We start from the raw sequence: 71,259 nt of genomic DNA, 5'->3' as shown, positions 1-71,259 counted from the left end.
CAGTTACCAGCACCTGGAACAAGAGGTCATTTGAGAGGATAATCAATGAGAGCTGTGACTTTCGGAAGCAGGAAGTGACTACCACCTTCAATGACCCAGCGCAGCAGGGAGCAGGGGTAATAAATAGGACCTAACATCAGAAATATCATTCCAGGGGACTTCCCTGGCAGTCCAGTGGTTAAGACTTCACCTTACAATGCACAGGGTGAGGGTTCGATCCCTGGTGGGGGAGATAAGATCCCACGTGCCTCACATCTGAAAAACCCCAAAACATAAAACAGAAGTAATAGTGTAACAAATTCAATAAAGACTTTTAAAAAAAAGAAAAAGAAAAGAAATATCATTTGGAGGGACCACTTTAATGCTTCACTTCCAGAATGAATTTCCCGGATGTGAGGCTTGACAACGGCAGGGTAGGGAGAAGAGATGGCCAAGCACAGAGTAGCAGTGGCTCAAGACTCCCCTGTAAACCCACAATAAACCACACTCTTCAAGTGCGGTTGCTTTGCAGACACCCTGGGACTTGGCCAATGAAAAGGGGCTATTTGTATCAGGCCAGCAAATGAACTCTTGTCAGACTGGAGGGAGGTAGTCTCTGGGCCTTGAACGATGACCTTGGGCAAGCCACTTAGTATTTCCAGGCCTCAGTTTCCTCATTTGTATATGGAGGGCGGAATGATTTCTAGGTACCAGGCAAGGCTGTACAGAGGAAGAAGCACAGGCTTTGAAGCCAGGCAGCATGAGTTCAAGTCCCTCTATACTACTAGCTAGATGACCTTGGACACACCATATCTCTGGGCCTCAGCTTCACTACCTGGCAAATGGGGATGACAGCGTCTGCCAAGGCCAACCATGACGTTTAAACAATGTGTGTATAACCTCTAGTATTTTGTGCAAAGATTAGGAGCTCCATGCATGTCTATTCCTGTCCTTTAAGGCAATGTGTCATAAGGGTCAAGAGAGCAGCTTCTGAGATAGACAGCATGGGTTTGAAACTGGCTCTACCACTTTCTGGTCAGGGACCTTGGGCAAGTCATTTAATCTTTCTAAGCCTCTGTATTTGTGTCTTTAAAACAGGGAAGAAAAGATACTGCCTGACCCTATAGGATTGGTGTCAGAATCAAATGAAATAATGTATATTCTGAACTTTGAATATCTTCCCCCATCACCAACCCTCATCCCTTCAGCTATAATATTCTGCAGCTGTACATAACATGACAAAGAGCTTTCCAGAATGTTCTGTGTGAGATTTTCTCAGTACTCTTAGTTCAGAAAAGTTACATGGGGTTGGTTAAATATGGTACCGTCAGCATTTTCGCTACAATTGGATTGAACCTGTAAGCCTGAAAGCCTACCTTGTTTTGCCCTGGGTGATATGCATCCAAGATGGCAGACGGTGTGCCCAGCAAAGATGGCACCAGAAGAAAAGAATTTGCATTTATCTGAGATCCCCAGAAGGCCATCCGCCAAGGGGCGCTACCACCAACCCTCTGCGTTTCAGTTTATTGCCCTAGCTGCTTTCTCAGCCCCCTGGAGTGGTGTGGCATGAAGCAAAAGAAATTGTAGTGAATAGGAAGAGAGCTGCTCATTTAAATGAATAGCTTTGGTAAGATGAGCCCCTCTGAAGAGCTCTGTGGGAGATGATGGCGGCTTCTGTTTGGAGGCTGGAGTCGGGATGGCTGTGTACTGCACTCCAGGGCCAAGCATTGCTATAGCAACAAATGACAGCAGCGGTTTCGCACAGACTGCTTCTTTGAAAGAGTTTACATAATAAGAATGACTTGGGTTCTTTCTGGGAGGGATACCATAAGGACTTTTTTTCTCCCCTCATCTTAAACATAAGGATATTTGAAGGAAAATTCTTTTCCAAATCTGCAGGATAGGTGAGGGGAAAAGACTGGTAGGCTTTGCACGAAAATATTAGCAGTTATAGTCCCTATGTGGAGAGATTACAGGTGAGGTGATTTGCTTGTTTTTCTTTTGGGGCACTTTTCTGAGTCTTCCATGATGGTTTTGGTTTTGTAACTAGGAAAATTTTACATTAAAAATAATATTTCACTATGATAAGACATAAGCCTAGAAATGTTAGAAAGCTCAGGATAAAAATGGGAGGGGGTGCTTGCGGCCCAAAAGAGGGCTAAGCCTGGCCATCAGGGAGGAATGGCCCACAGGGACTTTACAATACTGCTGACCCTGGCCTGGGGCTCCCCAGCACCCCAGGGGTTAGTGAGGGACAGGTTGACATTTTGCTGAGGGGAGAATTTGAATCCTGCTATCCTTGGGATGGAGTAAGGGAGTCCTGCCCACCCCCATCACCACTTGACTCTGAAGCACATATGGCGCAATTCTCCTAAGATAAAAACTGTATTGCGTTGTGAAAAGTGGCCATGAAGTAATGGAGGGAAGTGTCAGTGGTCAATGTGTGATGTGAGAGTTTACCCAGGAATGTCATGACTGGAAGGAAATGAGATTTGGAAGACAGTCCCGTGCTGTGCAGATATTTAGTTTTATATTGTGAATTTGGTAATTTGTGAAGATCTTAAGATCTTTTTCTCTAAGAGGCTTTTTCTGGTGATGGCTGTAATTGTTTGTGGGGTAGGAGCAGGGTATTGAGAGGGGCAGGGAATTTCAGAGGAGAAAAATCTAAGACAGCAAAACTGTCAGCCTGCATTGATTGAGCTCCTTATGTATACTAGTCATTTGTTTTACGAAACTCACAAAGGGTAGCAGAATATGCTACCCCAAAATATGCGTTTTGGGCATAAGGATTATTTTGAGCTGATTATTTTTGAGAAAATGCAGGCACAAGAGAAGCTCTTAGAGTAGAAGTTACTCTTTGTAAGGGACAGTTATATTTATAAAGGACATCTCATTTACAGGCATCTCCTTCCCTGTACCAGGAAGAGGAGGATGACTCTAAATCAGAAGAAACTCTGGTCAATGGAGAAGGCACTGACTTAAATCTGCATAGCAAACCTCATCCTTGTTTACAGTGTCTTTCCTGGGACCCGCCCATAACTGGCCTCCCCACCACTCCTCATCTTTCTTTTGTCTTTAGGGGAAGCTGGTATTTAAGGTGGAGGCTTGGGCCATCTCAGGGAATTGCTCAGTTTCTCTGGTATCTCCCATGTATACACAAGGTACACTGGTTAAAAACAAGACAACAGGCTTAAAAATGGAGCTGCTTATGCTAAGCCCCGCATCCCCAAAACTGAGACTTAACTTAATGAAATTACAGTTTCAGCTCTCCCAGAAAAGGAATCTCAAACCAGTCAATAAGGAATCACCTGATCAGTACCAGAGAGGTCATCTGCCTGATAGACCCCTGCCAGCCCCTAAAGGAAAGTAACCTTGCAATAACTAACCCGCTTTTTTGCCTAGTATAACATCCTTGTTCCTGCTCCCATCAGCCTGTAAAAGTCTTTCATTTCATACAGCTCCTCAGAGTGCCTTTTTGTCTGCTGGCTTGGATGCTGCCTGATTCATGAATTGTTGAATAAAGCCAGTAAGATCTTTAAAATTTACTCAGTTGAATTTTGTTTTTTAAGCAATGTTAATAAACTTCTGTTTGATTTTCTCTTATAATAAAATCTGTCTTTTATTACAGGGAGTTGTAGCCAAGAACTTAGAAGGCTAGAGGGAAAACTATTTTCCCTCTCTTGCAGTGACTAAAAACCACAGGTTTTTTCAGATTTATGTCTTAATCCAGTTCTGTAAATAACCAGCTGTGTGACCTTGAGCTATCCGCTCAGCTAAAAGAAATAAGCCACGTGGCCAGGATTTGAATCCACACATATGTGATCTCAGAGTCCTGGGTTCCTTAAATCAAAAGGTTTCGATTGGAAATACCTGTTGCTTTCTGGTGTGTCCTTAGGCTCCTCTGCTCCATCTGGATATCTGTCTGGCTCCAGCTGCTGTTCTGGCTAGGTAGCATTCTTCCTCCAGCCTCCTATGCCCCAGAATCCAGGCTTTGGGACACTTTGTTTGCTTAGACTCTCCTACTTGTCTCCATTTTTAATTTTGTCAGAGCCATGAATTAAGCAGGAACCAGATACGATTTATTAATTCCATTCCTACCCCGTGATCATGCCCAGAGGCTTGTAGGCACACACTGTAAATCACAAAGAATAATAATAATAATAAAAAAAGAGCTCTCTGTTGAAAGCTGCCTTGGGGGACATCTGCCTGCTTGTCAGGGACCCCCAGAAAGCCAGCTCCCTCTTTCCTTATTCCAGAATAAACCACAGGAAGAGGAGTCTGTAAGTGACAGGAATTTTGAGGTCAAATAGAGAGAAATTCCCAGCCCCTTCCACCTTCTTGGCTTACCATGAAACTTTGACCCTTCTTTTCTATAAAAACAAGGAATTTGTATACTAATGTGCCAAGCCCTTTGCACAGATGTTCAAATGCAATCTTCACAACAGCCCAATTAAATAAACACTTAAATTATCCTCATTTACGTATGAGGCCACGAATAGGCAAAAGAGATAAGTAACTCTAAGATGTGCAGCTTACAAACTGAGGAGCTAAGATTCAAATCCAAAGGCACATGATTCCAAAGCCTGTGCTTTTTTAACCACGCTAGGCTACTAGAAACTTCTAGATCATTCTTGAAAGTCCTTTTAGAGCATCCCAACGAAAATCCCCAAACTGTGGTCCTGATGCAAGAGAGAATTAGGTCAGTGAGAATGTTGTTTAAAACAGATATTGCCCTCCAACTGGCTCCTTTCCACAGGGGACTGGTGAAAGTTTTTTATTCATTCAACAAACTCTCCCTGGCTCCTACTCTGAGCCATGCACTGGACTAATTACTGACAATACAAGACAAATAAGGCCCAGGCCTCAACAAGCTAGCAGGAAAGAAAGACAAGGAAACAAATACAGCAAGCATTTTGGAGTGTTCCCAAGGTAGGGGATACATTGCCATACATGTGGGAAATGAATTCCTGGGAAAGTATCCCCACAGGATGTCACAGACACTACAGGGGAGTAGTCGGCATATGGCCCTGCCACTTCGCAGCTGAATGATCTGAAGCCCAACAGTAAACCTCTCTGAGCCTCAACTTCCTCATGTGTAAAATGGGGACAATGCTATTTTGCAAGACTCTAACAAATCAATGAGGCAGTGCAGGCCATGCTTAATGCCCCCGTCCTTCCATCACCCGTATCACTCGTCACCAGGTTCATGCTGATTCTAACCCCTAAACTCTCTCTGATTTCATTTTCATCTCTCTGCCACCATTTTAAACAAGGTTTTGCCAACTTTCACCTGGACTATTCCACTAGACTCTTAACTGGACTTCCTGAGCCTATTCTTTCAATCTGTTCTCCATCATGAAGCCAGGGTCATCTTTCCAAACCACAAATATGATCCTATCAATCACCACCATTCCCATTCTCTACATGTTTAAGAGCCCTTAGTAGCTTCCCACGGGTGTCAGGAGAGAGTGCATTCCTCCACACAACCTCCATGGTCCGGCCTTTGCCCCCTTCTCCCTTCTCCTCTTGGCCTAGGCATCCCCTTGCTCCCTGCACTCCAGGCTTGCTGGACGTTCTTTAAAGCTTTCTCATGCACTAGGCTGTCTTCTGATGCAGAGTCCATGAACATGCTGTATCCTTTGCCTGGAATATCCTTCTCTCCTTCTCATCTCAGCCGGAAGGTCCCTACCTCAGGGACACTCTCCCTGAAAGCTGCCCCCTCTACGCGACATGGCCTGCATGGCAGTGCTTAATTAAATTGTGCTGTTTATGGATTCCAGTTTGTTTCCTCCTCCAGACCACAAGCTGTCCATGTCCACCTGCAGACCAGAGACCGGTCGGTCTGGGCTCACCCCTATATGCCTGAAACTTGGTGACTGACACAGAAGAGACATTCAGGAAAGATTTGTTGCGTGAATAAATGTATGGTATTTGGTAAGTTTACAAAAATGTGAGTTTCTTTTCCCTTGCCTGGGGCTTCTTACACATGCAATTCAAAAAAAGTTGCTCTTGTTTTATAGCTCGTTTAATGAAATAACTGACTTGTCAAGAGTCCTCAACAGTGCAAACTCCTAGAATGTCCCCCTGTGCAAGAGACGGTCGGCAGAGGGCCCCACAGGAGCAATTATTGAAGTCAGGTCAGTGAAAATAGCAGCTGCCGGGAGACAGCAGACCCTGTCCCCAAATCTGTCTATACGTGAACTGCTCAAACAGAACACCACCCTCAGGCTGCGTAATGCAGTGGGGTTCTGCCCCCTCCCCCAACGCGTGTCCAAAATCCTTTTGATCTAGCCTCAAGAAACATAGGAAGACATAGGGCAAGAGGTCAGAGGCCAATATAAATTATTTTAACACAAATTCACTACTTGCTGCTTCGTTTGTCAGTTTCACGGTGAAGAATTTGTAATCAAGAGTGCGCCCTGTTGGATAGAATCATGCATGAATGTTAGGGGAGATTTGCTTTCTTTGGGGGCCACTTTTCACTTGCCAGTCAGTAGTTCTATTTCCATTTTAATTTTCAGAGCATCTACCCCCCAGCAACAACCTGCGGTTTGGAATTCATGGCTCTGTTGTGTTTTTATGCACTGTGCTTGCTTGTAATTGACAAATTTAAATTCTGGTCATATTTCATTTATTACACAGACCCGGGGAAAAATCCTCAGTGAAAACCTAATTACAGCAAAAGTGCCACAAGGTAATTGCTGTGAAAGAACTCTTGCAGCAGCAGGGCTGAATATTTCATCCACCCATAAAATGATTATGCTGACAAGATTCTGAAAAATAATAAAATCTTTTTAATAAAAAAGAAGCAAAATATCAGTGTTTCTACACACAAAGTATTAAAACATCCTTCATTTTGGACAGATCCTAAGTCATTTGATTTTTATTCAAATGATGATCCACAGCCAAGAGAGTTCTTTTATCAGAGACAGAGTTTCATAATTCTTATTCTTCCCACACCACACGAGGCTGCTTTGAAGCTTGCAGGCCCGTTGTTTTCTAGAACAACCATGAGTGTGCGTTTCATTGCTCTCTTGGATCTTTGGTCTGTGCGCCAGAATGAATCAGAAAGCAGACAAAACTAAGAATATTCAGTGTTTGGATTCTGTGGTTCATCCCTTTCTCCTTGGCCACTATAGGAGCTGTCCCTCCTTCAGAGGGCTTTAGGAGCCACGAAGGTGTGACTTCCGCTGTCAGAGCTTCGCTGAAGATCCAGCAGAGTGATGGGCGCTGATGCACATCCTGGCTTCTCTGACTCTTCAGTATACTACTGTAGCAGGCCAACTCCTTCATTCAGTCACTGGACCAAGATTTATCGAGCGCTTTCTATGTTCCAGGAATTGTGCTAGGCACAGGGTACAATCATAAGCAATGAGTAGACAAGGGTGCACGCGATGATCGTTTCTTGCCCTTGTAAGAGATGTGCAGTAATAATGAAAGAGACTGACCCACACAAAACTAAAAAGTAAAGAGAAACATAAATTAAAAAATTATAAATCAAATCAAGTGTTATATGGAAACAAATAAGGGGCTGGGAGAGAGGATGGGATGACATTAGAGGATGGCCTCTCTGAACCCTGGAGCATAAAAAGAAATCAGTGTGGGAGGGTGAGAAGGAAACAATTTCAAAACAGCTGTCAGTGTATTCTAGGACTGAAAGATGAGTAAGGCAAAAGGATACTGGAGGTCTTATGGCCTTATAGACCAGGGTCAGGGGCTTTGTGTCTCTTCCAACGTGGACTGTAGGAAACCACTGGAGGGTTTTGAGCAAGAGATGACGTGATCTAATTTACCTTTTAAAAAACACATCCGGCTGTAGTGTGTACAGCAAGCAGATCATGGGGGCAGGAGAGGCAGTGGGAAGCCAGTAGGGATGCTATAGCAAGCAGCACAGACGGGGGGTGGTGATTTCCAAGACTAGGGGAGGGGCAGCAGAGCTAGCAGTAGGGAGGGTTTTTTTTAGCGCAAAAAGTTACATATAGAAATGTAAGTATTAAAGAAAATCATGTCAAATCTCAGACCTTAACACTGGAGTTTGCATGATGCTGGCAAGTGAAACTGGAAGCCAACAAACAAAAAGGCTAGGAAACAGAAGAAATAAAGACCGGAATTAGGAAGCACCTGAAGCTGGAACATCCATCTCCTTCCTCCCACCTCCGAGAATAAAGCAGACATTGTGAGCCTCTGTTTCCTGCTATGACAGGGGGGCCTTCTGCCCCCAAACACTTAATTGGAAATTAAGTGGACCCGATCTATGCCTGAAGATTATATACATACGTATATACATATAAGATCTTACGGAAAAACCCAAATGAACTTTTTTTTTAAAAAGCTGAGACAAAGCGAGAGAGTAGCACAGACATATATATACTACCAACTGTAAAATAGATAGTCAGTGGGAAGTTGTTGTATAACAAAGGGAGTCCAACTCGAGGATAGAGGATGCCTTAGAGGACTGGGGCGGGGAGGGTGGGGGGGACTCGAGGGGCGGGGAGTCAAGGAAGGGAGGGAATACGGGGATATATGTATAAAAACAGATGATTGAACTTGGTGTACCCCCAAAAAATAATAAATAAATAAATAAATAATTTCAATAAATAAATAAATAAATTTATTTATTTATTTTCATTTTTGGCTGCATTGGGTCTTCATTGCTATGCACAGGCTTTCTCTAGTTACGTCGAGTGGGGGCTACTCTTCGTTGAGGTGCATGGGCTTCTCAGTGTGGTGGCTTCTCTTGTTGCGGAGCAGGGGCTCTAGGCGTGTGGGCTTCAGTAGTTGTGGCACGTGGACTCAGTAGCTGTGGCTCATGGGCTCTAGAGCACAGGCTCAGTAGTTGTGGTGCACGGGCTTAGTTACTCCGAGGCATGTGGAATCTTCCTGGATCAGGGATCGAACCTATGTCCCCTACATTGGCAGGCGGATTCTTAACCACTGTGTCATCTGGGAAGTTCTGAACAAACTTTTTGGACAGCCCAATATATATATTATTTTATATACATTTATATATAATATATATGTATATATACATACACACACGTAAAATTTTCAAAAATTCTGAATTTTTGAATTTTTGATGAATTCTGGCATCAGTAGCCAAAATAAGTTTCAACTATGGTCACACATTTAGTATATGTATAAGATGCTCAATGAAGCCATAAGTCAATATTCCTAAAAATATAGTCCATTGTCCACCTAGGTTAAAATGGAAAAGATGGGATTTAAAATACAGATTTAGGGAACCCCACCTTAGATTTACTAAATCAGAGTCTTTGGGGTGGGCCTTGGAATCTGCATTTTCACACGCTTCTTAAGCAATTTTTATACACTGTGAAGCCTGAGAAGCTCTGTCTCAAAGTGACTGATGTTTTACCATGCTGAGAAATGCCCTGCAGAGTTTAAAATATTGACAAGATGGGTTGGGACTAAAGTTGCAGCTAGGCTAAATAAACAAATGCAAAAAATGAAATCAGCCATAAATCTCACTACCCAGGGATAATCATTAACATTTTGGTATTTATACTTCCAAACATGTTTTTATGCACATATACATTTTTTTCATTAAAAAAAAAGTGAGTACCCACTTAGATTCTATTGTAATTGACTTCATGCACATAATTTTTTTTTTCATAAAGGCACTCATTTTTCATTGCATGGTTGGCTGAGGAGGGTGAGGTGTGGGCTTTGGGGACAATGCCTAGAGGGAGAAACATCTGATCAGGATCTATGTCTTTAATAAACATGGGAAGTATTGTTGGGAGATGGAGGGCTGACATGATAGAATTAGAAACACATTTTATTTAGAGACAGAGAAGGTTTTCTCCGATTGGTGGATCTCTGAAAATAAACCCAACTTGTGTCATGAATATGCCTTGCTGGATGAAGGCTTTCCTAAGAAGCCAAGTGCAAAGAGTTTTCAGGCAAACAGGCAGAGCAAGGAACTGTCAAAAACAGCACCATGTTGAATATTGTCAGCTTTTGTCCATCTGCTTTCTCAAAGACCTAGCTTCTTTTTTGCGTTACAAGAATGGTGAAGGAAGGAGGGAACCAAATTCTGGCACAGTAAGTGTCTGCATTTTATTATTTTAGACATCAAGTTGGAAAACCTCAATATTTTCTTGGCTTCCATACTTACTGAATCTACAAACCTTCAGACTGTTTGCTTTCCTTTCCACGGTTGAAGTGATTTGGGCAAAGGGTTGCCAGATTTAGCAAATAAAAGTACAGAAATCCCAGTTCAATTTGATTCTTAGATAAACAAATTTTTAGTATAATTATGTTTCTTACAATATTCAGGACATAATTACAATAACAAAATTATCTGTTGTTTAACCTGAAATTCAAATTTAACTGGATGTCCCATATTTCATTGGCAACTCTATTTGGGTGGCTTCCTATTTCAGAGGGAAATGTTGGCACAGAACGTAATTTTCCCCCCAGCTTTATTGAGATATAATTGACATATAATGTAAGATTAAAGTGTACAATGTCATGATTTGATACATGGACATATTGTGAAATAACCACAGTAAGGTTAGTTCACCCATCCTTCAGTTCACATAATTACCATTTTGTCGTTGTTGTTGTTGTGATGGGGAGAACAGTAAAGCTCTACTCTCATAGCAACTTTCAAGTATATGATACAGTATTGTTAACTATAGTCACCATGCTGTACATTATATCCTTGGAACTTACTCATCTTATAACTTAAAATTTGAACCTCTTGACCAAATCTTCCCATTTTCCCCACCAGTCAGTATCTGGTAACCACCATTCTACATTCTCTTTCTGTGAGTTCAGTGTTTTTAGGGTCCACATATAAGTGATAACATACAGTATTCACCTTTCTCTGTCTGAAAGGCGAATTACGCTCATTTCACTTCGCATAATATCCTCAAGGTCCATTCCTGCTGTCACAGATGGCAGGATTTTCACATAAAGCAATTTCTTAATTAGAAATCAAAACATTTTAATGAATGCAGTGATCCATGTGGGTTTTTGTTAATAACCTCTTTGTAAAGCTCAGAAGTGTTTCAGAGAAAAAGAAAATGGTTCTGTCCAATGTAACCTCAGCTGCTTATAGAAGACAGAAGGCAGGGAATCCAACTTCCACATCAGATCAGAGACAGAAGCCACACACTGTCTTCCTTCCTTTATGTGACTGGCTGTGGGGAAAGCATTGGCTGTCCTAATGCCTGAGGATTTCCTTGATCTTTTGGACACCGGTCATGCTCCTCATATAATAATCTAAGCATGTGCTTCTTACCTCCCAAATTCGTGTACACGGGAGCTGTACAAAGCAATATTCAGAAGGGAATTGATGCTCCAACAGAAAGCCAGCCCTAGGCACAGAAACCAGCACTCGTAATTTACGATGAGCAAGGGGAAGATGGCATTGGGAGCTCTGAGAGCAAGGGGAAGGCGTGAGATAATTTACTCAATTTGTTTTCCTGGAAATGAAGACTTTATGTCAAGAATTTGTAATAAAACTAACCGAGGCACTCACACCCAGCTCCGTAAAATGCTTCATCACCTTGTTGTTCTCTGACAGCTCTTCTCTTTATGGGAGAATTTACCAGCTTTTTAATCTCCCTTATTTGATTAACATTAGAATCAACAAAGGCAACCTGTGTTGGGTTTCAGTGAAGTGTTGTATTTGCAAACTTATGAGGGAAGATAAATTGTTTTTAAGGGCCTCATCTATAACAGTCTCAAGCCTTAAGGAGCAGATCATGCTTTTAAAGTTTTATGTTCTTAGGGGAAAAAAAGACAGAATCTATAGTAACTTGAGGAAAAGCACTACAACAAGTAGTCATCATTGTTCCAAGACATCTTTATGGAGGAAAATACATTATTATAATCTATCTTTTTCTGACTTCAGATCTCTTTTTCCCTCTTATAACATGAATTTAAAAGAAACACAAAGTTAATCCTTTTCTTTTTTTTTTTAAAGCTCAATGATGATCTTTTCCCAAGTACAGTAGTTTGAACCTACTCATAAGAAGTGATCAGCACTCTGAATGGGTAGAAAATCTTTAGATTTAATCAAAAGTCCTGTGAACAGAATCTTAGTCCACAAGTATTGGAGCTGAAGCAGGTCCTCGCTGGACACTGTGAATGAAGGGATTTAGTGTGTTTGGGACAATGCGGCCCCAGAGACACCACATCTTACTCAGTGCCAGCCCTCATCGTCACTTGATTTTCAGAATTCTCAGCCTCAACGCTATCTCAACCCACCTACCTTTTTCACCCTACTTCTCTTAAACACCTTCTTTTCTCCTGCTGTTATTTATGAGGAGTTTCCAAACACATATCTGGAATCATGCAGCTCCGAGGTGACGTTTTCACTAGTCTGCGTCAACTGAGAGGAAAAAAGACACATCCAGTAAGATTTCTATCAAGGTAGTCTTATTTCAAAATTATTATGATCTTCCTTCTTTCTCTTTCTTCCTTCCTTTTCGATGTTAAATTATCTCTGCTCGTATAAAACAGTAGTGGCAATTATTTTTGTTTCGTTGACAATGTCCCTAATTCAGAGAATAAGTGTTGCTCACCCTATGTTGGTCACTCCGTATTTATGTGCTTCTTTGTGTATTAGCGTGCATGTGTTCAAATTCAACAATTTGTGAAGTTCAAATCACTTCAGAGCCATGGCGTACTTGTTTTCATCACGCTTCAAGAGATGGTGTCCGGGCCTGGGAGACAATTTGGTGCAATGAAAACAGAGAAGGTTCTGGATTCTCACAGACAGGATCTGTGCTTGGGACTCAGTCTGGTTCTGGTGGCTCCTGAGCAGGCACTAAGCTCTCCAAGCTCAAGCTTTATTTTCTACATAACTGGGGCCATAATAGCTACCTCAGACAATTGTCAGAAGATGAAAGTTTCTAGCGTAACGCATGACATAGTGAGTGCTAAAAGAATGTTTATTCCCTGACCTTCTGTGCCTCGTTTTCCCCTTTACTCAGCACTTGGAGAAATAGATTTGAAAATGCCCAGCACACACATCAGAAATAAGAAAATGCACGACTCTGACACTAGCCAGTGTCTACAGTTAAAATGGTGAGTGAGGGAAGCATTGGCAGAGAGACTAGTTTGAAGCTGCAGAGTTGGATAGGGTTAATTCTGGAAGACTCCTTCCAGGATTGGGGTAAGTTTTGCAGATACCCATCGCACATTGAGGATGAAGAAATCTTTTCTTTTAATTGAAGTATAGTTGATGTACAGTATTATATTAGTTTCAAGTGTACAACTCAGTGATTCAGTATTGTTATAGATTGTACTCCACTTAAAGTGATTACAAAGTAATGGCTATATTTCTCTGAGCTGCATTCTTGTTATTTATTTTATGCATAGTAGTTTGTATCTCTTAATCCCATACCCCAATCTTGCCTCACCCCTCCTCCCCTTTCCCCACTGGTAACCACTAGTTTTTCTCTGTTTCTGTGAGTCTGTTTCTGTTTTGTTATATACATTTGTTTGTGTTCTTTTTTTAGATTCCACAAGAATGGAGAAGTCTTACAGAGGGATGGTGTATTGGACAGCAGCTAATCCTAGGTCCAGCGATGTGTGGGACATAACTCACTAAGGATATGAGTGATGTTTTACATGGTACAGAGGCATTAAACAATCTATAATCACACTGTTAAGAGTTATTCCTCACCCAGCTCTTTCAATTCTTCTGCTTACATCAAGAAGAGCGTCTCAGTTTGTACCAGACTACTTTAACATTTCTCTATACTTAGCGACCCATCTTCACAAAGAATTTCAGACTTCAGGATCACAGCCATTAAGAATCAAGAATATCTGAATGAGTATAAATGTTATTTTATTTTCATTGTCTTTTTTTTCCCCATTCCCTTCTGCTTCAATTTTATTCCATTCACATTGATGATATAAAAATTTTTTAAGCAGACAAATATTAAAGGGAAGTAAATTTAAAATATTAAGGTAATAATATAGGTGGTACACAACTAGGGCAACCAGTCATAACAGTGGCCCAATAAGGGGGGAAATTTGGAAAATACTGATCAGGCCCATCTCTCTCATAAGGAAACATGAGGAAACTGAGATTCAGAGAAAAGAAGTTACTCTTTTCCACGATTGCATAGCTAGCTATCCTTAGGACTGAAGTTCAGTCCTCCTGTGCCCCTCCTCATTTATCTGTCTGTGCATCAGATGACAAATTCTAGTGTTAATATAAAGATAATTGGATATAAAATAAGCACAGACTACATGTTGAAGCTTGTTGGGAAGGGACTGGTTCAAGAGGCTGGTGAGCGTTATTAAGGGAGACCTAGAGAAAGCAGACTTGTGTAGAACCTGAGGCTGGAGTTCATCAAGTCTAAGGCAATTCCCCACACATCAAGAAAATCTCCGAGTCTGCTGCAAAGGGTGTGGTGACAGAGATTCCTCTTGGAATCCAGCAGAGATGGCTTGAATCCCAACTTCTCTACTTGGCAAGAGACCAGTGTACACCTCTCACTTCATCTGTACAGATTCATAGGAATGATAATAGCTAACATTTACGGGGCCCATCATCTGCCAAGCCCAATGTGATGCACTATCTCACTTAACCCTCAAAAGAAGACAGAAAGCAGCTATTATTATCTTCATTTGATAGCTGAGGACATCCACAGCTAAACCAGCACTGGAGTAGAATTCAAGACAGAGCAATTTCAGTCCAGAGTCGGACCTTAACCACACGGCTATTCTGTGAAAACTAAATGCTAGTGCTGTAAAGCACCTAACCCAGTGCCTGGCAAAATGCCTTGCCGCCCACCCTGCCTGGCATCCAGAACCTTCTCTTCAGGGGCCTAGCCTGGGACTACAACTCCCAGGATGCACCAGCCGGAGAAGCTGGCCAATCAGGAAGCCCGATCTCACTTCCGCGGCTGCTCTCCCCACTGAGCAACCAGAACTTCCATGACGGCTGGAGGGGTGGGTGCTGACGGGGTCAGGGTAGTGGGCTGGCCAGGGCTGCTCTGCTTTAGCTAATCCTAATCCAGTTTTGGTGTAGAGGTGGTAGAGGTGAAGACAGTTGATATGCCCGGGCTGCCTCGGCTTCCGTCTTCAGCCGCCCAGCGGGGTGGGTCACCAGGCTTCCCAGCCCGCGGCTCCCAGGAGCCCGGGTTCTCACGGGCACCGTCGTGTGCTGGGTCCAGAAGGAGCAGCTGGCTGGGTGGGTCCAGGCAGGGCCGGTGGTCACGCCGAGCGCGTTCCGCGTTGTCCTGATCCAGTTTGGGAGCCTGCGGACTGCGGAAATTTCGAGGCTGCCTCTGGCTCCATCGTTAGGCCCCAGACTGTGGCCCCCGACGACCTGGGGCTCCTCAGGGGTGTCAGGCCCAGAAGGAGGGCTTGGCCTCTAGAGGGAAATCTTGGAGAATAATCGCTCCTCAGGGGGCGGGCCTGGCCTGCGGGCTCTGGCGCAGAGTTGCTGCCTTAGTTGTCTTTGTGCGTCCGTCTATGGCATCGTGGCCTCCGACCCCACTATTACCTTGGTCCCCGAGACTGGTCTCCACTTCCCACCTCCTTGGGAAGCGCTGTTTGACGGGCCTCTTCCTTCTCTGAGTGATGTCCTGACCGAGCTCCCTGGGGGAGGCTTGGCCAGCTCTGGCCTTGCTCTGTTCTAGAGGGGTCCCCTCGCCACTCTGCCCTTGGACCCCACCTACCTACGGGCACCTGAAGGCCCTGGATAACCAGACCCCAGAGTAGGGAGGGTCAACTTCCTTGGACATTTCTCTATCCATTTAGTTTCTACTTACCTCTTGGTTTTTACTTTTATTTTTACATTCATTTCTTTAAGGTTCTTTCATTGCACCATCCCCACCCCACCTCCTTTATTTTTTATCGTCTTTCCTTTCCCCTCATACCTGGATCTTTGGCTTTGCCATACCCAAGTAAGATAGCTACCATTCAGTTTTCAGTGCCTGGGGTCTTGTAAGTGGAAGCAAAATGTGTTTTACCCATTGTCTGAAGATCAAAAAATTTATTTCCTTTGCAGTGGCTCTGAAGAGAGTGAAACAGGATAAATTCCCCTGACTCAGAAAAAGACAGAGGCAAAGACTTGATTCCAAGGTTAGTTTGTTCTCACTTTTTTGAACAAGCAGCCTGACACATACATAACTGCCCACATTCTGCATTGCTGGAGTTGTGTGCACTAATTGTGATTTATTCAAGTTATTTTGAAATATTTGAATGGCTAAGGTTAGTTTCTAGGGAATCACCTAGAAACATCTCTATATATTTAAATCTGACACAATTGGCCAATTTTATGTACTGTATATATAACATAGTAACATGTTGATTTACACATTTCAGCTAAATTAAAATGTGTGTTGCCCTAAATCCCAAAGCTAAAATAGAAGTGGCCATCTTTGTAGTCAAGGAATTATAATTGAATCTTATTTTAAGCTTTACTATGTACTTCAAGAAATCACATATGGACCCTTTCATTCAAGCGTAAGTTAGGAAAAGATGCTGACTTACATAAACAAAATTAGAGAAGATCTTACATGAGATGCTAAATTGTAAGGTAGTTTGTAAGTGCCGAGGCTTTCTGAAACAGAGACATCTGCATTTCCATTGTAAGGGCCCCATCTTGTGGATATGGTTTGATTAAAGAAGAAACCTCATCCTAAGAATTCCAGTTAGAGGTGTTTTCAGTGGGAAAAATATTAACAAGTTGATGCCTTCCTATATTTTAGTTCTGAGGTAACAGATTTTTCTTTTTAGAAATGCTGAAAATTTAAGTATTTTTAAAGTATTTTTAAATACTTCTGATTTATACATTGTTTTTGTTTCTCTTTTAATATCAGATGTTTAAGAATAATGTTACTGACCATAAGCTAAATGTGGAAGCCATAATTAAAAACATTAACATAATTTCTTTGGAGTTAAAGAAAATGAGAGGTAAGTATGGAATCACTAAATTAAAGTGTTTGCACGTCATTGTTATAAAATAAATAGTAGAGTCAGTTTGTGCTTCTGCTGGGCTGTAATTGAATTTTGCCTACTAATTAGGATTTCTCTGTTTCTTAAGAAGTGTTTACCCTGTAATATGAACTAGATCTCTAAAGCTGCATTATGTTTGAGCATTGACCTGGAAGTTGGCAGACTTGTATTTTTATCCCTGATGCTTTATGAAAAGCTTATGATGTCTAACTAACCTCTTTAAATTTACTCCCCTTCCTTCCCTTCAACAAACTATTACACAATGATGTCACAGTCTGAAAAACTCTATCTTTATTCATTAATCATTACTAAGCCCCTAATGTTCCTTCCAAGTCAAAACTTGTAAGTTTGCTTGATTGTGTGAATTAATGGTTCTGGTAGGATTAGACCTTACAGGTTGTGATGTTTAGTCACTCACCTTAGAGACATATTCTGTGATTTTATCCCAGGGATGTAAAATTTCCGTGATTGAAAGTTCATCTATTCTTGACCAGACATTTCCTGTGTTGGGAAACTATGTCACCAGTCAGTCTATTCCATCTTAGACAGTTCCTCTTCATGGACTAGCTGAAATCTTATTCCCTATTCCTTTCACCATTGGTCCTATTTCTAACCATGGAACCACTGAATATGTAGTCATTATTCTTAAGACAACTCGATATTTGAAGACAGCCTCTGTGTCAGTTATGAGACCTTCGTACAAGTAACAAAATACCAACTTAACATGGCTTATACAATATGGAAGATTATAAGAAGATTCAAGTTTGGGCAGCGCTAAAGTCAGTTCAGAGTTTTAAAGACTTCATCACGTACTAGGTTCTTTCCATATTTCTGCTCTGTTGTATTCACTCTGTTTATCATTTCTCATGGTCATTACCTACAGACATGACCGTATACAGACACTGTCTCTGCCTGTGTCTGTTACATAAGCCATTCTCCAGATCCCTCCAGCGCATTTCCCCTTTCCTTTCATTGGCCAGAGTTGTGCCACATGTGTACCCTACAGCAGCTACCACCAAGGGAAATAGGACTGTCAAGACCAATTTGGACTAGTCAGGACTTACTGCTGAAGCTGGGGCAGGATCACCTCGAGCGCAATCAAGCTGTGCCCCCAAGAAGCGGGGAGTGGCTTTTAGTTAGGCACCAAATAGTGAGTGCCTGTGATGCTTTTCCTGTGTGTTCTCCCAAGCATCTCCCAAACATTTCCCGACTTTAATCTGGGAACACTGCTGTCTCAGGAGATGCTAATAGATGGTGTGCAATAAAAACGGAGTCCATTAACTGATGATCAAATAAGTTTGGGAAGGGCTTTATGCTATATAATTCTCTCCCAAATTCACAGTACATGCTAACAGAGACTCTGGCGAGTCTGATATAAAGAAATCGGGTTAGCTTTGCTTAATTCATCAACTCTCAAAACCAATCTAAACACTACAGCAGGGATTATCTTTCTCAAACCTAAACCTGCTGAAAATGCTCATTGGCTCACCATTGTCCTCAGGATAAAGTCCAAGCCTCCTAGAATGGACCCTAAGGCCTTGAGATCAGGCCCTGCCTACCTCTCCAGCCTGTTGCCTCCTTCTTTATTCCCTGCACATGCTGTGCTCCAGTCACATCGAACTATCTGCGTATCTGCATATTTGCTCTTTTTTGTATCTATGCCTTAACACGTGCATCTCCGCCTGAGATGCCCACTGTTGCACCCTCCATCCCCCAGGTTAACTGCTACTTACTAGTTGCAGTTACTTACAGTGGAAAACTTTTCTTTTTTTAAGCCAGTATGTCATCTCTTCTACCTTTTCATATTACCTATCACACTGTGTTGTAATTGCATGTTTACGTATTTTTCCTACCCTTGCTCATCTGTAAGCTCCTTAAGGGGATTCCTAGCACTTAACACAGTGCCCTTACATAATAAGCTCTTGAAAGACATTTATTAAATGAATAATTGGTTCTGGATGCTTGCACTCATTTAAACAATTAGAGAAGCTTTAGATTCTTCTCAAGCTTGATTATCTGTTCTAGTTTGGGATTATTCTTTCATGAAGTAAAATAGAATAAATATGATCAATGTGTTTCTGAAAAGTTGTGGGATAGGGTAGGCAGTGAAGATGAAAGGGACTTGTAGAGCTAGACTAGGAAGGTAGACTTCTGGTAAACGTGGAAGATTGAATGAACACTATTACCTCCATTTTCTCCCCAAAGTAAGAATATCAGTAGCCAGCACTTATAGCATTTACCATAATCCACATACTCTTCCAAGAGCTCTACACAAATGGACTCAATCATCATAACAACCTTATGAGGTAGGAAATAATACCATTGGCATTTATAGATACAGAAACACACATAGAGAGGCTAACTAACTTTCCCAGAGTTATACAACCAGTTACCCACAGACCTGAGATTTAAATTTCAAGTCTCACAAATTGAAGGAAAGAGTAGTACCAAAAACAAAGGTCTTAAAGTTTACGTATTGAGTTACAAGACCCACAGTTTTTTTCCCCCACTTGGCTACAAAACATTGGCAGCCAGATTTATACCCTCAAGCAGATTTTTCTTTCAGGAATCTGACCAGCCTAAGAGAAAAGACCTAAAGATACTGATAGCAGAGGTTCCCCCACCAAAATACCCAGGCAGATCACCCCACAATATAGCCTACCATGAGCAAAGAACTTCCAATTGTCTTTTTAGTACCACAGTCTTAAATACGGGCAGAAACTGTGGAAAACAGATATTTGAGGAAAGCATCTAATATGGAAAACAGAGAAAAAACCAATAAATAGATTCAATCAATGAGGAAAAAACAGATTATGAAGGGAGATAAAAAAAACTCCAAGAAACTATCATTAATATCCACACAGAAGTAAGAGAAGATGCTATGTTCATGAAAAAGGAACAGGTTACTATAAAAAATATTTAGAGAACAAAATTAAAAGTGTGACAATAGAAATAAACTCTGGAGAAGGGTTTAAAGATAAAATGAAGACAATTCCCTTGAGTGTAGGGCAAAAAAACAGACAAGGAAGTCCAACATCCAATAAATAGGAGTGTTAGAAAGAAAGAACATAGACAATGGATGGGGAGGAAGTCATTAAAGAAATAATCTGAGAAAATTTTCCAGAGCTAAAGGATATGATTTTTCACAGTGAAAGAGCCCAACACAATATATGAAAATAGACCCATACCAAAATAGAATACTGTGAAATTTCAGAACACCAGAAGAAAAAAAGATTCTTAAATCTTCTAAAGAGAAACAATGATTAAGAATTAGAATTGTATGAAATTTCTCCATAGAAACACTGGAAGCTAAAAGAAAATTTACAATACCTTTGGAAATCCGAAGAAACATGATGTCCAACCTAGATTTCTATAACCAATCAATCCATTAAGCATTGGTGTAAAGAGAGAAATTTTCAGACGTATGAATTTCCCCATCTCAGGAAGTTACCTAGGATGCAATCAACAAACAAAGGAGTAGACCAAAAAAAGAGAGACGTGAGATTCTGGAAAAAAGATCTCCCACACAAGGGAGGGGTGAAAGGAGTCCCTAGGATGCTGGTGAAGGGAGTTCCCAATATGTGAGCTGTACAGCAGTCCTAAAGAACTGTCAGTCCAGAGTAGAGCTGATCAGAAGACTCTAGGAGAGGAGAGGCCCTCAACAATAGCATAGTCAAGGCGCTTGACTATACCAAGAGGAGATTTACCCAGCTGCATAAATTTGGGATATATCCATGATAATTAAGCAATGAAAAAAAGAAACAATTATTAACTGTGGTTGGGTGGTAGCTTGCAGGAAGGGAAATGTCATATAAGACTCAGCTATAAAGAATATATACTCAAAAAAATTTAAACATTAAATAGCAAGCTAAGAAAAATTGTACTCAGGTATATTAGGGGAGTGGGGGTGAAAGAAGAGTATATCTTAATCTTCTGTGGTCAGAAGCAGATAGATAATACCTAAAGTTGAAAAACAAATACACATCATTTAGAGATACGGAGGTTAAATACCAGCCCTCCCAAAACAAACAAAAACTCAACACAGAAAAGAACCACAAAAGCAACAAAATGAGCTCCAAAAAAGTTAAAAGTGGTTGCCTCTGGGAGATAGGAACTGCTATTTTTTGTAACATGCTTTATTTGATTCTTTATACTATATGCATGTATAACAGATAAAAGTAGTAATTTTAAAAAATACATAAATTTGCATAAATCGTATTGCAGTTTAGTAAGATAGCTGACAATTTGAGCTAAAGAGCCCTTCTAGTAAGTTTCTATATCATGCTTATTTTGTAGTATATAAATTTGACTCCAAGTCAGAATTGGGCATATCTAAATTATGGTTTGAGCAATAATCACTTAAAAAAAAACTAAATTAAGAATTAGGAAAGAGCTATTTAAGGTAATAATAGTTGCCTGTGACATATGTACTACAATGTAATGTCTTCTATTATTTTGTTTTACACAGAGCTCTCCCAGTTACTACTTTGTGACCTTACCCTACATTTTAGTCATCCTGTGAAGACGGATGACTTAAAGGAAACAGAAAGAAACAACCCCCTCTTTGAAGAGTCTAAAATGTCAGATGTATCCCTTGCTTCTAACAGTTTTTTAATCTGATTTTTTATTTATTTGTTGTGAATTGTGACTTTTTATTGTTGAATTAACACATATCTGGGAGAAGTGAGTTTACTAATATATTTAATATAATAAAAAACAAAATAAAATATATTGAGTTGTAAATAATCATTTCATGCTCTTAAAGGCTGCTTTTCTCTTCTTTTAATGTTTCAAGGAATGGCTAATTTATTTCATTAATGGCAAGAGTATGTCATAGGAGATTGGCCAGGGGGGCACTGCTTACCCTTTACCCTATACTTGAAATTGGCTTAGGTTAAAAGAGAGTTACTAAATTATAAATGTATGATATGAGTTTATATTAATCAGATCTCTCCTGATAGCAAGGGCCAAAAGCAGCTCAAGCTAGCGGAAGCATTTATTGGTTCCTGTGACTTGGAAGTCCGTGGTTGGGATAGATTTCAGAGCCTCTCCTAATTCATCAGCTGCCTCTATCCTGGTTCTGTTTCTGTGCGTTGGCCTCATCCTCTCCTATTAAAAGCTGATTTCCTCCATATGCCGGGTAGAAGGGGGTAGAGGTATGGTAGACAACTCCAGGTGTACAGCATTACCTTTTGGGGACCCCAGAGAAAAAGAGAGATCCTCTGTCTCAGTCTCTGTGTTTAACATTCCAGAGAAAGACCCTGATTGGCCCAACTCTGATTAAGATGGGTCCTGAGCAACTGTGGTGAGGCTGGTGTCATATGCCAGGTCTGGGGCAAGGGAGAAGCCCCACCAAAAGAACAGGGTTGCCATGGCCTGAAGAAGGGGAGAAAGAATGCTAGTCATAGAAACATCAGACATCACTCATTTCAGTCATCACAATGGAATAGGTTTTAGTTTTAGGTTACATTTATGCTAAAACTTCCCAATTTGTGTCCCTTTCCACCAATGAAAACTTAAAAATGTGTTTGTTTACCTTGTAAACGTAATTCAGTACCAAATAGTTGCTTTGAAATCTGCCATGTCCTTCATTTTAGATATTTTTGACGTAAAGTATAGAATACTGTGAAGCATGACACAAGGTCAGCAGAACTTGTAGTGTTTTCTGTCTTTGTTACCCAGCACCTAGCTCAGTGCACAGAATAAGCATAAAATAAACGCTTGTTGAATATCCTATTGAATAAACATGGAAATGAATGCAAGTTTTTCAGCTTTAGAATTCCTGAGTTCTGTACCCTAATTTGAGAACTTCTGGTTTCTAAGGATGAAATTTTAAAAAGCATAAAAATTTTCCTTTTTATCATCATTGATTAAAAGTCTCCACATACTCGTTATCTTAGCAGATTGTTCCAGTGGTCCTTCTATTAGCTCATGAAAATGAAGATGCATGATATACTTTGTGACTCAGAAAACTCATAGATTAAACAGAGAAGTCAAAAATTTTTGTTAATAAAAGTTGTAGAATAACAACCAAAGCCTTAAAGGGGAAAATTTAACTGCGAGGTTTTAGTTTTGTGAAATGCCAACTACCTTTTGTTAAATGATTATATGTAAGTTGAAAGAAAGAACTGAATTGCTTTGAAGAATTTATAATGCCTTTTGGGGAAGAGTGAAGAGAAGGGCTTTATGACAGTTGTCAGGGATATAAAAATAGAAGAAAGTTATCTAATTGGAAAGTCTGATCAAATTTTTCCGTGTATGCATACATTGCTCTTTCATCTTCCTGGGAAGACATTGGTCGAAATCTACATCACTTGACAATGCTTTTAGAGTTGGGTAGGGGTGGAGGTGGTAGGATGTGGGTATCAAATGTGATGAAATTAAATCCGGATGTATTTGTCACCAGAGTCTCATCTCTAAATTTAAAATGTCTTCTTTTGGTTTTTGTAGCTTAAAGTTGCTTTAAAACAAAAAATAATAGTATGAATTAAAGTCAATAAAATTGTTTTAGGAACCAAAAAGTAAAGCAAAAGGCAAATTAATTTTAATTCCAGGAAGTAATCCCAACATGCATATATCTTTTTCATAAAAATGTACAAAAATCCCCCCAGCAAAAAACACCAAATAAGAAAGGATGAAACACTTGAAGACTCTTATATTATTGCTTCCAAGAAACTGAATTTTAGTAATTTTCAAATTATACATGTGAAACCAATGATTGCCTTTGACTGACAAAGGATTGGCTGTTTTAAAAATCAGTTTTATGTTACCAAAAGCTGTTACCATTTCAGTGTTTCTAAACTAACCCTAAACTGTTTCTGTAGGTGTGCAAACTAAACTTGGAAATAGATGTTCAAATACACATCTTTTTAAAATGAATTATTACAGTGCACTACTTAGACTTCAAGTGTGAACATTATTACTCATGCACTTTACAAACATTGAATAAGAATAAATAAATTATGGGATATTTGACAGTCTTCATTTCAAACAAACACTTTCTTAAGTGAAAGGACAAAACCCTTGTGTTCACGTGGAGAGGTTCAATTCAGTCCCAAGTGTCTGACCATTCACCACGTTTGACTGATCTTCCCATGCTGGGACAGGCAGGAGGAAGGTTCATTTGCTTGGCTAACTTGCTAGGGATAACCTGCAGAATACGTTAACGTGCACTGGTATCTGGAACCTCGGTTTTTCCCATCAATGAGCAGAAGTGGCATTTTCCTGAAGTAGTCGATAATATGTGACACAGACAGAAAGTCCTGAAAGATTCAAAATAGGGAGATAAATCAGCATTGGAATGGGTAGCATGAATTTCACTCTCAGTTTTTCACGTCTGCATAATATCCTACCTTGTGCAGTGTGAGGATTATGGGAAGAAAACATATGTAAAATTTGGCAGATGTTTTAATGATTTCTGCCATGGAACTTTGAAAATATAATTCCTCACCAATATCCAGCAAACCATGGATAAAAGACAAGTATGGATTTATGTATATATATTTTTAACTTCATGTAGGGGGTTACATATATAGAGAGAGAGAGATAAAGAGAGGGAGAGAGGGAGAGTCTAATTATGATAGCCTTACCTGAGGATTGTTCTATTTGTGGTCTGGTTTTGGTTTCTATATCCCTACTTTACTCTAAATCACTAATAATGTCAGGAAGTATAAGGAACCAGGAGGTCAGACAGCGTCCCCGGTGTCTGAAGATGATATCTATATCATGGCATAGTAGTTCCTTCACAATCTCTGCTGTGTCCCCACTGCCACCTCCACACTCACAAGAGCTCTGGAGCAAGCCTTTGCATTCATAATCTGGACCACCCTTCCCCTCATGGCCAGACTGGGAGACCCCCATCCATCCATCTAGATACGGGTCAGAAGTCACCTGGGTACCCCAGACAGAGTTACGCAGTTCCTCCAAGACTGCTCTGCTAGGTGCCTTCCTCCAGAACAATTGCAGTGAGTGGTTTGTATTTGTGTGTTTCCACACTAGACCGACAGAAATCCTAGAGGGCAGACATCTCTGCTTCCATAGGACCTAGGCAGCTCTACATGCCCCGAAGCAGTGATTCGAACACATGATGAAAATCATGTGTTTTTTCCACTGGTTTACATTATCATAACTTAAAATTTTGTGGAGTGAAGTGGAAGTTATGGGTAAATTGTTTCTCATTTTGGAGATGTTTGATTCAGCTGATTCTCCTCCTGGACCTTTGAACTTAAAGAACTTGTTTGGGGCATTAAGGTTAGCTATAGTTTCCTTGGCAAAAAGCAGCCTTGAAAGGTATCCTTCACACCAGCTGTGATTACTGCCCCAAAAGCAACTCGCATAAACCTTGGAAAAACAGAGCAAAATGTTTTTGGCAATTTTGCGACCTTATTGTCCTAACCTCCATTTTTAGTGAGAAATGATCCATCATTTTTCCAGATGTCCGTTTAAGACACAGACTTATAAATACACTGTAATCTTACATTAAAATTATGTCACAGTGGTGACTTCATTCACCTTTGTGTCACAGAAGGGACTTGCCTTTGGCACCATCTAACTGGTGCATTTTTTTAATTTAAATGCTAACATATATATATTTTTAAGTCACACATGTGATTTCAGACTATTTGGAATAAAAGATATAAGAAAGACTCCATGGTAGAGGTAGACACTGTTAACCTGTTATTTCCTTCCAGGCAGTATGGACCCTAAAGAATGCCACAGCAAGGTTCCATGTAGGTAGGTATGCAGAGAGGCATAAACAGAGAATGGGGGGAAATTTTACAACTAGAAGTCCTTACCTCTTTCCCTCGGAGTCCAGTTCCCAACACGTAAACTTGGCTTTCCTCCTGATAACGTATCTGGATGTTATAAACTTTATCTTTGTACAACACCATGAGGACATACGGGTTGGTTATTGTTTTTTTAGAGCTGTCTCTAACCAGGAAAGTGCCATCCTACAAAAGACAAATTCCTGTTATTATGGGAGCAGCAAGGCTCAATATTCCTGTCGCCTGTAAGAGCAGTAGACAAGCCTCTAGGGATCTGGAAACCTACCAGTTGACAATTCAGTGAACATTTAGTTTCCCAGACAGCTGCAGTCCCACATGTCATGGATTTCTTGGTTGTCAAGAAAGAGGCAGCAGAGATTATGTTAGAGAAATTTCCAAATTTCAAAGAGACCTCTTTGAAGTCTCTTGATGAAAAAGGAATCCCTTTTTCAGTAATAAAACAAAGAATAGTTGGTTGAGTGGATAAAAGGCCAGAAAAATAAGGGCTTTATTCATTAACTAAAGATATATCTTCCTACTCCTGAGAGCTAACTCCCTAACCCTTTCTTTCCACAGTCAAAGTCAGAAAACACCCAAATTCCTAAGAAATTTACCCGTTTTAAAACCTCATGGTGTCCAGATACAGTGTTTCATCGTCAAACACCTGAACAAAATCCAATGTGGACCATCTGTGTTCTCATCTCCCCTTTTTTTCTGATATTTACCAAAATAGTATTGTGATTTGTCCTGTACTTTGAAATCTCATTCCACAAATTAGCTCGATAATATTAATGCTATAAAGATCTAATATTAAAATAGAATGAATTAGGAAGGACTCATTTAAATTACTCCCTTCTCTGTGTATTGAATCAGGATGGTTTTAAATAACCATCAGTCTGCAATAATGGCTTTCCTTTGTTCCTTTTTATCCCAGGTTAATTGAGTATATTCTAGTGTTAGTCAGAACATCTCTGTTGAACAAATATACCTGTGGACCCAGGACTCGTAGCCCTGGCTTCACTCTAGAATCTCAACCTTTGAAGACTTCCAGAGCCCAGACAGCATCCCTGACTAATTAAATAGGAATCCCTCCTGGTGAGACCAGAATCAGAATTTTTAAGGCTCCCCACGTGATTTAAATGTGCAACCAAGCTTGAGAACTACTGTTGTAGTCTCAAGACGTGAAGGATGTGAAAGATGAAAGATCTTTGCTTTCCCGTCTCTGATATACAGATTTAAGGTTAGTGTTCAGCACCTGAAGACAGGAAATCTGGTTTGAGACCTTTAATGGTAAACGACAGCTAGAAACTTCTGGGGGAAAGGACAAAACTTTGCTGTTGTCTGTCTTAATATGGGTCCCTTCACACTGATGTGGATGGCAACTGTGTATCAAGAGGAAGATGGAACCAATAAGATGCTGGAAATTGGAGGAAAGAGAGTCTCCTTTTGATGCTGTATGATTCCTGTGAAAAGATGGATCATTTTCGTTAACAAAGTCTCCTAAGATTCTGCCAGCCAAATGACTACCTTAATTTAGGTTTTTTCCCCAGGGTCCTAGGAGTCATTGCTATGGACACTGGTAGGTGGAAAGCTGGCACTAATTGGTCCCCTTGGTATAACAGCATGACTGGCACCCAGCAGAATTCCCAGCCCATAACTGGTACTCAGTAAAATTCAGTTCCATGTCTCTTTTTCTATTAATATTTATAACTCCTTAAAAATAAACTTTAGCACAGTACCTGGTTTATCTTTCTAAGAGCCGCTTCTGCCTCTGGTCGGGTAATATAAGAAACGTACCAGTCTTCATTTAGTGAATTCTGAAAATGTAAATTTTTAAAAACAGAATAAATTTTGCAGTTACATATATAAGTGAAAGGAAAAGCCTCTGAGTAATCATTTCCATAAAGCACCACCTCAGTTCCATAAAGTCTGAAACATTGGTTTGCTTAATGTAAATATAGAATCATCCAAGTGAGGCTAAATGGAAGATATTTTGTGTGAACTGCTTTTTATCATGACACTGGTTGCAAAGGTAGCTGTGAATAAGCATTTCATATGTAATGGAGCCTCTAATCAGGAAAGATATAGACATAATAATTTCTTCAGTTTAGTATGATAATATATTTAATGAAAAATACTGGGTTAACGAGCAGTTTATGCCTTATGCAGTGTCATAAACTAAGAAACAAATGAAAAACAGGATTATTTTTCTCATTGTTTAATGCAAAACACACATTTGCCATTGGAAGAGGAACACCAAGGAAAAAGAACATATTATTTTTCATCTGAATCCTCCTCTTAATTTTTTTCACTAAAAAAATTAAGACTAATAGAAGATAAAAGTACAAAAGAGTATTCAACGGGAGTTTCTGATGATTCATTTGCTAAGGTAGAAATAAAATACAAACATATGCTTTATTACCTCTTCTTCCCCAGGGGATGGTGGCCGAGGTTTGTTTGGAACTGGTGAGGAAATGTTTCTGCCTCCAGCTCTGGGAAGTGGTCTGTTACCATGGCCTTCGAAAGTATAGCATTTTGAAAGTTGATTTACTTTATGAAATTTTTCACTTGTCATAATACATTTCCCCCCCAAAATGCCCTGGCAGTTGTTCCCAGCAGTTACCCTTTCAAAAAACCACAGCTTCAAAAATAATTTTTGGGACTTCCCTGGTGGTCCGGTGGTCAAGATGCCGTGCTCCCAATACAGGGCCACGGGTTTGATCCCTGGTCAGGGAACTAAGATGGCACTTACCGCACGGCCAAAAAAATAATAATAATTTTCACTTGTTAGAAACCACAAGGCTGCTCAGGCCCTATTCTGTAGCCAGGCCAGTGAAATTTTGAGACCCTACCACACATTTGAGTGACTGTTTCATTGTGCATATTACATAATACACCACCCATGTGGAGGCAATGTGGCGGTAAAGGTAACTATGTTCTCAGTGTTTTCACAAAAAAGAAATGTAAGTCACCCAAGATGAGGTGAAATGTTAGCTTTTAGAGCCAGGGTTTACTGCCTTCTGTTTTTTACCAAATTTTCTACGTAGGTAGAAGTATTCAGCTCCCATAGCAGGCCCCACCAGCTGTCTGTTCAATCAGGAAGTCTGTGTTGGGTCCTATAAAGTACCCAGCCTGTTTTTCACCTTCTCTATCACTTTTTTTTTCTTGTTGACAGTTCCCTGAAACTTTCCAAGAGAATGTGTTTCCTAACCTCAGGGAAGGTTTGACTGTATTGATTTGGAATTGCCAAGGCTGTCTTCTGTGTGCCAGAACAGCTGTTTAAGCCTGGGAAATACTGTGAGTTGAATGTTCTCTTAATAATTCATGCATCATTCATTTGTTCATTCAATATACATTTATTCAGCACTCTTCTGTCCAGGCCCTGAGTAAGACACCTGTGTACACTACCTTTCATCCTCACAACAGCCACAAGGTGGGTATCATCTTCTTTTTGAATATCAGGAAACAAAGACTCAGAGAGTCTAAACAAAGCATGTGTTCTTAGTGGCAGGGCCAGGACTTGAACTTATGGTTCCCAAACATCACTGTGTATAAATGAGAATTCCAGAGGGACCCTGAATCAGCCAGGCTCAGGAATCTGCATTTAACAAGCATTCCAGAGGGTTCTGCACCAGGGCTGTTACTCCATCTGCAATACACCACCAGGGGCAAACTGCTTGCCCCCGGGGCCACTGAGAGAGAAGAGTTACTTGGAAGAGCCAAAGTCTTCCCAGCCAGGTCACCAGGATTATTTGAGATGATGTTCCCTGCTTCTAAATAAGCAGATCAGGCCAGCCTGAGCCTTTGAGCTTCCTTCTTAAGGCTCCCAGTACCTGAACAGACCTTCCCCATGCCTACCTTTGCAGTCCAACAGGGCAGGCACTTTACAATGTCTGTTGAATGAATGAAATCTAGCTATATGGGAAAGTAGCACAATCAAGGCCAATAGTGCATGGCTGTTTTACAGTTGAGGAATTATTCTCTTTCTGCTTCTGCATCTGCAGGCCAGCACCAGCAAGTCACAATTCATGACAGACAAATACTACTTTTCATTACAGTCACCCACCACTCTTACTATGTAGATCCTCAAGGGAGCTGGGACAGGATTTGGAACAACATCAAGCACATCCTTTATCTTCCTGACCTTGGGGCAGCCAGAGGATCAGACTGAGGACCAGGTGTCCTGACACTCTTAGGAGAAAAGGGATCAATTTTGATTGAGGTAGTAGAGTAAGCCCTCTGCATCCACGGGTTCCACACCTGTGAATTCAGCCAACTCCACATTGGTTCCGCCAGTGGGTGGGTCAAATCTGCGGATTGGAGCCTGCAGGTGTGAAGGGCGACTGTGCTATGTCATTTTATACAAAGCACTTGAATATCCTTGGATTTTGGTATCTGTGGGCGTCCTGGAACCAATCCCCTCTCCCATATTAGAGGAGTGACTATATTCCAAAAACAATCAATTGTTTATATTAATAATCCCCATCACCAACACAGAAAGGCAGGGGTCAGTGGAATTTACTTTGGGAGATACCGCTATAAGTGAAGTGTCTGAAGCTCAGATGCCTGCAGAGGCCAGGCAAGGACCACAAGGTAGGTTCATAAGATAGTGAGTTGCAGATGCTGGAAAACTGAAGGGTGTGGCGGGCACTGTGGGAGCCATATACTGAATATGAACACCATATCCTCAAATGCTGAGGAAACATTGAAAACGTAGTGGGTTTTATTGGTGTCAGCAGGAGGGTCTCACACGACTGTGAGAGTCTTAAGTCAACCTTTAAAAATTAGGTAATTTCACATTAAAAGCCATATTTCCAGTTTTTCTTGGTAAAAAAGATCAGAAAATCTGGTAAATCTAGGTGAGTTTCCTAGCATGAGAAAAAAATCTGTTTATTAGAGTTGGGGGGCTTTCCATAGTCATTTGACGGTCAGTCATTCAACAAACATTTTTAAAGTGCCTACCATGTGCCAGTCACTTGCAAGACTTTAGGATAAAAAATAAGCACAGTCTAGTCCTACCTTGTAGGCCTTTGCTTCTACTCAAAGGGGTCCATGGACCAGCAATACCAGCATCACTTGGGAACTTGCTAGAAATGCAGAACCTTGGGTCCCATCCAAGACCCACTGAATTCGAATCTGCATTTTAACACAACTCCCAGGTGATTCATATGCATTTTAAAGTTTGAGGACACTCTCAGCAAACACTCATCATGGACACCAGAGGAGGTATTATTGGAAATGCAAGTCCTCACCCAGACTTACTGTATCAGAATCTTGAGGCTGGGGTCTCTTAATCTGTATTTTAAATGTTCCTCAACTAGCAACTCAAGGTGAGATTCATTAGAGAAAGCAAACCTACAGAGAAAGGCAGCGCTATCCTAAGCACCATATAAAAACAGCAGGGAGGGAAAGCTCTGTGTGGAAGATGAAGGCCAAGGCTGCCTTCCTGAGAAAGAGTGTGTGTGTGTGTGTGTGTGTGGTCTGTGTAGTAGCCTATCACTCCAACAGCCTTTGGCACACTGCAGAGACTGAGTTAAGTGCTGAATGAAGATGTCAGATGCTTTTAGGAAACAACAAACCTTTGCCAAAAGGCTTTGGGACAGGTTGGCCATCCAGCCAGGATGGCATTTTGGATGGAGTAGGTCACTAGAGCCCAGAGTACAAACCTTGAGAGAAGCTTGGCGGCAGGGAGGAAGTCTGTGGAAAACTACTGCTACTGTGGAGACAGAAAAAGAACAGATTTTAAGTTGCGTTGGGGTTAAGGGACCAGATGGGGAGCGTGGATTGGGGAAATCCTGCTTCTTTTGCTGTGACCTCCCACCCACTCCCTGAAACCATGGGAGCAAGGCAAAGAGAAGGAACTTGTTGAACCTATTTCACTATTGTCCTAAGATGAACTATCCCAAAGCCTAACAAGCTTCTCAAGCCAGAAAACAAAAGCAACAAAAGAGCTGTGTAAAGGGCTTTAAAGCCTCCTTTAAAAAGTCTGCTGCGGTTTGAGAACTTTGAATTTGAAGCATGATGAGAGTCCTCTGGGGAGAGGACTTCTCTTTCTGTTAGGAAAATATATTAAATGGGCATGTGGTTTGGGAATGGTGAATCCCCAGGGTCTAAGGGTCTGCAAGGAGAGGGTAGGGGGTCGAGCAACAAAGAGAGGGCTTGGTGGTGCCGCAGTGGACAGAAACAGCATCTGCGGGGACTGGGGTGGTTGGGGGAAGGCCTGGGGAAAGCGCTGAAATGCTGTCTGCTCTGCCCTGAGCAGCAATTTCCCCACTCTTCAGCCCAAACCTTCTGTCAAAGTCTGCTCTGCTCAGAAATCTCTCGTGAATGGTATTTTGTAAGAATGAAGGATGGGGCTGGGGCCAGGGTGAAATGAGGTGACATGAGAAACTGGCAGACACGGCAGAAGAAGAAAAACAGCTAAAAGAATGAAAGGAAACAGCAGAAAATCAGAGCAAGAGGCAACCAGGGAAAACGAAAAAAAAATTGAGATCCTTCCAGATATGTGGCAGGGGTGGGGGCATCTTGCTGGTGGGTGAGTTTTCCCCTATATTTAGGCTGGGGACTGGGCCTCGCCCTTTGGATAGTGGAGGAGAAGATGAGCCCAAAGGGCTAGCGGAGGAACCCTCAGGGGCACCGGGAGGCAGCCTGAGGGTTTATTTATGAGAAATGACCTGAGTCTTCCTCCTCTCTGTGCCTCTGCCACTGGACAGCCTGCCGAATCATGGGCCATGAGAAACACCCTCGCTACTGAGAAAACAGACCTGCTGGGCACAGAGTCTCTGCAGTGAATTCTCCGCATCTGCTAAGTGCGAGGTGCGTTTTCTCAGTCTTCCCATCCAAGATGCAAGGTGAACGCCAAGCAATTCAATTAATTGGGTTTCTTGAGCATTGTTTCTTTGTTTTCACTCACAGAGTGAAAACATTCTCCATTTCCTGCCAGAGAGTCTGTTCTGTCTGGGGCCGTGACAGGGCAGTCAATTCTGTACCTCTCTGACCCCCAAGCACAGAGACTCAGAGGACAGTAATGTGTTAACATAGGCGATTCTTTATGTTCAGCTTGGTTTCGTTTCTGCCCCTACGACCAGTGGCTCATTTCTTTCTTTCTCAACCCACCTGACGTTAGCTCAGTATCAGTGGCCCCAGTCGTTATGCTAGGTTAGAACTGAATGACGTCAGCACAAACCTTTCTGAGAAGTCTCCGGGCTGGTGACCCAGTGGGAGGGACTGCTTGGACAACGGCTTGGTAGATCTTGAAGGGAAGGTGTTGGAACTCATGGGGAGCAGATGTCTCTGATGTGCTTCGAGGGAAAAGAAGAAAGAAAGCAGATTGTTAGATCCGAGTGTCACAGTAACATCCCAGAGCTGCTCCCCAGTTAGAAACAGCTAGTCTAAAGGGAGATACAAAAATCCAAGAGAGCAAATGTCATTAGGAAGTGGTAGGATGGGAGCCCACCGCCCACCCCAAGGTTTTTCTAGGCCACCTTAGAATGCAGTTTCAAATGCTGCCGTTCTGTATCATTCTCCATAACGCACTTTTTTTTTTCATTTCTGTAATGTTAACTTGGCAGAAAATTGTCCGTTGGAAGCCATGTGAATTTCAGCAATGATTCATGAGTTTTGTTTCATGAAAGCCAAACTTTATGCTATGTCATTCATCTGCAGTTAGTGTTCCTTGACTCACATGTGCTAGACAGCATAAACACTAGAGTGCTTTCAAACTGTACATGCAGTTTTCAGTTTCGCTGTACTAGTAAGTAATTTGCACTGTTATGCATGAACTTAACAGTCATCTTTGGTAACCCAGCCAAATAACTCTATGCCGTATACCAACTGACATACACCTACTTAATACTAATTTTGCAATTATAATGGATTCTATGGAGTTTCTGTACTAAATAATTCCATCTGAATGCCTGAGCAGAAAAATAAAGAAATGGGTTATAAGTTGTAAGAAAGCCTTTCTGAACATACCATCATATTCATCCTGGTAAGGGGAAGAAAAAAAAAGATATTAACATATCATCAAAACACAGTTTCTCAAAGAACTGTATTTCTATATTTCTCAATCACTGAAATGTCTCTGTTTTCTTTCTTAAGCAGTTATGTGTCTTCATAATAAAGACACTGTGGAGAACAGTAGAATTCGCTAAATAATTTATGATTTCTTAATACAAACGATCATTTAAAGACATTCCAATCTGAGACACTCTTTATATACTGAACATAAAATAGGTTCTGAGGTGTCTAAAAGGGCCTGAAGATACACTAATGATGATGATATCTACTATGTGACCCAAAGACTCATACACAATATTTCATCCAGTTCTTCAAGCAACTCTTCAAGAATTTAACATTCTCATTTTACAAATAGAAATATGCTGCCCAAGAGGTTTTCCTAACTTGCAGAAATTGATTCAAACCTAATCTGTATGAACCAAAGCTTAGCCTTCTTTTGCAATGGCCACTCTTCTTAAAAGCAATGCAACCTTACTGATTTTTAAGTAGTTTCCAAGGTATGTTCACTTGGTTCAGCACGTTTACCTTTAGGACAAGCTTCTGGAATAGATAAGGGAGGGGCTCTTCTCTACTCCTCAGATAGGAAATGATGTTCAGAGAGGAAAAACGATTTGCCATTGACTAGTAGACCAAAATTGCCAACTTGGACTTGTTTTGTTAGGTCCAGTGGTGATAAAAGAGCACCTTCCTCAAGTGTTGTTGTGAGGATTAAATTAGTTACTACTTGTGCCTGGTATATATGTTGAGTGTTCAATAAAAGTCTGCTGTCCTTAGTCCTACTATTGAGATGAGGCAAGAAGGATCATAGCCAGAATCGCTTATTCTCAATTGGCCAGCTGGGAAGGATTCCCAGCAAAGGGCTGCCTAGATAAATACACATGGACTCAGGGAATCTCCAAAATGAAATGCAGCCATGTCTCCTCTGGTCCAAAATGTAAGACTTCTGGATTCTCATGACAACAAGTGTCGATCCTTCCAGAGATAGGGAGCCTCAGGAATGTGACACTTTCATTTTCAACCTTATCTCCTCTTTATCCCCATGACTCTGCAGCCAAACTGCTGTCCTCACTGTCCCCACAGGCTCCATGGGCATTGCCATTCATCGCACGTTGCTCAGGACATTCCTGAGGCTGGAATGCACTGAGCTTTCTCTTGGGGTGCCTATCTTGTGTCCTCCCCGTCATTCAATGACTGCATGTCTAAGAAGTCACCCTTGGCTCCTTGACCCCCATGTATCACTCTCTTCCCTTTGTCTCTGCAGCCCATTCTGTGATCACGTGCTTCTCAGCATGTTCTATGTGGGTTTGCGTCACATCTTAGCACAGCATCTGACACAGAGCTATGAAACACCAGGCATCTGTGGGCTGAGCCCTTGAACCTGGCAGGGGTGTGGTGGCCTTCAGACAGCTTATAGTACAGAGGAAATCAGACAGACCTGGACTTCGATCCTGGCTATTTACTCGCTATGCAACTTGCAGTGAGTATTTCACTCCTCTAAGCTTCGATCTCCTCTTAGCGAGAGAGAAACAATGACTTCTGATAGGGACATTAAATGCAAAGCATATGCAAAGTTGGGATGGCCAACTGTCCTGGTCCTTGTTTGCCTGAAACTGATGGGGTTCCTGGGATGTGAGACTTTCCTTGCTAAAACTGGGCACGTCCCAGGCAAACAGCTGGTCAAAAGTAGCTAGGTTGGCAACATGTACATAGTAGGCATCTAATGAATGCTGTTTCCCCTCTTTCTTAGGCCAGGAGGTATTAAAGGGGAAAACAGAGGGCCGGGAAACTTTGCTATGAGGCCCAGACTCCGGGGCGTCCCTCGCTCTATTCTCCTTTATACCCACTGCCCCTTCATCTTGCTAATTACCACCTGGTAATGGGGCTGGGATTAACCCAGCCTCCCTAGGAACCTTCAGAGGGACAGGAGTTAAGCGATGCTGGGCAGGAGGGAAAGATGGAGGCCCCACCAGGCACTGGCTCTCAGCCAGCGTGTGCAGGCCTGGCTCTCAGTGCAGGACTTCAATGAAGGCAGAGACAGAGGTACCCTCTACTGCCACAGAGCCTACACTGGTTTCCCTGTGCCAAGCATTCACCAAATGACATTTTGTACTTACATTCTCTCTTCTGTCTGATCCCCATCCTTGCCTGAAATGAATCAGGGCAAAGAAAAAGAACTGAGCATGAAGAGTTTCAAAGAATATAGGTAGTTTCACTTAACCTAGTAACAGGAAATCAAACCCATGAGCCGTGATAAAATGGGAAGCAAAAAAACCCAACAGAAAAGCAGGGGAGAGGGAGTTTTGGTGACTCAGTGCTCTGTCACCATTGTGAGCTGAGCTAGGCAAACCTTTATTCTGTTTAGCTACTGCAGCAAATAATTACATTAAAGAAAAAAATGTTTAGTCAGCAAACTAACTCTTTAGTAGCTATTCAATTTCACTGAGTAGATGTTTCTCCAAGCAAAAAAAAAGGTTTTAGGAAACATTCTCCTTTGCTGATGTTTTAAAACAGCCATCTTGGGGCTGACCCTTCATGTGAAGGGAAGACAGCTGGGAAATGCTGCTGCTTTGGGAATTTTCCCAGATGCACAAGCTGGTCAGACAGACTTGGTGACAGCGGCCTTAGAGCTGTGGTGGGCAGCTGTCTGCCTGGGGCCTCATCGTGTTCTCCTTAGAGAGGGGGACTCGAGGAGGACAATTTGCTGAATGCCTCCTGTCGGATACCTCACATCGTCGCATCCTGTGTTTATTTAATACTTGGATATTTTGTTCATTATGATATTTTTGGCATTCATTTTGATTTTTTAGAATATTCCATTAAAATATTAACTCAATTACTGAGGTTTCATTGATGCACGCTAGCCCTGGTCCTGATTTAGTCCTCACACGAGCCAAGCAAGGGCCATAGTTATGAATCCTGATTGCACAGGCGAGGTCAACGGAAGCTTTGGTTTTGTCTTTAGTAAGGAGCAGAGTTGGGCCTGACCCCAAATATGTTTGTGCCATTTGCTAAATAGGCCCCAGAAGACTGTATAGTAAAGTTAGAAATATTGGAGCTGACTATGGTATTCTGTCATCACAAAATGTGACTGAGAGGTGAGAAAGACACTAACAGTGACCTAAAACTTCCTACAATGATTTCCTCTCCACTGCCTATATGGAAATATAAAATAGCAGGTATAATTCCTACACCTTGTGATGGAAGGAAAATGCAACCAAAGATCTGACTGGTTGAGGAGAAGGTCTCCACGAATGGCAGTCACTCCTGTGCTCCTAAGGAAGCGTCTCTCTACGCCTCTCTGTGCTAGATTACCATGTCCTTCCAAGTGACCCAGGCACTCTACATCCAACCTGAGAAGCCTGAACATTCCTCAAGCCCCAGCAGCAAAATGAGCCCACTCCCACCCGGGAGCGCCGCAGCCACGGGTCCCCATGCAGAGCTAATTAATACAAGGCAGGAATTCACAACACCCCCTCTGCATGACAAACTCAAGCGACAGAAGACAGTTACTTTGGCACAGAAGACACTGGCTTCTTCCCTGGCAGGGGGCTGCCTCTGTCGTGCCTTTCAAAGGCTGGTGGTAACGGGGGCTTTTGTATCTTGGATAAATGCTCCCCAAGAGGCCTGCAGAGTTGAGAGAGAGGATGTGTGAGAAACAAACCAGAGTCTTACAGCACGTGCCACGTACCCTCACGTAGGTGCCCAGAGCCACTCACCTTCCCGCTGAGGCTGAGGGCTGCAAGGCAGGAGGAAAGATGTGTGAATGTCTTCAGCCTTTTCCACAGAATAAAGACAAGATACAAAACAGAGCAAAAACAAAAACAAACAAAACAGGGAGAAAGCTTACCTTGTCAGAAATCACTGGTTTCTTTCCTGTAAATGACAAACAGCAGGTAAGCCTTGAGCTTAAAAGCTAAGCATCCATACATTGTTTGATGAAACTGAATGGGAGCCCCTTGGAGGGCTGATTGGGTTTCAGCATTGAGGAATCATAGACTTTAGACCTGGAAGGGTCCCTTACAGAGCATCTAATTTGATAGGCTCAGACAAATTAAGTGACTTTGCCCAAGGGTCACATAGTGTTGTGTACATACAAACAGTACTGTGGGTTCTGTGCTTCTTTCCAATTTTTTTTAATATAACTGATAATGAAAAGGATTAATGCCCTCTTGAGATTTTATGCCTCTTTCATTGGCCAAGAGCTTCTTTGTACAGCCTAAGTTTATTTTCATATCTGCAATAAACTCGTTTGCCACAGAGGGGTTAATTTTCCTTCAATCTTGTGGTACACTTGCCCTTATGTAAGGTATTACACTTAGTTTCTGGACAATTTTTTAACTAGCAGTACAGGGTTTCAGGAGATTCTCCTGGTGGGCTGCAAATCATTTTGTTTTGGCTTTTGTTTTTCTTTTCTCTTTCCTTCTCTTTTCTTCTCTTTCTTTCTTTTCCTTCCTTTCCTTTCCTTTCCTTTCCTTTCCTTTCCTTTCCTTTCCTTTCCTTTCCTTTCCTTTCCTTTCCTTTCCATTCCTTTCCTTCTTTCTCTCGCTCTCCCCACGCCCGCCTCTCTTCCTCTCTCTCTTTCTTTCTCTCTCCCCCTCCCTCCCTTCCTCCCTTCCTTTTTTTCCTTTTACTTTTATCTTGGAACAGATGACATGCAGGCTCCCTGAAGAAATGCTAGGTGTACCTGAGAACTCTGTATTGCAAAGTTATTCAAAACAATGTATTTTTTATTCTGTCTGAAGTCCCCTAGAGTAGATATGCCCAATGTCGTCAATGTAGTAAAAGCATTAGTTAACTGGATTCAATCAGGTTTAGAAGCAAATCCTGTAGGATTTTGAGCAAGTTACTTAAGGTGTTTGAGTCTCAACTTCCCCACCTGTAAAATGGGAATGATAGGTTAAAACCACATAGGTTTGCTATAAGGATCAGGCGACAATTTGCATGCAGGCCCAGGCAATGACCCATGGATGCTAACAATTGTTAGATAGCTCCTCTTGCTTCCCCTCCCTCCACCCCTCAGCTCAGTTAACACCCTAAGGTGAATGCTGATACATCTGCCTGGAGTTGCATTTTCACAACAGGATTTATTCCTTAAAGACTGAATACATGCCCAGCCCATGACAGGTCCTAAGAATCTTGTCCCACTGTGAAGAGCTCACTGCCTGGTGGGAGAGAGTTGGGTGTTATAAAAAATGTTTGGTTCGAGGTGGAAACCCTACTTTAGAGAGTTACCCAGAAAACTTAAATTTATATCATTAGGCCTGAATAGAGTTTCTTTTAAAAACATCTGCTGATTTATGCATATCCCCTGGGCATGTAGGATTCTCCTGATAAGAGTCTGAGCATTGTAAGAGGTTAATTCTCCCAACATGTCATGAATAAGGGAATAATTCAAGGGTGGAGCTGGTCCTGTCAAGAAAAGGTATCTTTAAAAAGAAAAACAAATAAAAATAAAAATATTTTAAAAGGCTAACTTTTGTTCAGAAAGTGATCCTGAAGGATCTGACATCAGTATTCCATTTTTCTGATTCTTTGACTCATGGTAGTAAGCAGGGCTGGAGTCTGAAGTCGAATCTCTCAGTCTTCATTTTCACATAATTTGTCCAGCCCTCTGCAGCAGGCCATTTTAAACTCACACAGCCAACATAGCTCTGCAGGGACAGCAGAGCTGTGATGCAGTTCAGGGAAACAGCAGCAAACGGCAGCATCAAATCTAAGAACTGAAAGTCCTTTTGCCGGCAGAAGAGGAAACTGAGGCCACAAAGGCTAAATGTCTTGCTCAACGTGAAGCTAAGGAAGGGCTGGGGTGGGTGGGGCTGGAGTTCCAGGTTCCTTAGCCCTCAAGGCTTGGGGCGCCTTCCCCAAAGCTCCCTACTCCACAGCAAGGAAAATCCAGCGTCTCCAACTACAGCGTGACGTGGTGGAGAAGGGCACCCACTCAGAAAGACTTGGGTTCAAATCCTACACCTGGTTGTGCAAATTTGAGAAACTGTATTCAACCTCTTTAAACCCCAGCTTTATCATCAACAAAGTGAGGATGATAATACACTCCCTTCGTCGGGCTGGGGTGAGGACTAAAGAAAATGCAGAGCTCGCTCTCCACATCCGTGGGCTCCACACCCATGAATCAACCACCCTCAGATCAAAAATATTTGGAAAAATAATTCCAGAAAGTTCTACAAAGCAAAACTTGAATTTGCCATACCCTGGCAACTATGTACATGCATTTATGTTGTATTTACAACTATTTACATAGTATTTATATTGTATTAGGTATTATAAGTAATCTAGAGATGATTTAAAGTTCAAGGGAGGATATACATGTTATATGCAAATACTACACCATTATATAAGGGACTTGAGTATCCCTGGATTTTGGTATCCACAGGGATCATTGGATTAATCCCCCTGCGGATACCGAGACAACTGTAACTTATTTGTGGTAGGTAAAGCACTTGCCCCATAGTAGGTGCTCAATAAATTTTAGCTAAGTTTTAGAACTGAGTTAGAAATAGCTTTATGTAAAGGTAACTGCAATCCAAGAATGCTCTGGGCCAATTCTTCAGAAAAGGACTATAGTATACCCACAGTTTGATCAACTGCACACCCAACAAAAGACAACTCTGACATCTGAATAATGCCTTAGAGTTTTGTAAAGTATTTTCTCGTTAAAGAGCACCCACCTTACAAATAAGGAGACAGCTCTGAAAAAGCAACATCCCTGTGGTCAGTGAGCTGCTAAGTTAGCAGCCAAGGCAGCCAACAACAGCTCTCCCAAGCCTCTTGCCACTTAGCCCACATGCCTCCCCATCATCCCTCAGGAGGACGTGGGGTGGATGTGTGTTCACAGATGGCACCCACGGAGAAGCAGCCCCAGCACAGGACTAAGCACAGGAGCTCTGCATCAGGCTACTCTGAGTTTGGGTTTCTACCCCCATCACTTGGTAGCTGAGTAAACTTGGTAAGTTACCTCTTCATGCCTTAGTTTCCTCATCTGTACAATGAGGATGATTCTAATAGTCCCCACCTCACAGGATTGTGGCGACAGTTAAATGAGATGGTACCTGTGAAAAGCATGCAGTAAACACTCTATAACTGTTGGCCACTATTACTATGCATCAAATACAAAAGATACAAACCTAGTGTGAAGGGCTCTCTGTCAAACGGAGCGAAGGAACGATCTAGGGGTGGTTTCACGCTTCTGTCTATGGAAGGAGCAGGGACTGAAAGGGAAAGACTGAGGTCAATGCAAAGAAGAGAGAAGTTGGCTGGGGGAGGGGTGTGGGTGGGCTGGTGGGCGAGAGAAGGCAGCCCTTGTACTTACTCTTTGCTGTTTTTTGGTTTCTACTTCTGCTAGGCTCTTCATTGGGCTGGGGTGGGGGTGGCGGCTGCTTTGAAAGAAATCCACATATTAGGAAGCAATTCCAACCCATCAGCAAGCCCTGAGGGCTGTATTCCCCTAAATAGGTCTGAATCTGTTCACTTTTCTCCATCCCCATGTTCCACTCACACATATATCTGTCCATTTCTCACCTGAACTAAGCTCCCTGTTCCACACTTTGTGAGAGTGTTTTCTGCATGTCACTCCCCTGCCAAGCTTTTAGTGGTTCCTGTCCCATTAGGAACAAAACTAAAACTCATCATGGCCTGCAAAGCTCTGCCTGAGCTGCCTCCTGTCCACCCATCCAACACCTTTGTATGCTCCTCCCTCCAGTGCCCACTGGGCTCTCACCATACATATCTTCTTGCAGTTCCTGCAAAACCTCAAGCTTGTGCACTCCTTCGGCATCTCTGTATTTGTGTTTTCCTCTGCCTGGAATGCTCGTTTCCCAGCTCTTGCCACAACGGGCTCATCCTGTCACCTCCCCACATACCATCATGTTCCCTGGTCTTCTGTCTCCCTAACCACACACATGACTACTCCAATTACCTTGTTGATACTTCTCTATACTTGTTCATTATTCATCTCCCCTTAATCCAAATAAAAATTTTATCAAAGCAGGGATCTCATTTGTCTTGTTCACACTGTATTCGCAGCAGTTAGAACACTGCTGGACCCTGCTCCTCAATAAGTACCTGTAGCTCGAATGAATGAATTCTGCATGCCAAGAGGGAGGTGAAGCGCTGCAGACTTCAAAAGCAAAATATACATGTAGGTAAATTCAGCTACATGAGCCTGCTTTGTAATAAAACTGTAAAAGTAGGAGGGAGACATCTGTTCTTAGATGAGGTGTCCCAACTGTGGTGAGACCTGGATTTTGAGCTCTGGGGAAAATACGTCCGTCCCCTCCCTCCTTCTAGACCTGACACTTGGCATTAACCACAGCCATCAGAGTGCTCTGGTCCCTTGTGAAGAGAGCACACTTCCAACTATCGACTCCTGAGCCTGAACTTCTCTCGGTCTCTCTGGATACAAGCATACCTTGGAGATTTTGCGGGTTCGGTCCGAGACCACCACAATAAAGCAAAAATCAAAATAAGGCTAGTGATGAGGAAAAATCAGAAGTTTCTCTATGGCGGGACAATCAAACTAAGTTAGAACCGAAATACACATAATATAAGCCCATTGGTGATGGGCCTTCCCTAAGGCACGGTGTGCCTCTGCTTTATACATTAACCAGATCTCCTCAAGGCAGGAGGAGATAAACAAACTTTGAGAATGATGGTACCTTTCTTCTGAAACCACCATTATGATTTTTAAGTTTAGTATTTCTTTCTCATCCTGTCAAGGGGTCGCACTGACCTTCAGGCTCACTCTGTACATGCACAGCTAACCAAAACGTCTCTGATGAACTTTGCATATAATGTTAACCCGTCAATAGGATACATGATTCTTCGTCTCAAAAATGCATGAAACTGAATCTCTAGCTCCTGACCTGTGGAGCAGTTCTCAGAGCTTCTGAGAGTCTGTCTCCCAGGTTAAAATCCTCAGTTTGGCTCAAATAAAATTCTCTTTTTTACTTCTTAGTTTGTTAATTGAATTTTTGTTAACACTAGTCACACAATTTTTTTATTTCTCACTGAATATAAAAGTTACATTTACACTATACTGAAGCCTATTAAGTGTGCGATAGCATTATGTCTAATAATGTACATATCTTACTTTTAAAATATTGCTAAAAAATGCTAACTATCATCTGGCAAGGCAGAGTTGCCACAAATCTTCAGTCTGTAAAAAACTCAGTATCCGTGAAGCGCAATAAAGCAAAATGCAATAAAACGAGGTGCGCCTGTTACTTAATTAGATGCATGGGATCTGAGACTGTACGCTTGAAGAAAGAGGAAAGGGGGTTTGCCGCCTCTCTCTCCCTGAGTTCATGGCGATGCACATTTTGGTCTCAAGCCTTTTGTCTGTGGAATTTCAGAATTTGGCCAGCAGGTGGCGCAAGCCCTTTTGCAGGAGAGAGAAGGCTTGGGACCCAAATACTAGTAGGTGCATCTACTTGGTCCTCTTAGAGTTTATTTTAGAGTTTTCACTTATTCCAAAAGTGAGAAATAATAGCACAATGAATATTAGAAGGAGACTCTTTATTATACAAATAGTTTATATTGTTTATGGTAAAGAGAAAATACCAATGATAAAAGCATTATGATGTGTATAAAAATCACTAGTATTTCATCCTTCAAAAGGCCCACTGTGAGTACTTGGGTATGCATTTTCCCAGCCTACAAATAATTTTTTTCTTTCTGGCTAGAATTGGATAAAGATGTCTGTAGTTCGTTCTCTCTGCAGAGGAAATCATCGAGTGGACACAAAATACCATAACAGAAAGCATGAAGCCTACCAAGTGAGTCCGGCCGCTGGTGGGCAAAGAAGGGACGGGGACCGCCGGCCTCTGGGGGGGCACGGGTGGCTGCTGTACTTTCCCAGACGGGGGCCGGTCTGTGGAAACGCAAAGGCATTAGAATGAAAGGAGAAACGCTACATCTAGGCGAGTGTGGGCCACACCCAGGGCTCTCCAGAAATGCATCCAGCACCTCCTGGGAGCATCACCGCATCCCCAAATCCCACTGACCCCCACCAGCACCAAGGCCAGCCCTAGCCAGTGTGGCAAGGATGTCGTACAGGGTGGGGAGTCCTTGGCCCCTTGCCTTCCCCGTACCTGCCCAGTTTGTCTCACTCTTGTACTTAGGAGCAACTCTCACCTCACCTCTGGGGAATGGGTATTTATCAGAGCTTTCATTGACAAAGGTATGAAAAAAGGCCTCAGTAATTAACTCAGCCAGTACCATGAAGGAGTGTGTTCACACAAATTTGTAAAGAAGTAAATATACACATGCCCCCACATGTACAGACACACAAATGCAAACATGCATATGGGCACACGGGTGTGTACACACATGCACATATAGACACACACACAGAGACACGGACACACAGGCACACCCAGACGCCTGGGCAAGGTTAAATCCGCTGTCATGGCTCCTGAGAATCCTGTTCTAGGTCCCCTTCCTTCCCCTCACAAATGCTCAGGGTCGTCCTCCCCCCCACCACCTCCTCCTTCCTTAAGGGGAGGAGCCAGTCACCAACTCCTGCTACCAAACCACAGACGTGTAACAGAAACTCACATTATAACTGATCATCACAGAAGTATCCCCAGGCCAGGTTGACAGGCTGCCAGGGTTCCGTCCCTTTGGCAGGGAAAGGCCAGGCCAGGACTGTGAGTACGTGACAGCATTCTTACATTTTGTGCCCTGGATGCCTATTTCGCCTCACTCTAGTCCCAGTCCTGGGGAGGCAGCCCTCTTCCACAGAGAATGGGGCTCAGAACTCAGCAAGCCTGGTCTCATCTCATATCAATACACCCTCTCTGGCCATCTCTCAGCTCCTCTGACCTGTCATGTTCCGTCCAGCCTCAGGGACTTTGCACGGCCATTTCTACTGCTTAGGATGCTTTGAATGCTTCCCACATCTATGCTCACTTAGCCAACTCCTTTAAATTTCAGCTTAAATATCCTGTCCTCTGGGAAGCAAGTCTAGACTAGGCATATGCCCCAGCCTCCTCTCCTGCACTTGTCTTCCTGAGTGTATGTCATGGTTTAATTGTCATTTTGTGACTTTGTTTGATGTTGCCTGAACTATGAATTCTTTAGGGTGAGGACTGTCTACTGTCTCATTCATTCTGGATGCTCATAGCTGGCACACACAAGGCACTTAGCGACTGAGTTATCTATTTCTTCTCTGGGCCTCAATTTCGCTCTGTGTGAAACAAGCTTAATAATTGTTGCCTATATCATACAGGGTGCTCCAAAGCACAAAATGAAATGTTGACAAAGTATGAAAGGGCTTTAAAATTGCCAAATGGTATACAGCCTAAAGGATTAGTGGTATTCCTTTTTGTAACATTGATCATAAACTTTCCAGCTTACTCCTTGATATTATGCAAGTGTGTATGTGCCTATTTTCTGTTACCACCGCTGCTAGAGTGTAAGCCCTGTGAGGCAAGGGCTGAGTTGTCTTTCCAGATAATTTTAAGTTTCAGCATTCAGAACCATGCCTGGCCCCCAGTAGGAGACCAATTATTTTTGTTGAATGGATGAATGAATAAATGCCTGAGGGAGAAATGAGCTGACAGCAGCAGATGGACAATGAAAATCTTAAACACTGTTTAAAATTTTCAAAGTTATGGTCAAACCACATTCGATATCTTTATATTTATTCTGACAGTCTGTGGGTAGTGGTGCTACATAATCATGAATTGGTCAAAGATGAGGAAGAACAGGAAAGCACCCTTGAGCACCAAAGTAACACACAAAATGAGCTGTTACTTCCAAGTACCCTTAACTGGCAGTTCAATATCATCCACCCCCAGCAATGATTTGTCTGCAAATCATAAATATTATTAATCCTTACAGCAAACCTATGTGGTCTGTGTTATTATTCTCCTATTTCACAGATGAGGAAATTGAGGTCCAGAGAGGTGGCGTCACTTGCCCAAAGCCACACAGCTGGTCAGCGGGCATCAGCAAGCAAAGCTTCCTGCTACATAGGCATTGGCCTCCCGTATATCAGTGAGGGCTGGGGGCTGGGCTGCCAGGGCCCTTACCTATGTACGTGGAGTTCTGGTTGGGGAACGGCTTGGCAGGCAGGATGGAGTTCTGCAGAGCCTCCTCGTCGTTGGAGGGGGGCGGCTCATAATCGGCGTCGTCTTCCACGGGCGCCTCTTCCTCTTCATTGGGGGACTCGTAGTCACCGTCATCCTCCCCATCCTGATCATCGTTGGGACTTTCATAGTCATCTTCTTCCTGCCAACACAGTTATGGGGCCGGTGCCGGGTGCAGAGGCTTCCTGGCTGTCAGTGTGCCCACATCTACGCTCTCTCCCTGACAAGCCTCATCGTGGTCCTCCATTGGAGGCAGTCGCACTAGGATGGTACCTCCCATTTTACAGATGAGGACACTGAGCTCAGGGAGTACAAAATCACAGGGCCAGCAAGATATAGACTTGGGACCCCCGTCAAAATATTGTATGCTAACTCACATATACGGAATCTAAAAATGGTACTGATGAACTCAGAGACAAGACAAGAACAAGGATGCAGATGCAGAGAATGGACTGGAGAACTCGAGGTTTGGGGGGGGGCGGGGGTGAAGGGGAGGCTGAGACGAAGCGAGAGAGTAGCACAGACATATATATACTACCAACTGTAAAATAGATAGTCAGTGGGAAGTTGTTGTATAACAAAGGGAGTCCAACTCGAGGATGGAAGATGCCTTAGAGGACTGGGACGGGGAGGGTGGGGGGGACTCGAGGGAGAGTGGGGGGGGGGGAGTCGAGGGAGGGAGGGAATACGGGGATATGTGTATAAAAACAGATGATTGAACTTGGTGTACCCCCCCAAAAATAATAAATAAGTAAATAAAATTTTAAAAAAATCTTCAGACCACTAGGCAAGTGCATTTTTCTCTACATTTTTTTGCACAACAGAGAAAAGCGGAAGAAATGAGGAGCACACAGGAACAGAGAGATGGGAGAGCTCGCTGTTTTGAGTAAACACATTTTTTACTCCAGACATCGCCAAGAGGAAGACTAAATGCCTGGCGTGTTTATGATGCCCCTAGCCAGTTCTGCTCTCGGGGCGCCTATGCTCCAAACCTTCTTCTCGTCATAAACTGGTGCAGCCTCCAAGGCCATGCTAATGGGGAAACCGGATAACCAAAGCCTGTTAACCAGAAGGCAGGTTAAGTTGTGCCTGAGAGGGGAGAGTCAGAGCTGGGCTAGTCCCTTTGCTGAGAGCTGAATGTATAAAACCAACAGCTTATTCGTGGCACCCAGCACAGAATGTGAAGCTGCTATCTTGGAAAAGACTCTTTCTACATTTTAAACTATTTATTGTATTTTACGTTTGCCTCTCTGTGGGTCTCAGGGAAAGTAAGCCCTAGGGGCTGGGTGATTGCCTTTGAAGCAACCCATGACAGTGCACAGTTATAGTAATGATTTCCCAGGCAGAGGCGGCAGCGTCAGCTGCCGAGTGATGACTGGCTTATCACTCCCAGGCCAAGGTCAAGTGGGTCCTAAATGAGCCCAGGGACTTTCTCTAAAGTCAAGGGCAGTGTGGAGAAAAGCAACGGGAGGTTGCAACTTGGCAAGGAAAGGGACACTGAAAGCCTAGAATTCCTGACAGCCTTGCTAGGTGGCTTAAGAAAGCACCATTTAGGGTGCTCAGTTGAAAGATGCCTGTGTAAATCTTTTGACTTGCAGAATATGTATATTTTTAATCTTGGAAGGCAAGGTGAGGTTGAGTATCTTCCTGAACTCCAAAAATCCTTCATCCTGCCATCAGTGTTCCTATAACTTGAGCGCAGAGGATGGAGCCCCTGATGAATGGGAGGCACTTCAGAACCACGGCCTCAGCGCCTCTCCAGCCCTTGCTAACTGCCCCCTAGACCTACAGGGGCTCCCTGTACCATCTCAGCCTGCACACCCCAGCCCCATCATGGCTCCCAACTTTCCAACAGACCTTTACCCCATAAGCCCTTCTCAACAGTAGACTTTTCCTCTGTGCTTCTAGAAAAATTATTTTCTCCCAGTAATTTGGCTCATATATTTCTATGTGTTTTTGTTCCTGATCATATTCTGCCCGGTGTATGTGTTATCTAAGCTATAAAATGGCCATAGAATTGGGTTCTTTATCTTCACCTCCGCCTCCCCAGTGCCCTGTGCAGTCCTGGGCACTTCATGGAACACTTAATGCAATAGCCAGCAGCTAGTGGAAACTCCCTGTTTACAGAGGAGATGGAGGAGGCTAGCTCACAAGAGGGACTGCATGGCAAGCTGTGGCAAAGATGCAGTTTCTGCCTGAAAATGTAAGCACCTGGGGGGAAAACTCTGGTCTATTTTCCCTTTGGAACAAAATTAATGTCATATTCCTTTGTTCTCATGTAGAAAGCACAGACTTAGCTAGCATTTCTTTGTCCCACATTCAATGCTTTCTTTTACCAGAATCCCAGGAGGACAAGGGATGTTTAGTGCCTGTTTCCTAAAGGCACTAGAGGCAGGCGCTTACCAGAAAGACCACTGGACTGAGGGTGGGCGACCCGGGTCCCCGGCCTGCCTCTAACTAGCTGTGTGGCTCTACATAAGTCATGTTCTCCAGTGGGCTCAGCTGCTTCAACTGTAAAATGAACAGATTAGGCTACGAGCTGTAATGGAGCTCTTAGCTTAAGTCTGGCTTCAAGCGTGGTGACTACATACGCAGTTTTCTGGGGAGAAGATGTACAGAACTTATCAGACTCTCAAAGGGGTCATCCTGACCCTTCAGATAAAAAATCCAGTTGGATCTGCCCATCCCTGAGGTCTTTTCCAGGGCTGATAGTTAATTCTGAACTCCCTTTCCCTCTGGCTCACCAGTGGGGACTTAAGCCTATGAGAAAAGCTACTTTAAAACAACTTTAGTGTAGACCATGGGGAGGAGGGGTTTGGGGGGGCTCCCTGCTGTGGGGGGTGGTCACGGGGGATAATGGCGTGGTCAGCACCCCACAGCCCGTGGCCGAGTCCAGCTCCGCATCTGTGTTTTCAGTGAAGGGCTGGTGGCACACAGCTAAGCCCGTCCATTCGGGTGTCGGCTACAGCTGCTCTGATGCTCCAACAGCTGAGGGGAATGGGTGAGGCCAGAGACCACTTGGATCGCAAAGCCAAAACGTTGCTATCCGGCCTTCCCAGAGCACGCCGTCTGACCCCTGGGTGGCTCTCTCAGGGCCTCGCTCCTTTGGGCATTCTGCTGGTTCCTTACTACAAAGGCACTCTGGAAACTGCTGGGAGGTGGAAGAACAGCCCGCTCCATACTCACAAAAGATGACCAGCCTCCGTTGTCTTCTTCGTGGCTCTCTGTGGGAGAGGATAACACCAGCATCAGTACCGAAAGAAGCCGCCGCAAGAAGGAAAGTGGGAGCAGCTCCGCACTCTGGTGCCCTCCCCCACCGCTGCCCCATCGCAGGTCTTCATGCTACATACCTGGGGCTTACAATTCAGTATCAGCTGGAGAATTTCTACTTGAGGGGCTCATTCTGCCAGACAGAGGCAATGGTTCTTAACCTTGCATAAAAGTCACTTGAGAGTGCTTTAAAACATGCAGCTACCCCAGGCCCTAACCCTAGAGCTTCTGATGCAGCAGGACTGAGTGAAACCCAGGAATCTGCATTTTAGCAGGATGTGCAATTAAACAACTGAATAATTGCCCAGAAGCAGGCAGGCTTGCTGTGCTCAGGTGCTCAGTGAAAGCCCGGGTCCTTCCACGCACCCCCACAGAGTCCCTCTCTGTGTCCTTGCAGAGGGTCCCAGCTGAGAAGGGGCCATAGCCAGGTGTCTAGCACAGTGACATCTCTCCTTTCCTCAATCTGGACCAACAGACAGAAGAACCAAGGTGCCTGTCACCTCCTAAAGCAATTGCTCTCACCCCCGAGACCTTTACCTGTCTCCTCAGGAAACCGCTGGACTTGGGGTCTGCAAAGGCAAACAGCATTCATTAATGACCCTACTGACTTAGGGAGATCTCCCATTTAGTCCAGTCCTGCGAGAGAAGCCCCCCAGGGAGATTAACCACCCAGGACCATGTCCTTGATGCTCTGAAACCGGGGCCAGGCTACAGCCCCGTTTCAAAATTCTGGAAACCACCAAAGCCACATTGGTGGCACGACTGGGAGCCTGTGACTGTCTGAAGTTCCCCTGATGTCCCAGACACAGGGCAGGATGCAGGGCAGTGAGGGGGGACCCCTGGACTGAAGGATCCCCGAGGGTCAAAAATGGGGGCAAAACCAGTCCCATGCTTCCCATTTAAAGGTAGACTTGGGTTTGAAAATTCTTTGCATTTCATTAAAGTGACACCGGGCCCCCCCCCCGCTGCCCCACTCACTTGCGTGTGAATATGCTCCTTCTCTCTTCATTCTTGTTGATTTCCTGACTTAACTTACTGAGAATCCTACAAGATAAAGAGACAGGTGAGGTAAGAAAACCATCCTCTCTCCCCTGCCCCAGTCTCCCTCCGACTGAGCCCTGAAGTTCCCTGATACGTGTGGCCTCGGGCACCTGGGTCTCGGCCAGCCTCTTCCTTTGGCCTCTAGCAAGTCCCCTCTCCGTGGGGCCTCTGCTCCTTATTTCTTTGCAGACTTGTCACCTCTGTCCCCCTGCCAGTCCCTGCTCCTGCCTAGGAAGCTCTCTGCATCTGTCTCTGCCTCCCCAGTCTAGCTCAGAGCCCCACCGTGGAGGCTGGTCAGAAATCCTGCAGCCTATGATCTGGATATGACGCTGTGTATGTTATTGTATTCGTTTTCCTGAGGCTGAGGTCCCCTGGCTCTTGGTTTGGCGTCCTTATAGTGACATCTAACTTCCAAGAATCTTCAAACCATCTCTGAGACCTGGAGAAATCATCTACTCGTTGCATAACTCCTGACAAGAGCTCCAAGCTCTTCTTGGGCCCGAAACCTCCAACCATTCTCCACTCCCTGATTCCTCCTTGGTGACTGGATTCTTATAAGCACCTGGGGAAGTGCTCCTGATCTAGGCACAGTCTGCAGAGTGGGAGGCTCCCTGAATCGCCCACGCCCGGAGGCCAACCTCGGCCTCGACCCTCTTACTCCTTGGATGTTGTGAACTAGCAAATCCCCAAACTCCAGGACAGGAGGGGCCTTTGTGAGTGGGATGGCACTTCTGGCCCTCCCTAGCAGGAAGCTCCAGCCTCCCTTACACCATCGCTGAGACCGAGGCAGCCCCATCAGTAAACAGGCTCATGTTCCCTAGAGATCTGGCGCAGCTGGGGGAGGCTCAGAGGTGAACTAGTCCAACATCTTTTGACAGATGGCAACACAGAGGCTGAGACAGAGGAAGGGACCGGCTGCACCATCGTCTCCCCACAACACGCACCAGCCCCCGAAACCAGGGCCCCTGCTTTGTAGAGCAGCACACTTTCAGCATGTGGCTGCCCGTGTTAATGACCCTGGGAGTGAATGCCACTGAGCCCGTGCCGCATCTGGGAATGACCCAGGGTCTACACGCCCTCTGCTGAAGTGACAACCTCAAGGTCACACGTTTGGCCTCAAAGAAAATTGCTACGTTAGCGAAGGTAGTCTGGGCATCCACCACTTCTCGCTTCCCTCCTCATCTCCCAGGCCCCCGCCCCCCCACCCCCACCCCACATCGCCTCACTCCCCGGCAACGGCTGCTGGGAACCCTCCAGCTCATTAGAGTAACAGGATCAATGCGTTTTCAATAAACACCCTGGGGGTGGTAGAGGACGGAGAAGGAGTGAGCACAGCGTTTAATCCTCCGTCCTAATGTCACTGTTGGGATTTCACACGTCATGGGCGATGCTTTAAAGCGGGGATGGGGCTTCCCAGGGGACTCCCGATCACACCAGCAGGACGCTTATTCCCGGTTCCTCTGTTTCCCTTAAGCGATTGTTTTGAGACGCTGACGGGAGTCCCTCTCCTCCCTCCTCTGACGTGTGGTGTCCCACACCCTGGCCAGGTGCAGCCATGGTGGCTACAGCAGTCACCCCCATGCAGTCATACCTTCACTCAGCAGCTGCACTCAAGGCCTTCTAAGCGCCGCGAGCTCTGCAGAGGCTCAAGGTGCCTCAGGGAACAAAACAGAGGTCCCTGCTCTTGAGGAGCTCACTTGCCAGCGGAGAGGGACAGACAATAAACAACGAACGTTTAAGGAAGTGAAATTCTAGGTGAGAGCTGTGTGTACACACAGGCAGCAGAGGCGTGGGCTGGGCGCGCGGACAGGAGAGCATGGGTGGGGTGCGGTCGCAATCGAAAACGAGCGGGCCTCTGGGAGGTGACGTGTCAGCAAGACGTGAAGTAGTGGGCGCTGGGCAGCCTGTCCCCGCAGAGCGTGGCGGTGGGGGGGGGGGAGTGGGGGGGGAGGATGGGGCTGCGGGGAGAGGGGGCGGGCAGGGGGGACGGGGGGAGGGGGTGGCCCTGGCCAGCTCTGCTTTGATCCTGAGAAGACCTCCTGCTCTCTGCAGCGCCTCTTCTTAGTGGTATCTTTAGCAGCCAGGCTGGAGGCTGCTAGGTCTCTAACTGGTGAAGGAAGGAAATGTCAAACCGCAGGCCACACAGAGAAGCAGCACAGAGTGGAGAGCAAGCAGAGCCCGAGAGGGGCCGGCAGCGCGGCCTGCGGCGAACGTGGGTGTCCAGGGCCTCCTGCCTTGGGGGCCCGCAGGGCGCACCTCCCCAGCCCTCTGAGACCACCGCTGGGGGTGAGCGCACAGGTGGCCGTGCTGGAGGACGGAGGAGGAGGTCGTCGCCGCCTCCGTGTGCAAACCCTCAAGCTCGTTCCCCACTCCCACACCCCCGGAGGACCAAGTGACAGTGAGTGGCCGGAGGTGACTCATTCCCCCTCCTCCCCACAAACCCCAGGCCGCACTGGGCACCAGGGGGAGAGGCGGAGGGGGCTGGGCCGCCAGTAGACACAGATCTCTCTGCTTTGTCTGTCTTAGCCCCAGAAGTGCAGCGAATATTTCCACAGGAAGTCAGGCGACGGCAGGACACAGAATCCTGCCTGACCTGGGTTCCAGCCCTGTTGCAGACATTAGCTTGCTGTGTAATGGGGGCCAGTCTTGCACTTCTCAGCTGAAGGCCTCTCCTGGTGATGTTAGAAGGTACAGAGACTGGGACGGTAGCTGAAGCATCCTGCCCAAGGGCAGGGTGACCTCAGGCATGGCATTTGCCCTCCCTTGGCCTCGATCCCCCATGAGCAAAACAAGAAGGCTGGCCCTGGTTAGAGAATTCCTGACCGGCATGACCATAGGGATTACATGTTACAAACACTGAAGGCCAGGCCCACTGGAGACTTAACCCATCAGAGCCTCCAGGAGAGACGCCTGGGCCAGGGGGTGGCAGTAACACCAAGCACCCCAGTACCATGGCTGATTCCTATGGTCTGAAAAGGTTGTGAAATCACTCCTGCTATTCTTCTATTCTTGGAATTGTTTTAAAAGACTAAAAATGGAGGGGGAGGGCAAGGAGGAGACGATGGAGAAAAAGGAGGAGTGAGGTGGGGGAGTGGGAGCAGAAATCGAGGTCTCCATCTGTCTAGATGTGGTCCCCCTGAGATTCTCCAGGGAGACCCGGGGCTCCCTTTCAACGGTCTCTGCGTTTCACCAACGGAGGGTAGAGGCCCACTAGTGGATCTTGAATCAACTTTAGTGATCAACAGAAGTAAGAAGGAAGCTCTGGAAGAAAGGCAGGCAGGCAGAAAGGAAGGCAGGGAGGAAGGAGGGAGAGGGGGAGGAAAGAAACAGAACAGATAGAAACTATCAGAGCCCACAGCACACTGTTAGAGTCGACATTATCTCATGAACACTCTGTTTTTGTTGCCAGTGTTGTCACATGGAGCAGCACACAACGTAAAGGTGCTGTGAACTTTAGATGAGCTTCCCTGTGTCAACTACAATTGGCCCTCGTCGTTGGCCCTTGCCATCTGCTTCTACAAAGATTAAACCACGTGCTGCTGCAGCTGCTGTCAAGGACTGCTTCACAGTCATTTTGTGTAGTAGCCAAAAAGAATTATCCCCAGTTTTATCAACAAGGAAAGTAAGGTGCTGCGGATGTGTTTGTCAAAGTCCCCATGATGGTTTTTATGAGGAACTGAACTGGAAGTCAAGCGTTCTGGGCTCGCACTGGTGGGGGGTGGGGGAGTGGCGGTCGGTGGAGGAGGCACTTTTCTTTTGGGAGGACGGGACACCTGGACAGGGATTAGTCAATGCCTGGGAGTGGGGCAGGGACCTTGTCACTGTCTCCTTTCTGCTGGGGGCTGGGCACATTCTTTCACAGGCACAGGAATGTTGTACTCAGCCCCGGGGGCACTCCCTCCATCCTTCCCCCCCATCCTTTGCTGTCTTTCTTAGATAGGCACTGAGTAGATGAGATAGGAGGCTATCCCTGAGGTTAGGGGACTGACAGCCTTATCAGAAGACAGACAAATCAACAGGTATGACTGCATAACCGCTCTGACTGGATCTTAGCTTTTCCCAGCCTAATTCCACTATGGGTAAATGGGTACAGTGTGTGTTAATATTATAGAGAATCATCCAGCATCTACCTGTTGCCTACACCACTACCCCATCGCTGCCCCCTCATTTTTTTTAAGTTACACTCTGTTATTTTAAATATAAAACATAACATTAAAAAAAACTTCAAGTGGTCATCAGCAGATTTTATCATGTATTCTATTGATTTAACCAGATCGCGCTCAGCTATACCATGCGTGTTAGGCTAGGTCCTCTAAAAGGAGGTTAACATTGTTTTATTTTAAAACCCTCCTCCATTACATTATCCGTGATGTCTCTGGGAGAAACTATGTCCTGAGAGAGTGACTGTATCTGCAGACAGAGAACGCTTCCTCGCCAGAAACTGTCTGCTCACAAAATCTACTTAGAACTGACTGTTTTAAGCATCAGGGAAGGAAATTGAGATATTCAGAGGAGCGTAATCTTGTTTTGGTCTGCTGTTCATAAGCACAATGGCTTTTCTATAACCCTTCAGGGTAATGATCTAGGGCAAATGAACCTGTGTACAAGGGAATGGAACAAATAAGCAGTGGCTACCTCCACGCACCAGGCAGCTTACACGGGCTGCCTCCCTTCATACTTCATATCCCCTGCTCCCTGAGATTCCTTCTCTCCTCTCGTATCCATCAGGAACCTGAGGCTCAGAGGGTTAAAGCGACTTGCCCAAGTCCCCCAGAAGCCAGCGCCTGCCTTACAACCTGGATCGCCTTTGCCCCAAAGCCCAAGCCTTTCTATTCTTTCATTCCTCCCCCGCCCCCCGCCCCAATTAGCAGGATAAAATAGTAAAAATCTGAAATTGCACTCACTGGGATTTTGCATTAAGTGGTTAGAATAACTAACACATCTTGGGGACGTTTTATTATTTCCCCATTATTTCCTCTAACTGGCCCAGATCCTTTGAGATACTTTCTGTTATTGTCCCCATTTTACAGATGAGGAAGCTGAGGCTCAAGGAACTCAGGTAACTTGTCCACAGACTCACAGCTAGTGAACAGAAGAATTGGGTCTCAAGTAGTCTGACCTCAGAGCCTGCATTTTACTCACTAAGCTCTCCTGTCTGCCTGTTCAGATCTTAAATAATATTCTTGAAAAGAACGATCCCATGCAATTCATGTAACCTATTCCTTCATTTCACGGACTTGGAAAATGAGGGTGGTCTAGGACTCATTCCAGGCACAGAGCTCACAGAAGCAGAGCTGGAATTGGTACTTATGATACATTTATGCCAGGAGGGACGGTCACTCTCAGAGTCACCGAATCAGGGCAGCCCAGACCTTCCCCCAGACGCCTTCCCTACCGCTCCCCACATTCACCCTTCATATTCCATGGGCAGCCCTCACAGCTGGTCTGGGGCACATATTCAAGCACACGGGAGGGAGATTTGACTGCAGGCCAAGTTGTTGTTTTAGTTTTCAAATAACTGAAGAAATATCCCCCCTCTGCCTCACCATCGTGAGTGTTTAGATCATCCTTCTGCCTAACTAGCAGTTACTTCTCACCCCACCTCCTTCTGCAGGCTCCCGAACACACAGACATCAGCTGAGCTCAGCCTTAAGATTAAAAAGGATTTTTCCAGTTAAAACTGCCTTCCTCATCTCTTTCCTTCTACTGTTCTGATTAAATCCCCTCCTTCTGGCATCTTCATAGCCACAGTCCTAGGAGAAACTTTCATCTCATAGTGGGATCACAGCCATCATTTCCTAACTGAGTTCCATGCCTCCGCTGAGCCCTCCTCTAAATCATTTTTTACATGCCCTGGAGAGAATCAAGATGCAAGTTTTACCTCAACACTCTTTCTGGTGAACTCACTCCACCAACACTCTCAGACCCCTTAGAACAGCTCAAAGGATCCTTCATAATCACGACCAGTCACTGTGGTCTTTTTACTTTTCACTCTCCCGTGTATACGCCCCAGCTGCTCTGACCTACTTGCAGTTCCAGTAAATGCACTGACGTCCTGCCTTCGCAATATAGTCCACATTTCTAGAATGTCCTTTAACCATTTTTCATCTGACCACTCCCATGTATTTCAAGATTCAAGTTAGATTTCCTTCTTCCCCAAAGTCTTTCCTAATGCCATTTCTTGATTTTAAAACCCTGTGTGGGGACTTTCCTGGTGGCACAGTGGTAAAGAATCCACCTGCCAATGCAGGAGACATGGGATTGATCCCTGGTCCAGGAAGATCCCACATGCAGCGGAGCAACTAAGCCCATGCGCCACAACTGCTGAGCCTGCACTCTAGAGCCAGCAAGCCACAACTATTGGGCCCACGTGCCACAACTACTGAAGCCCGTGTGCCTAGAGCCCTTGCTCCACAACAAGAGAAGCCACAGCAATGAGAAGCCCGCGCACCACAACGAAGAGTAGCCCCCTGCTCACCGCAACTGGAAAAAGCCCACGCGCAGCAACAAAGACCCAATGCAGCCAATAAATAAATAAAATAAATTAAAATAAATTTTAAAAAAAGAAAAAGAAAACACTGGGTGGACCAAACTTAACATGTCTGCAACTGACTCTGGCCCACCAATAATCACTCCTCTATATTAAGATTTCTACTTTACATAGAACTGTGGTCTTTTTCTAGAGCATCACATTTCTGCAATTATAGAAATGTTCTATATCTGTATTTGCTAATATAGTAGTCACCACTAAATCTGGACATTGAGCCCCTGAAATGTGGCTAGTGCCTCTGAGGAACTGAATTTTTCATTTAATTTAGATGTAAATAGACATTTGTGGCTAGAAAAAATTCTTAAGGAAGAACAAGCATGCTTCAACAATGGTTGCCCCTGGAGACAGGCAGCTCCAAAGGCAAATCCTTAGTCCTTTCTTTTTCTTCACCCTTCCCCATGAGGGAAACCTGCGAGTCATATTTCCTTATTTGAGCTACAGTTCTACCTACTCATGAGACTTTTCAACCTCCTACTTCATTCACCTATTTCCCTTTTATCATTGTGAGCTCTGAGACTTTTAGAGCAAGAGAAAGGACCTCAGAGGATACCTAGGGTAGAGTTCTCAAAGCGGTGGCCCCCAGAATAAATCTAGCCCAGAGATATGCTTACGTTGGCATTCACTATATTTAAAAATACCTGAGCAACAATTAAAAATTGATACATTGCATAAAACTGATATTTCAAGCTACTTTTGATAAATTCAGATTGGGCATCATGGGGTCCACATTGACTGGAGCTGAGTAGCCGCTGTTCTCTTTGGATGGAGAAGATGATTCCGATTTGCCACAATCTCCACCACTCCCTATTGTTTCACCAACAATGAGGCTTTGTGTCAATTACTTCTTTTATCATCATAATTATGCTATTATTTTTCTTACAGTGGAGAAATAGTTTTCTCTATTCATGTTTTATTCAAAGGTGGTAAAATGATAGGGCTTTGTATTTTTCAGCCTGGACTATTCCACACATTTCTCTCACCTGCCTGGCTACTATAAGCACATGAGTGTGAGACTTCTACTAGAGAGACAGAAAACACATGGCACAATATGTACACTGCAACTTCCCATTTTAGCAGCCACGTCAGACATCAGAAATGCCCCCCTCCTTTCCGCAGAATTCTTCTCAACACAATGCCCCTGACAGCCATTCCAAGCAGTGAGTACTGACAGACAAAATGAAGTCCACTGCCATCCTTCACTGCGTCCAACTCTCTCATTTCACTGCGGGCCAGAAACCTTAAGCAATTACTGAATTGGTGATGACACTGTGATGAAATCTCAGATCTCTTGATTCTGATGCAATTTTCAAAGGCCAACCCACCCCACTGGGAAGAGAGGAAATTAAAACATGGTCCAGAGTCAGGCTTATCTTTGGCAAGAACCGCCAACACACCAGCTGGCCTAGATCTGTTATTTTTTTTCCTCAACTCATCATGTAACTTCTCTTCCCCATACCCTGCCCTTGCCTTCACTGCCCTACGCATTTGCCTATTTCAAACCAAAAGTGATAGATAAGTGGCTTCGCTCCCCCTGGACTACTCCCCATTCCACCCAAGGAGTCAGGGGGTGTACTTACGGCACCCGGAGCTTAGGGAACTTCTGGATGTCATTCTCTGCCAGGTTCTGAAATGAAGAAAACGGTAGGTTACAACCCACAAGAAGGGCTCTGAGCCAGGTGAGCAGAGTAAGGTATCAAACAACAGGGAACGGTGGGGACTGCAGCAAACTGAAGAGTACACCCCACTCACCCATCCCAACTGGGCCACTTCTAGATGGTACATGAAAACCTGTGGGCCTGGTACTGCCCCATCTTTTTCAAAGGGAATCCTAGATTTTATATGAAATGTCCTGAGTTCTAAATAAATAAAAATAAATAAAAATAAAGTAAATTTAACTTAAACAAACAAACACTGAGAGCCAAGTCTGTGGGACCACACAGAACTTGTTTTGTGGGCTGAACTTGGCCATGTTGTGACATCTTTTCTAGACGCTCACCCCAGGCTTCAGGGCGCCTCTCGGTAGCCTTATGGAGCAGCTGTGAGAAGCCAGCCTGAAGGAGGAATCTGGGCCCTAACGCCATCATCACACCCCAACGGCCGCTTTCACCCGGGTTACTGGTAGAATTCTCTAGATGTGAGGATGCAATAAAGAGGCTGCCCTGAGGGAACCAAGAGGGGAAAGGAGAAAGAAATTCATATTTGTGAAGAACTGACTCTGGGCCTCTCCTTACAGCACCTTGATTAATCCTCACATCAACCCTGTGATGTAGACACGATCAGTGTTGTTCCCATTTTAGTGGGAAAGCTGAGGTCCGGGAATGTAAGGGGATTTCAGCTTGTAGGTGATGGAGCTGAGGCTGGGCCCCTGCCCTATGGCATCTGTCATCTATTTTCTTCCTGCAAGCTTCCCTCCTATTACATCCGAGCCCTTTGAGGGTCCTGGTAGCCTGTGTTTGGGGGGTGGGGGGGGGGTGAGAGAAGAAGGCATCTGGAAGAGGGGAGGAGAGGCAGGGCTGCCAGGAAAGAGGGTGGGCATACTCTCTTCTTCGCTGAGGCAAACAAGCAGCCTCCTTACCATTCTGGTTGAGGCCAGAGGCCCAGTGGCTAGGGTGGGAGCTCTGGAGTCAGACAGGCTGGTTTGGAGTCTTGGTTCCTTCCCTTAGCAGCTGTCTGAGTTGGGATAGGCGCTTAGTCTCTCTAAGCCTCAGTTTCCTTATCTGTAAAATGGGAACCATAGTACTAATAATAAAATCCCCACTTCAGGGATTGTAAGAATTGGATGACATGATGTATACCCTGTGCTTGGTTCAGCGCCTGACATACCTTTTAAGAGTGATAAATGGGGGTTAGGTGTGTAATTCCTGCCCCGGGGAGGGAGCAGTTGGGGTCTGGCTAGCTCTCGGAGGTTAGTGCCCTTCTTTGCTGCTTCTCCCTCTCTTGGCTGGGAGCAGCCTGGCAGGTTATTGCTGCCTTCTGGGACAGGCCGGGCATGCTTCCCTTTGAGCCCAGCTGCCACAGGCGCTGGGGCATCTTAGCAATGTGCTTATGGCCTCATCTGCTCCAGTTCTTAGGAACAGCTCCCATTTCAGACCCTGAGGCAGGGTTGGGGAGGGAGTTTGCCAAGGGTTCTGAGACAATCAGGCTTTTAGGCAAACTTTGTAACTTCTTATTCTTTTTTTTTTTTTTTTTTTGCATCACTGAGCCATGGCATCCCCTCCCTCTAGCACCACCCTCTTCTTAAGGAGGATACCAAGACTCATGATCAGAGTGTGGCATGATGAGTGGAGGGCTTCCTGGGAGTTTCCAGAGAGATGAATGTTGAGAACTGGCCAACGAGCCACTGCCTTCTGTTCGGCTGCGTCAGGGACATAAGCTGAGGGAATTTCAGGAAGCGTGTGAAGGAGAAGGTGAGCACGTGAGCATGGCTAGAGATACAGAGAAAGAGAGTATAGGAAAGAGAATGAAGAATTGGGAGGAAAGGTGGAAGGTGGTAGACGTGATTTGGGGAGAATTTTGCTGTGATGTAACCCTCTCCTTCACCTCCTTCAAAGACCTTTAGCAAAGTCTGGAAACTGAGTTACTTGTACGATGACTTGGAGTTAGACTTGTGGCTTTGAAGGAGTAAGATTATATGCTGAGTGTGTCCTCAAGAGGGACACGAGAGCAAGGAAAGCTGAGAATTGGGCCCCACCTGGAGAGACGATGTGGCAGACACGGCTGCTTGCCTATCCAATATCCACTCTCTTTCTCCCTTACTGATGGGACCTACCTGGATTTTGTTCAGGGCAGCAAATGTGTCCAGTTCAAAATATTTAACACCCTAGTCTGCTTTGTATATGACTGAGGTCACAGGACTCTGTTGTGGCCAGGGAGATATAATCTGAAATCTAATTGGATAAAGCTTTTGGGAAAGTCTCCCTGAAGATAAGGGGGAATGCATTCCCCGTGCCCTTCTACATTTTTTATTCTTTGCCCTCCGCCCGCCCTCCTTCCTCCTGCCTGGAATGCAGATGTGATGCCTGGAAATGGAGTAGCCATCTTGTAACCATTAGGACAGAAGCCACACATGGTTTCTATTGGCTGGGTGGGGCCTGAGTTCTTGATGACTTCCTTCAGCAGCTCACCACCCCCAAGTGCCCACCTCTAGATTTCTTATCACTTGAAAAAGATAAGCCCCTATGTGGTTAAGCCACTGTGGTTCAGTTTCTGTTTCAGGCAGCCGCATACCTTTCTAACGGACACAGATTCCAAGCACATGACCTCCTCTTCGTCAACCTTCTGGAAGCATAGCACACCCATTCCCTCACCAGACTTCTCAATGGAAAACAAAATGGCACCAAAACAGATCCAAGGGAACTGCTAACTCCTACACTGGAAAAAGGAGGGAGGAAGAAAGGAAGGAAGGAAGGAAAAAAGACTGGGGTCTTCCACTTCTGCCTCTAATAGTACAATGGTCCTGGATATTATAAAGCTGGAAAGGGTGATAGATGAGCTATTACAGCTCAGATCAGAGCCCAAGTTGTACTCAGAGCACCTGGGGTGGAGGTAGTTTCAGCAGAAGCTGCCGGGTCAGGCCCAGGTTCTGCTCTCCGCGCTCCTAGCTCCTTGAGCCCCTCTTTCCACTTCTTCCCGTTCACACAGTGATGAAAGTATGCAGCATTCCCTGAGGGCCTGGCAGCTCCCAGGTATTGGGGCAGGGGAGGAAAATCTCCTCAACGAAGGCAACAACCCTGTCCTAACAGGCATGAAGCTCACAAGGGGAGCATTGGGGGGACTCCCAGAGCTAGGGGGGACTGTCTCCCACTCTCACCCAGTCCAATGTGCTCTGTTAACAGAGCAGGGAACAAGGAGAAGCTCAGGGAGGGCAAGTGCTTGTTCAAGGTGACCCAGGGCATCAGGACCACAACCAGGACCATCCTCAACAAAGATATCTTATTCCCTTTCATCTCAGCCCTGAGAAGTCTCTGTTCTCAGTGCTAAAGGCATCAGAAGAAAATATTCAGATTTAGCAGTAATTTGCAAGAAGAACAGTAAAACTCCCAGAACTCTATTGCCTCAAAGCTCAGCATAAAGTAATAGCATTGTTAAAAACTCATGCACTGTTAGATTAAATTAAATGTGTGCTTTAGTCCAATTACTAGGTGTGAGACTTAGAATAGATGATACCACACCTCTGTACATGTTCCTTCAATTGCAATTGCAGGAGTTGGAGCCTTCCTGAAGATAACTTTCTATTATAAAACAAGCTTCTGGAAGGCAGAAAACACATCATAATTATCTCTACATTCCCAGCACATGGCATGGTCTTGTCTGTAAAAGGAGCTCAGGAAAATGCTTGTCAAGTGAATGGCAGGGTGAACGACTGAATGATTTAGGTGGGACAGTGAATAAACATGTCTTACATGGCACATGAAAACTAAACTCAGACCAAAAGGGGCATAGGTTTGGTCTCAGCATAAGACTTAAGAACTGCCCAGAGAGGAGCAGATGACTATAGGTGGTGGTGACCATCACTACAGGAATTCAAGAAGCTGTTGGTGGCAGAGATGCAATATGGGAAATGGATTGGTGTGCTGGGTGGAAAACTAGAACACATGCCCTCTCTGGCCCCTTCCCACCCTGGAGTCTCATGGCTCAGTTCCCGCAGTGCTGCTGACTAGGTCTTGCAAGGAAACACACCTTGACGTGCCCCCATGGCTCCAAATTCAAGTTGGGACCCTCTACCCCATGAGACCTTTGACGTCTTCTTCCTACTTCTTTTTTAAATGATGAAGAAACATGACCAGAAGGGTTGGATTGGTGCAGTCAGGGTCTCTCTTACCCATTGGCAAAGGTGTCATTTCAGGGGAAATGCTCAGACCACCTCCCGAGCCACTACCCAGCATCTCTAACTCCATCGATCAGAGCTGCACCCCTTTCTATGTAATGGCTTAGTCCTTAATAAACAGCTGCATCTCAGTCTTACAGTTGAAGCTTTTTGCAATATAATGGAGTGGAGAAAGCCATACCGTGTGTGCGTTTCATTGGCACGGAACCAACTATGTGAATTTAGTAAAGAAAGAGGGACATATTGAAATAAGGAGGGCGATTCTACCTTTTATTCTAGTCAGTAAGTATGTACCCCAGAGTGAGAAACAGAAGAAGAGAATCTTCTCTTCTCCCATATGATCTTCTTTCCCCTTGGCCTCCTCAGAGTATGAGTGGTATTTGAGTAGATTTTTCAAGAGGTGTGTGTGTTAACTATAGTTGGATTCCTCCTTATACTTTGACTTTAGAATGTACCTTGGTATCAGTGAACGATCTGGGAGGTAACCTAAGCAGGAGGATCCTGAGAGGTGATCAGAGAGGCCACATTCATACAAAACTCTGAAGAAGGCCACGGGCTGTGTGAGGATCGCGAAGACAGGCATCGCCCCTGGGCAGCCCCAGGGACAGGGTAGACCAGTTGGCCCTGCGGCCATTGGTTCAAGTACAGAATAACTTTGGTCTCGATGTGTTGGGCTAGCCAGCACTCACCAAAAACCGCGGCCCATCGATGTGATATTTCCTCACAGCCTTTTCACAGTCTTTGTAGTTCAGCTGAAAAAAAGGAGAGGAGGGGCTGTCAGCGCAGGCAGCTTCACGCCATTGGTTCCCCTCCCTTGCCTGCCCCAGAAGCTTAGCAATTTGTGGTACTTGTGGCTAGCCAGGCTCCCTCCTCCCCTCTCCTGTCTAACAGGGGGGCCCCGTCCCTACCTCAGCCCTGCTTTCACTCACTAACCCCCTGGGACTCTCTGAAATGGAGAAATTGCCTGTCCAAGGTGTTGGGGCCAACCCCTACAGAAAGAGTGCCTTTAGGGCTTCAAAGAGCTGCCCGTACGCTCCTCCAGCAAGTAGAAAAGAACTGAAAGAAAAAAATAAACAGCATCCGTCATCTCGCCACCCAAAGACAACCTCGGTGAACATGGCGATGTGTTTCCTTCAGTGCTTTTCCCTAAGCATCTTTCTAAACATGATCGAGGTTATCCTTCGTATTCAATCTTCTGATCTTCACTTTTCCTCTTGAAAAATATAGGCACTGCCTCATATTATTACAAACTGATTTTGAACACTGTTTTAATTTGCTCCTTATCGCTGGACGTTTAGGTTGTATCCCAACTGCTGCTCCAATAATGATAGTAGAAATTTCTAATAACTACTGAACACTTGTTCTGTGTTCTGCTTTAAGTATTTAAACCAATTTTAAGTCATTTAAAGCTCACGTTTTTCAAACGAAGAGTAAAGCACCAACGGTCAAGTAACTTGTATAAGGTTCCATGGGTAGGCAGGTGACAGAGGTGACAACAGGGCTTCAAAGCAAGGAATGTTCTCCTTTCAGTTCCTAACAGTATAACTTACATACAATAAGTGAACACATTTAAGTGCAGCTTACCATACCAGATCAAAAACACCATCAATATTCTTCTGCATAGAATTTTGTCTCCTATTTTAAATAGTTGAAGTTAGATCCTCAGAATAGAATTATAGAATCAACAGGAATGATCATTTTTAGGGCCCAGTTGCTTTCCTAGAGCCACATCAATTGCTAATGGAAGCAGGTGTCTGTTTCACTTTGTCCTCAACAGCATAAACATTTGTATTTGAAATATCTCTAAATTTGATGTTTCTAGCTAAAGTATTTAAGGTAAAATGTTTGTCCTTGAGAATTCTAGCTTCTCCTCATGAGTATGGGTCTCACAGTTTGTGGCAGGCTTCTTTGGGGGCAAAGATAAAAATCACGAACTTTTCTTTTGGCTAACAAATCTAAAGAATGAGTGCGATTGTTGTAACCTCATGGCCTGACAGGGTAGGATGAATATTAGACAGCTCAGAAGAAGCGATTTAGTAGAAAGCAAAAAGCCTCTGCAGAGCCCCAAACATCCCTTTTATGATATACCATGGGGTGAAATGGTTCTTGGAATTTCCAACTGCCTTCATTTCACCGTTTTCACTGTCATCAGTATCAGCTGAATCTCTGATTTTGCAGAGTGCTGACTTGGACTCTAGATAGGCGGACAGTCCTGAAGACTGGGGCCCGCCTAGGAGTGTGATTCCCAGCCAGTAATGTCTAGGCCTGGGGGTGAGACTCTGTATTTTAGCATACACTTAGATGATTCTTATGAGCGCTCAGCTGAGGTTGACACTGGTCTAGAGCAGGTACCACGTGTTGTAGATGGGACAACTGAGGCCCAGAGAGGGGAAAGGAATGGCCTAAGGTCACACAGTGAGTTGGGGACACAGCTAGGATTAGAATTTATGGCTCTAAGCCAGAGTCTTCTCAACTACATGGCCCAGGCATGCCTTATTGGAGGAGTTAAAGAAATAGAAAACATGACCTCAGTCCTCAGGGGCTTACATTCCAGACAGAGGATGAGCTGCATGTGTCTGAGACAGTGAGACAGAAAGGCCCGCTGGTCTGCATGCGGTCTCCAGCTAGGGTCCAGTGAACAGAGCAAAAGAAAGGGAAGACTGAACATCAATTGGCCCCCTCTCTCTGCTGGAGGCCTCACACACGTATTTTCTTTATTTCTCCCAACGATCCCATGAGGTTAGTCACTGTTAGTATCTCTATGTTACTGATGAGGAAGCCAAGGCACAGAGAGGTGAAGTAACTAAGGGAGGGTCACCAAGCAGCAGGTGGCAGAGCCAGGATTCAAACTGAGGTGTGTCTGACTCCAGAGCTGTCTGGGGAGGTGCCTCCAGGGGGGACCTGGCCCCAGTGCTTATTAGAAATTGCACCTGCTAAGAGGACATTTGCTGGCTAAATCCATTGCCAAATGACTCCACAGTCAGTTCACTTTGCATTTTCTCTCTGGGGGAATTGAGGTGCTCAGAATTTGAAGGGTGTCTCTCTGGGTCTGCGGGGGGCTGGGACTTCCTGGATCACAGGTGACTCTCAGTCTCCTTGTTCCTGCTTTCAGTCCTTTCATGCTGGGCCCGGGAACCTGCTCAGGTTCTGTGGATTTGACCCAGAGTCTGGGATCTCTAAGGAGAAAGTTCCCCCTTCCCCCAATTCAGGCAGAGAGCCGTCTCCCTGAATCACCCCTGACCTATAGTCCATATCCGTCTACCAAGGGGAACTTTGCCCTTGGAGTCTTCAGATGCCGTACTAGGTTATGTAATTCTCCTTCCCACATTGGAGATGGGGCCTGTCTGTGCCTCTCAGCCCGTCCCCAGGTATGCCTTGCTAATTCTCAATTCTTTTTTCCTTTCTTTATTGAGGTAATATGCCACTTTATAGCATCTTAACAAATTTCACTTGTGGCCCTAATTTATTTGGTCCATATTTAAGAAAAGTATGTAGAAACAGCTTTCAAAAGTCAGCTATCTCAATAATCTTTGCACCCGCCATGCTGAAACCTAAATTTGTTATGACCTTTTAGTGAGGGAAAAATAGCAGAAACAAGATGCACCAAAAAGCAGCAAAAAACAGGATCTGTGGGCTGTGCCTCTATCACGCCACACCCGATCAACATTTTCACATTTTTCTTAGGGAAGAACAATTGTGACAGGAAATACCTTGGTATCAAATGGACCCCAAGTTAAGCTATGTGTCCTAGGGAGCCTACCCCATCCTAGGAAAAACAGGAAGTTGAATTAGATAACCTCTAAGGTTTTGACTTAAAGTCTTATATTTGTGATAACCTGCAGTATCAACTGAATTTGATGCCAGCCTCCAGAGATGGGGGTGTTAGAAGCTCAATTGTCCCTCGTGAGACATCATATCCCTTGGACAGAGATAGAGGGTCCCTAACTGAGTCATGTGACTCGGGATCTGCCCAAGCAGACATGTGACCTGTGGTCCCACCAGCAGGTGACCAAACACAGGAATCCTTGAGCACCTTCAAGGCTGGAAGGCAGGACAGCAACACTCTGGTCTCAGCTCTGCCACAAGCTTGAGCCCTGACCATTCCTGGCAAACCTTTTCCTCTTCAGGGGTCTCAGTTTCCCTAGCTATAGCCTGGGGCTCATGTCAGTTTCCCAGCCTGCCTCATAAGACCTTCATAAAGCTCCAATGAGCCTCTATCTAGGTAAAGGCTTAAAAAGCCCTCTTTCAAGGTCACAAGCAATGACTTGCCCAGACGCCATCTCCAGCATGGTTCATCGCAGCCTCCAACCCTTCCTTTCCTCTCTCCTACCCCTGAAACTCCATGTCTCCACTTTCTAGCAAGTAGCCTTGATCTCACTAGTGGTTACAGCAGTTCTGAGTCTCAGAGCGTGGACTTTGAAACCAGACAGGTGTGACTAGAATCCTGCCTCTGTCACATGTAGTCCCTGGGGGCTTTGGGCCAGTTAGACTCCTTGAGCTTATTTTGCAGCTGAGCGGGGAGGACAGCAATCCTAGAGAGAGTTAGACGGGACTGTGCCTGAAGAGCACAAACCCAAGCCCTGGCACATAGTAGGTACTTGTCCCTTGGAGGGCCTCCCATCTCCCCAGTGCATTGCCAGAGCACGCAGCGGCGAGTGTGAATCTACAAGGCGTTCACTCAACTGGCGAGGTTGCAAGGGGTTGGAAGTTCCACCACTATCTTTCACGCTTCTCATGTTCTGCCCGGACTCCATCTTCAAGCCTCCGCCCAGCCCTACCACCCACAAAAAAGCAAGGCTCACCTTCTTGAAATAATCTGCAAGGGTGTCGGGGTCCCAGGCCAGGACCTCGGAGCGAAAGGGCACGTTCCTGAACGCCATGGTTTCTCTCCCGGAACGAAGCTCACAGACTGAGTGTAGGTGTTGCACCCATGGACAGAGAACCCCAAATCCAGAGCGTGGAGGTGTCTTCGGCTCTTTCAACTCCCAGGTACCTTCTGGAAAAGCCTTGTTGGAACCGATGTCCTTTCTGCTGTAGCCAGATCCCAAAAAGCAACGGCTTCCTCTGTGAACAAATATGGTCTCTTCTCAGAAAACGACTCAGCAAGTTTCCTTTACCACTTCCTCTGCTGGGCTCTAAATAAGTAAACAAGGAAGCCCAGCTCTGGGGTCTTGAGAGGCAGAGAGAGCTACAGGCTGGTAATTCCCCACTGGCCCCGTCTATCGCAGCCCAGTGGGAAGGGTGATGAAAAGAACTTAGATTCCAATGGGAGTCCAAGTAAGTTTCCATCAAAATCCCTGGCATCCATACGTCTAAACCACATTCCTGCTTGGCTGGGTCTTTGCAGATGAAAATCTAATTTGACGGTTGACCTAAAATATAGACAATCGCCCACATCAATGAAGGGGAAGGAACATGACCTTTTAATACTTTCCAACCACCCCTTGGTTTCTCTCAAGAGGATAAACGAGCTTCTTTAGCTGCCTCCTTACAGTTATTATGAGACAGGATCTTCTGTGGGCGAGTGAGTTGGACACCCAGGACTAAGAAAGGGGCTCCACGGGGCAGACCCCGCTTAAATTCTGATATGAGTGTTTCCACGCCGGGCAACCTCAGGCAGGGACTAAAACTCTAGGGAGCTCAGTTTCCGTACCTGAAATACAGGAACAGAAGAATTGCTTCATATGTACATAAAAGTTGGATGCATGTAACTAGATAAACTTAAGGGGACAACGTTAAAAGAAAAAAAATAACAACTGCTATTGGTGCTGCCCTATATTCTAGCCACTATTGCTCCCAGCTTATATTCTATTTAGTATTTATTCCTACACATATTCTATCTAAAGAACACATCCCAGGAGACCGGAGATGGGAATCTCAGTTCTCCTGGTTGGTTCTCAGACCCTGTGCACGCCTCTGATCTGAGCATCTCCTGACTGAGGGTGAGTCCAGTGTCCAAAGCAAACATATTTGTGCAACTTCACACCCTGCAAACACAAGTTCACCGCTCCATCTAGTGCTCCACACACAGGAACCCACAGATGACTGCCTGTCCTGACACCCGCCGAAAGAACCAATCTCTGTTGAACTTACCGAGTGGTGTTAGGTTGGCCCCTGAGCTTATACCTTTCTGAAGCTTTTCCAAGGATAGCTTTGGCCATGCAATTTCCATCTTATGCACAATCTAAGGACCCCCACCCTCACTGTAATGCACCAGCCTCACAAGGTTGCTGTGTAAATAAGATCTGCACTTCATCTGAGGCTGAGCACCTCTATGGAAGTGGTTCATGAACCTGAGCTGATGTCATCCTCACCTCAGAGGGTGCCAGGGGCATCCACTGAGGCAGCCTAAGTCGGGTGCCGGGCTGGTACCCAAGAGCTCTTAGCGACTGACCGTGCTCTAGAGAGCGTGGCCTGCTGTTCAAAATTCCACCACTGGTGGGAGAGGTCACTTCACTTTTCAAATTCCCAGAAGAGCAGCAAATGATAAAAAGCCATTTGAAAAGAGAGGAAGAGAGAGTAATCGCTTCCAAGTAGGGCAATCAAAGAAGATTTCTTGGAATTAGCTGGGATTTAAGCAGGGCCTTGAAAGAGGTAGCTGAGGGAGGGCATTCTGAATATGTGTGTTACATGTGTGTGTGTGTGTGTGTGTGTGTGTGTGTGTGTGTTGGGTTGTATTTCATGAGCAAACAAAACACACCACACACCTGTGGAAAGGAACATTCAAGATCATCCTTAGAAAGGGAAGCAACTTTAAATGCTGTTCTCCAACACTCACAAGAATACCAATCCTCAGAATCTGAAATTAAGGTCTAGCTAACTATGAGGCTCTTTTGGAAGAATTATCTAATAAATGTGGCCAAGATGGACAACCTATAGAGCCTATTTAGAAGCGAGACACAGCAGTTAAGAAGCCTGGATGACAGTGATGATGACGGTGAGAATCATCACAGGGGCTTCCCTGGTGGCCCAGTGGCTAAGAATCCGCCTGCCAATGCAGGGAACACGTGTTCGAGCCCTGGTCTGGGAAGATCCCACATGCCGCAGAGCAACTAAGCCCGTGAGCCACAACTACTGAGCCTGTGCTCTAGAGCCTGCAAGCCACAACTACTGAGCCTGCATGCTGCAACTACGGAAGCCCACGCACCTAGAGCCCGTGCTCCACAACAAGAGAAGCCCCCACTCACCGCAAATGGAGAAAACCCGCCCACAGCAACAAAAACCCAACGCAGCCGAAATAAATAAATTTTTTTAAAAAAAGAATCATCACAGATTAATGTGTGGAGTCCTTCACATGTGCCAGGGGGTGAGCTAAGGACGCTGCACCAGTGGACACTGAACTGTTGGCACAATTATCACTTCTACTTCACAGAAGAGAAAACTGAGGCTCAGAGAGGCTTGCCCCCTTGCCCGCTTGCACCCAGCAAGTAGGCTGTGCAGCCAGGTCTTGCCTGGAATTCTCTCTGAGTCCAGACCCCCTGTCCTCTACCTCTCTGCCACCTCGGGGCTCTGAGATATTACGTAAACTTCACAAGGTGGAGCAGGGGTGCAAGCCCAGCTCTGTCTGCAGAGTCTGTGCAGTTTCTTCTCTATCAGTCTGTCTTCCACAAAATGCAGGTGAGGCTGGCTGGGTCACAGGCCCCCTCCCCAGAAAGGGCAGCTGAGTCGGGAGAGCAGGTGGTGCAAGGGGAAGCGGTTGCTTCAGCCTGGAGCCTTTCCACTTCCCCAGTCCTCAGTAATTTCCCAACACTCGCGAGTTTCACATCTCCTGTCTCCGGCTGGAGGGTTCCTGAAGTTTTGGGGCAGGGCTAGTTGGCGCCCAAGACAGCCTCAGGACACCAAGAAGAACAGGGTGACGCTCGGCAGGCCAGCTCACTTGGCCCAGCCTCAGGCTCCACACCTGTGAAATGGGCAGTCATGAGAGTAGCCTCGGGAGCAGCCCACAGCAGAGGGGAATGCTGTGGTGAGAAAGGCCGGGGCCAACTCACAACGATCCTCCAAAGAGCATCGGTCTTGTCTTCAAGCGTGAAGCCGAGCAGAGAGTGGGGAGCAGGTAAGGCACAGTGATGCAGAGCCGTGGCCTGGGGGGCGGATACCCTCTCCCATTTCTCTCCCCCAGCCCGGGGCAGGGGCAACCCAGAACTCAGGAAGGAGCCAATTGAAAGGTGCATGAGGCCTTCTTAGGCTTTGTAATCTCTGTCTCCAGGTTAGGAAGTGGGCAGTCTATACACAATAAGAACAATGTCATATCAGTATACAAGGATGGGGCCTGGTGGGGTAGGGATCTTAAAGATGCATCTGACGGAGCCTATGGACAAGAAAGCAAATCTTGCTGGGAGAAATATGTCAGATTTTTAGGTCTTAGGGACAAAAAATGGATATGGGAACAGCATACTACAACACAGAGGGATGGAGGGATCGCCCAATATGCCCCCTACCACACCCCACACTATTCAGACTTGAAGCTCTCTCTTTTTCCTGCTAACACACAGAAGAATTAGATGAGGAAATAACTGCCTTTCTTCATAGCTAATTTTAGAGGTGAGAAAAATATGCAGTTCATTGTAAGAGTCTTCTCTGGGGGAAGAGGAAGGAGTTTTCACTTAGAGGCCAGGAGAGAATGGCAAGTAGGGATACTTTGAAGGAGAGAACGTTGCTGACTTTCTTAGGAGAGGTACCTATGAAGCTAGAAAGTGGAAGGAAGCATGTGCTTGTTTGGATGTGATTTGGGCAGAGGGTGTCGGCTGGGGGAGA

General features: G+C 44.6%; 2 protein-coding genes across 3 annotated transcripts; one reads left to right on the top strand and one right to left on the bottom strand.

Moving 5' to 3' along the window:
* Positions 1-16,793: 16,793 nt before the first annotated feature.
* C1H5orf58 (chromosome 1 C5orf58 homolog) lies at positions 16,794-21,549 on the top strand. Its single transcript, XM_057724185.1, has 2 exons — positions 16,794-16,887; positions 21,398-21,549. Exons 1-2 carry the CDS (start codon positions 16,794-16,796, stop codon positions 21,547-21,549), a joined length of 246 nt encoding a protein of 81 aa, XP_057580168.1.
* Positions 21,550-24,020: 2,471 nt separating this feature from the next.
* LCP2 (lymphocyte cytosolic protein 2) lies at positions 24,021-67,553 on the bottom strand. 2 transcript variants are annotated; one of them, XM_057729362.1, is made up of 21 exons: positions 67,308-67,553; positions 63,195-63,257; positions 58,256-58,302; positions 50,066-50,131; positions 49,625-49,656; positions 49,004-49,041; positions 45,761-45,959; positions 43,499-43,596; positions 41,038-41,104; positions 40,853-40,936; positions 37,561-37,586; positions 37,430-37,449; positions 37,224-37,337; positions 35,828-35,858; positions 33,669-33,681; positions 32,881-32,995; positions 31,361-31,410; positions 28,117-28,211; positions 27,434-27,511; positions 25,725-25,880; positions 24,021-24,191 (listed from the first exon to the last, which is right to left on the bottom strand). In XM_057729362.1, the coding sequence occupies exons 1-21, from the start codon at positions 67,383-67,385 to the stop codon at positions 24,069-24,071; spliced, it is 1,593 nt and encodes a 530-aa protein (XP_057585345.1). In that variant the 5' UTR covers positions 67,386-67,553; the 3' UTR covers positions 24,021-24,068. The 2 variants fall into 2 exon arrangements, with proteins under 2 accessions (XP_057585345.1, XP_057585350.1); XM_057729367.1 differs by having other exon boundaries at positions 41,038-41,101.
* Positions 67,554-71,259: the final 3,706 nt, after the last annotated feature.

Source organism: Hippopotamus amphibius, chromosome 1 (assembly GCF_030028045.1).
Source record: "Hippopotamus amphibius kiboko isolate mHipAmp2 chromosome 1, mHipAmp2.hap2, whole genome shotgun sequence".
Taxonomy (NCBI): domain Eukaryota; kingdom Metazoa; phylum Chordata; class Mammalia; order Artiodactyla; family Hippopotamidae; genus Hippopotamus; species Hippopotamus amphibius.
The sequence above is the reverse complement of the archived record's forward strand: the minus strand, read 5'-3'. Positions and strand labels throughout refer to the sequence as shown.

What these genes read in the sequence shown, in the direction of transcription:
- LCP2 (XM_057729362.1), bottom strand. Translation starts at nt 67,385, where the DNA reads ATGGCGTTCAGGAACGTGCCCTTTCGCTCCGAGGTCCTGGCCTGGGAC. An exon ending in TTGCAGATTATTTCAAGAAG is followed by an intron (nt 63,258 to 67,307) that starts GTGAGCCTTGCT and finishes CCTTTTTTTCAG; the next exon opens with CTGAACTACAAAGACTGTGA. An exon ending in CCCGGAGACTTCTCAGAAAG is followed by an intron (nt 31,411 to 32,880) that starts GTTTGTGCTGAC and finishes CTGTCTCCACAG; the next exon opens with TAGCAGTAGTTTTCCACAGA.
- C1H5orf58 (XM_057724185.1), top strand. Translation starts at nt 16,794, where the DNA reads ATGTTTAAGAATAATGTTACTGACCATAAGCTAAATGTGGAAGCCATA. An exon ending in GGAGTTAAAGAAAATGAGAG is followed by an intron (nt 16,888 to 21,397) that starts GTAAGTATGGAA and finishes TGTTTTACACAG; the next exon opens with AGCTCTCCCAGTTACTACTT.